Source organism: Gastrolobium bilobum, unplaced genomic scaffold (assembly GCF_033153095.1).
Source record: "Gastrolobium bilobum isolate Gb01-03AN ecotype WA unplaced genomic scaffold, APGP_CSIRO_Gbil_v1 utg1846, whole genome shotgun sequence".
Taxonomy (NCBI): domain Eukaryota; kingdom Viridiplantae; phylum Streptophyta; class Magnoliopsida; order Fabales; family Fabaceae; genus Gastrolobium; species Gastrolobium bilobum.
The window spans coordinates 206388-278476 of NW_026897931.1; the positions used below are offsets into that span (position 1 = coordinate 206388).

A 72089-nucleotide genomic window follows, 5' to 3' on the forward strand; every position below is an offset into this window, starting at 1 on the left:
CTAACTTAAGTCAGAATATCTTGTAGACACATTAATTATCTCTTTTTTGAAACCCATGATATTTTATATTTATGTGACACTTTTAGTTTGTGATTATAATATGCTTGTAATATGGATATGTATTAAAGATGTAAATGGAATACATTCACTGTTTAAGTCTCACAAAATTATAGATTGAGATCAGCGGTGCACCGAAATTTTTTTTATAATAGGATGCAAAATAAAATTTTAAAATTATAAATATTATTAAAACTAATAGGAGAATTATTATAAATATTTTTTTAGAGAAAAACTAACTATAATAACATATTATTATTAAAAAATATTATTTTTATATAAAATAATAAAAAATTAAAATATAGGTAGCCAACGCCCCTCTCCCCCCTTCTCGATCCGCCGGATGAGATATTATTATGTTAAGAAATATAGCATTCAATATAGATGACTTGTTTATATGAAGTTTTATATATGAGTTAAGTGTGTATCTTTTTAGTTTTTAATATTATGTTATATAATATGGAAGGATCCATTTACAATTTTTTTTTATAAATTACACTACGTATGACCGGTCATACACTCTTGATTAAAGTATGACCGGTCGGTCATACTTAATATAGTTTGTAAGAGTTTGTAAATAAAAAGTTTATAAATATAACTTTTCTCAATTATAATATGAAAAAATTATTCTTTTTCTCTGTTCAAGTCAGTTGAAGTGATTGAGGAGAGAGAAAAAAAAAGAAAAAAATAACTTTAATTTCATATTATAATTATGTCTTATCGGTAAGTCATAATATTAAATATTAAAAACATACAAGGTTCTGTCATTTAAAAGCATCCACCTTTTTTCCCCTTTATATATACGATGAAAATTTTTCTTTTTTGTGTTTTATATTCATAGTTTCATAATTTGCCAAGTGTTATGGTGTGATATGGTTTGGGGTTGAAACTTCTGTAAGGACATAACGGAAAATTTGATATTTGAGTTAATCGCTAAATATGTTATTTGAAAATTGAAATCGAACCAGAATTCAACTATACATATTGGGTGAAGACTTATATCTCTGATGGAGTTCATATATAATAACTGTTACGAGCCAATTATTCATTTAAATAATACCTTACGGTCTATTATAAGAACTAGTATTAATTATGTTTCAAAAAAAAAAGAAAAAAAGAAATAGTATTAATTGTTGATTAATAATTGTTCTAATTAAAATTATATATAATTGAGTACCTTCTAGATACTTGTCAATAGCTTAATTCATTACAATATTTTGTCGTTTCCTCTTACTCGAGAGTACTCTATTGGTCGTATCCCAATCTTTAATTTTTCCTATTCAAGTTTTGTCATACAATAAGCGCATTACATTACATGTTTGCCACTTGGCTTTACCCACTTGTTATAGAATAATTAGTATCCTTTTATTTATATAACGTATTTCGTAATAATTTTCAAATAAAATAAGATTTGAATGTATTAAAGTATTTAAATTTATTTAACACTGATCGAGTTTTATATTTATTTAAACGATAATGAAGTGTAGGTACAAATTGAACATGATAGTCAAGTATAAGGACAAAAAATGTAGTGTTTCTAATCTTTATGCTTAATACTTATTTTTAATTTGATTCCTATACTTTATTGTATTATGCCCCCTAAAGATAATACTATAACAGATGCATACGGCAAGGGAAAAATGTTTAGTGCTATGGGCCCATGTGCTCATTCATCAATGGATTGACACTTGGATAAAAAAATAATTCTCCTTTTTTCTCAATTATTGTCCATATTTGATTGGTCGGGATCACTGAGTCAATGGTGCTCCGGGAGTGCCAAAATTCTTTTCTACGACAAGAATCAAAATCAGAAATAATATTATGTATAAAAACTAATTTTAAACTATTTAATTGGTATAGAGACCAAATTAAAAATGAGAACCACACGTAGCAACCAAATATATATATATTTTTTGGTAAGCTCCAAAAATATATTTTAACTTATTAATAAAAATCAAACTGATAAAGAATATGTCTATTGTGTGAGGACTTTGAAACTAAAAAAAAAAGTAGGTCGGTTCTATATTTAATATGAATAAGAGTTGTTTAGCAAAAAAAAAATATGAATAAGAGTTTAATTTGCATTCATGTAATAATATTTTACATATTATTAGTTTTCATCACTTCATCCTCTTATTAATTAAAATAAAATAATAAATATTAATGTCAAAATATTACTAAATATCAGTACAAATTTAATTTTTTATACATTAACAATAGTACAACACATACAATTTTTATAGTTAAACAATGCATACAAATTAAGTTCTGATCGGACCAGATACGGTTGGGATGGCCCAATGCATATTAAGCTCAAATCACACACGGTTGAGACTCCTTGGAAGGTTATTGGCCTGGGCCTGGTATTGTTGTTGGGGGATGAGTCTGAGCTCTTTGTCCTTCGTCCTTCACGTTGCTCCAGATGGGGGTACCTGCGAAGACACTCCGATGTTTAAGTCAGTATCAGAGGCAGGTGTTTATATTGTGAAAGTAAAGGATGATCGTGACTTAGTGGTACAACGTATGTTTATATAGTAGTCAAGATGTATGCTTGTAGGATACCTTTCTTCATGGTGAAGGCAAAGGTTCCTTGGTACCAACGTAGTGTGGCTGTCAGTGTTTAAATGTTGAGGAGCTTGCTGCCATGGTGTCTAGTAGTAGAGTCATAGCGAGCTGGAGCTGTCCGTAGTTTACTGGTGTGAGGGCGCGGTGGTGTTGCCTTGGCCCTTAAGTTTATTGTCTGTAGACGGTATCTTGTTGCGTGGGGAACAAGTACATCCTGCATGTCCTGAGGAGGTATTGCGCCGTGTAGGACGCGATAGGGTCATCGTGCTGGTGTACCGCGATAGGGTTATCGCACTGGTGTACCGCGACAGGGTTATCGCGTCTGTGCCTGCCTTTTATGCCTTTATTCTGGGTCCTATATGGGCTTGGGCTTTCATGTGTTTATTGGACCCTGGTTAGGCCTATATTATATCCGGATCAAGTTCTATAGCTAAATAATTAAACAGTGATGCTACTGTTTAATTTGTACAGGTATATATGAACAAAATCTTATATAATATAACACAATGAAAAGAGCAATCCTGTAAAGTCTAAATGATTTCTTGTGGTCCCAATATTATATCTTGCCAGTTCCACTTTTGGACACAATAATTGTTTACATAAATCCAAAATTTATCATTGAATAATTGAATGGTTATTAAAATATTCATTCATTGATTTCGTAATCAACTTCCTACCAATTGCATTTTACTATAATGAGGAAGGGTATAGTGGCAATCTGAGTTTTATTATGTCATAAAAGTGAACTAATTTTAAATGTATTGGTTCTGGTGACCATGGTCCATGGCCACCGCATTAGTCTAACACCATAAAAATATAAATACAGCTAATGGGACACCAATAAAAATAAAAATAAAAATAAAAAATTGCATTGTGCTATATAAGTTGCTAAGCCTGCTTTTTATCAACTGCACTGATGCATAAGATCAACTTTAGGAGTTCTCTTCAGTGTGCAAAAAAATGGAGGATTCATTGGAGAATTGGGTTTCTCATTTGGTAATAGCACTTCCATTATACCATTATCAGCATACTAAAAATTTCTTAGAGCAATATGATTTGACTTTATCTTTATATTTTATTACTTAATTTTTTTCTTCTATTTGGCATGTCCAATTTTCATAGGAAATGGAAGATAATATCTTTAATCAAAGTCATAACTCATTACATGAGGAAGAGTTCCTCAAAGAGATCCTTAAGCAGCCAGATTTTTCACCTGAAAGTGAATGTCCCTCCTTTTATCCTTGTTCTACAATCCAAAACAACACTTCTCTAGACATTGTTGAAGGTGGGGATGCTACTAGCCCCACCAAGAGCGGTTTGTCCTTTGATGAGACAAGCTTTGATGGGAATGGTACCCTGCACAAAAGTAACACCACCAACACCACTTTATCTTCAGAAACTTATGCCTGTTCACTTAAATGTGCAAAAATGGGAGATTCATTGGAGAATTGGATTTCTCATAATTTGGTAATAGCATTCTCATCTCATATTATCATCAGCATACTATAAATTTCTTAGTGCATAATTTGACTATCTTTATGAACATATATACCTTGTATTACCTACAAGTACATAACTTTATTATTTTTCTCTTTTTCATGTCCAAATTGTTATAGGAAATGGAAGATGATATCTTCAATCAAAGTCATAACTCAAGTCATGAGAACCAAGAGTTCATTAGAGAGATCCTTGAGCAGCCAAATTTCTCACCTGAAAGTGAATGTCCCTCCTTATATCATTGTTCCACAATCCAAAACAACAACACTACTGCTATAGGTATTGTTGAAGGAGGTGCTACTAGCCCCACCAAGAGCAATTTGTCCTTTGATGAGACAAGCTCTGATCATGGGAATGGAACCCTTCACAAAAGTAACAGCTCCAACTCCATCATGTCTTCTGAAAGATGTGGCTGTTCTCCATCCACATACCTTCTATCTTTTGATAACTCAAGTGTTGAACCAATCATCCATGAACCTTCCCCAAAGCATAATTCAGCATTTGGAACCAAAAAAAGGACTATAGGGAAAGAGGGGTTTGGATTTGAACCAAGTTTGCTCCAAGCAACAAAGAGGATTAGAAGGTCATCTGAAACAAAAGATCACATAATTGCTGAGAGGAAAAGGAGGCAGGAACTGACTCAGAACATCATAGCACTCTCAGCATCCATACCTGGGTTGAAGAAGGTTAGTTCTTAGATGAATTAATTAGTATTAAAAAACTTAGATAAATGCCCTTAATTTTTTAGTTTTAACATGTCTTATTACTTAAAAAATCTTTGAAAACTTTTTGGGTTTAAAGCATGAATTTAATGTATAAACTCACTTATCTTATACTTAAGTTTAACTTTTCATTTTATTTTAAAAAACAAAAACGATAATGTCATATCATAAACTAGCTCTTTAAAAAAAAAATTAAAATATTAGGTGGGCACACATATTTTATGGCGCCTCTCAAGTTACAGCTCCTATATTCTGCCTTGAGCTTTTCAATAATTTTTACGGTTTAATATTTCTCATGTATGCACGTATAAAAGTATGTGGAGCTCATGTGAGAAAAAGAGAGAAAGAAAAAATACAGTTCCATACACTTTTATTTATGTAGAAGATAAATTTATCTCCTATAACATGACAAAGAATAAACCCAACTTTTATACACTATAGGAGAATTCTTATTCTAAGAGAAAAAATATGTGTCATTTTAAAGGACACAAACTTAGATCATTTTAAAAAAGAGATAGAGATAAAAAAATATGGGTCTCACTAAAAAAACAAAGTTTACTTCTATTTAAAAAACTTAAATTATACAAATATGATGTACTTGCACTGCATGTTAATATAGCCGTCTTTAGGGAATATTATGAGTTAATTTTAATGATTGTATATTGTTTTAATTAGTTGTATATACTTATTTTTAAATTATGGTTTGAATGACCATTTTTTTTAGTAAAAGCATGACTATAAATAAAAAGTGCAATACTTTTGCTATAAATTTTTTTAATAATAAGTGCATACCAAATTCATAGTTACATTATTTTTTAATTATTATCACACTTTGAAGAATTGTTAATAATTAAAATAAAAGTGCAATTATTTCGTTATAAAACTTAAATAATAAGTGCATATAGTATTGTTTTGTTATAATAAGAATACTTAGTCATGTCATTTTTTTGTGTTTATCATATTTTGAAGAATTGTTAATTTGTTATTCTGAAAATAAAATTAAAAATGACACCTTAAATTAAAAAATATACTAACATACAACGTCGGTGGTATTTTAATTAGTAAATCTTATACATTATGTTTTTTTTTTTTTGGTAAACTATACATTATGTTTTAATTGCAAACATCAGTACTGTAATTGTCTTCTTAAAATATGTTTTTGTTTTACGTGCATATAATATTTTTATTGACTCAATTTTCTGTTATTGTTCCACTAATTTAATACATTAAGAAAACTTATGTATAAATTAAACAGAAAAATATTTCTGCAATTAATGCAGATAAGTTATCTGTATTTACTTCCAAAACGATGTCGGTTTGGGATTGAAAGATTAGAAAATTATAATTATAAAGACTATAATAATCTTGAAATAAATTAAAATTACAAAAATATCATGATTTTCGTCCCAAAACGACATCATATTTCGTTTACTGCAGATAACTTATCTGTACTAACTGCAAAAAAAAATGAACTGTAAATTAGATCAGTAGTTTTGTTAGAATCAATGACCTGGATTTTGATAATTCACAAGGAAAAGATATATAGAGTAAGAATGAGAAACTATTCTTTTACATAATTTATTTTTTTTACACATATTTATATTAAAATAATATTCAAGAATTGGTTGATTTTTGTATCCTTTACATATGCAAGAATTAGAGTGACATAAATATAATATTAAAAAATACGATAATATGTGATATACAAATATTTGCATTCATTAATATATTAAAGGTTCTAGGATTTGAATCGCTATTATTGTACGTAAAGTTTTTTTTTTTTTTTTTTATAACATATGAAATCGTAATCTACTTTCACAATTTTTTAATTGTATTATTGAAAGAAACATGCCACAAGCAAACTAATCAATGGCACCGGGACAAAATACAAATGATGCTGCTTTTCATGGTCCACTTCTTTATCTGAATATTATATTCAATTCCCGAAATCATAGAATTATCATTGTTTTTATATAAACTGTAAATTGAAAATTCATTTATATAAAAACTTAATGGCGCTATGCTTAAATATGCATGTTAATTAGAAAGAGATTTTCAAGTATTCGAAACTTATATGTACACATACCAAACACATCTTTAAAGAAAACAAATTTGCATACATATATAATTATGAAAAAAGTGTGTGTCATTTTAAAGGATATAAAGTTGTGTCATTTGAAGTAAGAAAAAGATAAATCATGAGAGAGAGAAGACAAAAAAATAAATAAAGGTATGGATCTCACCTCTTTGTCAGAGTGAAAAGACACAAGTTATATTATTTAAAAAGGAAAAAAGTTTCTGCAGTTAATGCAGATAAGTTATCTGCATTTATTCCCAAAACGACGTTGTTTTGATATTGAAATCTTAAAAAATTATAAATATAAAGACTATTATAACCGTGAAATAAATTAAAATTACAAAATACCATGATTTCCGTCTCAAAACGATGTCGCATTGGGCTTACTGCATATAACTTATCTGCAGTAACTGCAGAAAAAGCGAACCCTATTTAAAAAGACAAATATTCTTCCTTATAATATGAGTTGTTTTTTCTACGGTCAATGTAGATAACTTATCTATATTGAGCCAAAACGATGTCATTTTGAGGTGAAAATTAAGGTGTTTTTGTAATTACAATTTATTTCAAGGTTATAATAGTCTTTTTTATTATAATTTTTTAATTTTTAACCTAAAATTGATGTCGTTTTGAGAGTGAATGTAGATAACTTATACGTTCACGGTAGAAATATTAAAGCATGGAACATTTTCTTTCTTTCTTTTATCAAACATTTTAATTATAAATAACTTTAATATCTGGGTTGCAACATGTAGCACCTAATTTATTTATTTTTATTTATATAATTATAACTATAGATGGACAAGGCTTATGTACTTCGTGAAGCTGTCAATTACACGAAACAACTTCAAGAGCGTGTTAAAGAGCTGGAGAATCATAACAAAAATAAAAGAGTAGATTCAGCAATATGGATCAGGAAATCTCAAGCCTCATCAAATAAAAGCACCATCGATTGTGAAACGAACTCAGAATCACAACTTGAGGTTGAAGCAAGAGTCCTAGAGAAGGAAGTGCTTATTGGAATCCATTGTGAGAAACAAAAGGACATAGTGCCCAAAATACACGTCTTGCTTGAAAAGCTCCATCTCTCTATAACCAATAGTAGTGTATTACCATTTGGGACTTCTACTCTTATAATCAACATTATTGCTCAGGTATGAAATTAACAATGCAATTTTTTCTTTGATCCAATAAAATGTTATTTCATTTCAAGTGTATTATGTTGGGTTTTTTCCTCCTTCAATGCTACACAAGGCCCAATGTTACTTTTGTGGGGCTCAAGAAACTCTAGTTCCACTTTTGATATTCTAGAATCTTTCTTTTTGTCCTATATAAGCTTGTGTTATATGAGAAGTTAGAGCTAGATAATTTGAGACAATTTTGAGAGCACATTTAGGGAGAAGTTTGAACGTTAGACCTCCTTAGGAAAGTTTGAGTGAATATCACCATTGAAAGTGATGTTTATGTGTACCATCATTTATTGATGAAGTTTGATATCTTGTACCTATTATTTTCACATTGAAAGTTTGATTATAAACTAATATCTCGTTGATTTTTACTTTTTTTATATTGAAGAAGGTTTCTCTCCCCTGCATTCTTCTATTTTCGCTGTGTATAGGCTGACCTGGTGATTCAGGCAGACCTTAGAGAGCCGAGCTCTGAGCTCGACATTTGACTTGCGACACATTTCTGTGCTGAGTTGAGAGAACCGAGTTCCAAACATATTATCCTACAATATTGGTTCTCATAGTTGATATTTATGTTCAAACTTAATTGTATATGAATTAAATAATTTGTAATGTTAAGGTAACGTGAAATTCTAATTTGTAATAACTACGATGTAGATGGATGGAGAATACAGCATGAGCATGGATGACCTAGTGAAAAACCTGAGAGAAGATCTGTAGGAGGCATATGCCATGCAACAGTGACCGTGATAGTGCGTCAAAGAAATTCTCCAATTGTAATTTTTGATGGGCAGAGGATGCTATGGAGAAGCTTTTGCACCTCGCATTGGTGGTTAGGTTTGTTTTCTTGTTTGTGACATAAAATGAAAAAAGCCTCGAGTATGTTTGTTTGTTCAAATGCTATTGTAAAAACGTCTTAAATTATGTATACAAGTCTATTTTCTTCTGCTACCATCGCTTCTTGAATTGGAGAGAATCTCAATTGGGTCTTGTGCTTAAAAGGACAAAGTTATAAACATATTTCATTCAAAAATATTAAGCCATCCCAAAAAGCCAAGGATGAAAACACGATGCTGCACGTGCAATGTTAAGGATAAAAACATGCACAATCCCCCTCTCGTGAGAATAATGGAAGGGGGAGCTTAAAACTCTCGTAAGCTGTACACTTCTAATATAGGCTAAGCGACAAATCATGATGAGTGGATTTGATATCATATTTTGAGTCAAATTTTTTTTTTTTTTGAAATATTTTATCGGTTCATCGCTTCGCGAATAATCTAATGTAGGACAAATTCAGACACCTCCCAAAAGTGATATTGAGGAGGATCGAATACTTGCTCTCACACCTACTTACTTAACTCATATATGCTAACTGAGCTACCACCATTTGGTTGACTCAAAACTTTAAGACAATATATTTATGGGTTTAATATTTCTCCTGAAGATAAAGTTATTTTCAGTAAATTCAAAACGACATTGTTTTAGGTTGGAAAAAAAAAATAATGATAAAAATTAATATAACCTCAGAATAAATTAGAATTATAAAAATATATTTTTTCCAATCTCAAAACAATGTTGTTTTGAGTTCACTGGATATAATTTATCTCCAAAGACAGGAGGAACATTAAACCAGATTTTTTCCACTTATATCATCCTCCTATGATTTTTTTCTAGTGAATGTAGAACTTCTCGTACACATTTTAATTTCATTTCTGATCAGACTAATACAATATGGGCTGGTCAATATATATCGGGCCCAATCACACACAGTTAATGTGAGAAGACTTTGGATTGGATTATCTGCGTCTTGGATTGTTGATGGCTGTTTGTAACGAGATGAATGTGATTATCATTTGGCGTGATGTGTCTGACTAGGGTGGGTACTTGCAATGACACTATAACGCTCAAGTCAGTATCAAATTCAGACTTATGTGGTATTCTTACTGAATTAGATTGTCATACCTGGGTATGTACCCTTTGTTTATATAGTGGATCTGATGCCGCCTTGGGTAGGCGGTATGCCTTCTGATTGGCTGTTCATGGGCTGCATGTTCTGTTAGTGCCTTTCTGGCCTTATTTCTATTATGTCAAACTATCTGAGTAGAGTGGTGACAAGCTGGAGCTGTCCTTTATGTATTGGCGCGGTGGCTTCTTATGCGTGTTTTGTTAACCTATTTTTTAACTCTGAAGTCATATTTAATCGCGGCCCCTAATTCTTTATGCGTGATATACATATCGCGCATTGTTTTGGCCCTATGTGTTTGGACCTTTAATCTCTTGGGTTTTAGCCCTTGGTGGGGGCGATCGTATTTTATCAAGATCAATTTCTAACATCTCATCAAAATAGTAATAAAATATAAATAAAAGCAAGTACAGGACAAGATTTTAAATGTGAAAAACTCTTACAATGCATACGGTAAAAATCACGGGACTCGAGACAGTCCAAAAACAAGATTCCACTATGATCACGAGTTGTTTATGATCACCACATTTTAGTTATCAATGCTTACAAAAACCCTGCAACATGGACAAATTACAAAGCATAGTTTTTCTTACAATGACATATGACATTGTTTATTTGCACTAAGAGATTTGTTTAAGCCTGATTTTTTATGTTAGTTTTTTGCTTTATTTATTAATTTAAATGCAATTTTGTTTCTGAATCAATCTTTCGATATATTTTGACATGTGGATGAATCTTTGAGCACAAGGAAGGGAGCAGTTGAAATAATATGTAGAGGTGTGCCAGTAGATGAGCAAATGTGGGTTGCCCCTTAAACAAAAGATGCGAATTTTGAAAATTTAGTCATAAAATATTGGGTGTTTGGTTTTTCTTTTATAATTATTTAAAAAACTCAAAGTATTAAAAAAAACACCTATATTAAACATTCACATTATTTTGTTTCTTAATGTTCATCCAAACCAATCTTAATTTTATAGATATGATTTTATTTTAATCTAAAGTTCCTATAGAATTTTTTTTAAATCCACTATTTAATTATAAATTGTCATGTCATGAAAAGAATTCCATTAATTGTACCAACTATAACTTTTAGTGCACAATGACAGAATTAAATTTAATTGATAATACTAATATATTTTTTTCCTTTTTGAACTTTGTAGTTAACTTTTAATTAACCAATTATTCTTAAATTTGTCTTGGCCTGACATTTTGTTAACTTTCTCTCAATAAAATACACTTAGTTGACAAGTGTGGCGTTTGTTGACAAAGAAACATAGTACGCAGAGAAAAAATCAATCTCTGAACGATACAAATCATTGATTTGAAACAATTATTGAGTGGGAATAGCTTTGAGTGGAACATGCATTTGTCATCAATTGAATAAGATCCTATTAAAGACTAGCAAATTGTCTCTCGTACATTTAGTAGTGCCGTTTAAAAAGTTTCACCCCTATGGAGCCTATAGATCTAGCACGATATAAAGATTTACGAAACTTTTAGAAACATTAAACATATAAAAAGTTGTACCAGCTGTTCAATTATACTTAATTTTATAAAGTATATATATCTCAAAAAAAAAAAAAAAAGGATAAGCTTAAGACAGTTTTCCAGGTTAGTTTCCTTAAAACCTTTCCACCATGATGCATACATAACAGGACATTTACAGGTTAGCACCTAGCAGATCACAAATATAGCAATATAGCATAGTAAAAAGCAAAACTTAAAATTATGGTCCTTCACCAGTTCTTCACTGACAAATTCATTTCCGAACAGTTCACATTATTTTCAATAACCAGCCTCTTCACTCCAATTCAAATGGGAAAAAAGGAAAAGATAAAAGAGAGACCAGATTCCAGAAACATCCAGTGAAAGAAGTACAAGGCAGGTTGCAATGATGTTAAGTTCAACATGTAACTAAATAGGAAAAAACACAACATTAGTTAACTAGCCATGGGATGGTTAGAAATATACTCAATAGCAAGATCACAAGAGTCAATTTTATCAGCTTCCTTGTCTGGAATCTCCAGCTTGAACTCCTCTTCTAGTGCCATTACAATTTCCACGTTGTCCAAGCTATCCAAACCCAAGTCCTTCTGGAAATGTACATCTGGAGCCACCTGAGGAGGAGGAGAAACCAGTAAACCCAAAAATATATGATCTGCAATGCTTACCATTTACAACAAAGCTGCATGACCAAATATGCAAAATGGAAGAATAGGCATAAAATCAAATTCAAGTGGACATTAGCAATATTTTTATAGAAGAAAAAGAACATGTAAGTGCTAGATATAGGCAAGACAATAGGGCTGTGCAAAATAACTGAACCGAACTAAATCGAACCACATTTTTTGGAACCGGTTTTGAGAACTAAACTGGTTTTATAAACCAATTTAAAAATTAAACTGAACCAAAAGAACCGGTTCGAAACCAGTTTGCATACTTGAATGGATACCGAACTGGTTCGGAAAAAGAAAAAAAATTCGGTTAAGAACTGAGCTGGTTTAAACCAATTCAATTTGGTTCAGTCAAAAAAATGGTTTGGGTCAACCCATGCCCACCCTTACAAAACAACCACACAAAAGTTTTAAAAAAGAAAAGATAAATAAGCTCTTTCATGACTTATATGCTCAAAAGATGTTTTGAAAACAAATTTGGAAGTTTCCAAAAAGAAAATTAGTTTATTTGAGCGGGAAGAACACATAGATAGTTCATACCATCATCCTTAGTGGCATATTATAACATCCCGCATTTCATTATGATGTTAAATGGCTTGAGGTTGGAAGAGTTTCAGATCAACTTATGCATATTCTGGACATTTCATGAGTGCATTGACTGAGGAAAAGTGTAATTGACACTACCCAGATTTTCTCAATGAGTGCAAGAGAACCAAGAGACTATTGAACATATAGCAACACATTTATTAAATAGAGTATTATAGTTGGTAGAAGGATCCTGATTCCTGAATCATGAGGAACTAAAATTTTACGGTTAAAGAAGATTTTTGATAATTATCTACAAAAAAGGAGGATGGTAAAGAGCCCGAAAAAAATGGGTAGTGGATTTCCAGCTGATGCATAATTTGATGCAATATTTTCTCCTACAGCTGAAAAGTGAATGCAAGCATCAGAAAATTACTCAAATTCATGAGGGTAAAAAAGGTGCTGGAGTAGGGCGAAAGAGAACCAAGAGAGTATTTCACATTTAGTTACACCTTAATTTAAACATCTATTATTTTTGGCAGACTGGTGCTTAATTCCAAGGAACCAGTAAACAAGATATTTGTTAATCTAATTCTGCTGGTAAACAAGATATTTGAAATGGATTTGGCTCCTCTATACTGAGCCTCACTTTAGAGGGAAAAGGGATCTTAACCAGTGTTAATATTACATGCACAAGCATAAACAAATCATAGATTTATTAAATCCACTCCCTTGATTTCTTCATCAATGGTTGTGGCCCCTCACTTTTATTTCTAAAGTGAACCCCTCACTTTGAAGGAACCAAATTCTTTGATAATAATTAGGAAAAACCCAGAAGTAACGCGCATTCATATCCACTGAAACAGATAGAGGGGGGGGCGAGGAAGTGCAATACCAGCATTTTCTGCAGCTGATTTTTTAGGAGGTATGGGAATAACCCAGTTTCAAATTTTTATATATTCTCTTCTCAGGTACTATGAATATGAGTGTTGTTTTTCAAGCAGTGGTTAGAACTAGAACACTTAGCTGATATATGAAAGTTTAAACTGTGTCAAATGATATGAGTAGGATAGATCATAGAATGTGAAAACAGACTGTCTAAGATTGTGAATTTACTGGCTGCGAGCAGATTGTCATTTCAGAAGTAAGACACCAAATTATCTAATTGTGTATAAAAGTGAGCTCATAAATTTTGAACAATTGTAAACTCAAACTGAATAAGATTATAGATATTGTTAACAAAGTAAATGTATTGCAGAGTGAAAATTGTTATCAGCTTATGAAGAGAATTCGAATACATGTGGATTGTGAAATTGTTAGGCATCCCACAGTTACTAAAGTGTTTGTTGCAAGGCAGAAAAGGGATTTGGGGTTTCAAAAAACGTAGCCTTTGTTGCAAGAGTGGGAAGCAAATGAGGAAACCGTTAAGGAGAAGAATTAAAGGAAGGGAATTAACGCCTTTGGGAGGGAAGGAATTAATTTGGTGTATGAATTAAGAGATCTAGCTCTGAAGTTTCTGATTTTGGGGAAATTACTGTTGTTAGTAGCTGTGTATGAATTATGGGAGGAAACAAATTATCAAAGTCTAGTAATGGAGCATGTTCTATATATTTTGGTCTAACTTATTTTAAATAGGATGAAATCTTCTAATCTGAACAAGTATTGTATGTGTATTAGTGTTGTTTCAACTTAAATGGAACCAGAAAACTTTGAAATTTTCTTTATGTTTGAAATTTACATTGGAAACAATGCTCCTCTAAGCTCTCCATTTAACACTGAAAATTAAGTGCTGCTAATAATTTTGTAATGCCTCGTAGTAAGGATCAAACTCAACCCTTTTACTATCAACAAGAATAATTAGGACCTTAGATGGATTCGACATAAGGCTTTTATAGAAGGAAATATAAACCCCACCCCCCAAAAAAGAAAAAACTCAAACCACAAAGAAAATTTCAGCCAGAATTATGTTCAGGCTTCCATACAAAATTTTTACCAACAACCGTATCTGTATAAGCCTCCTCTCTACACTTACAGAATACAGAAGCATTTGAAGCAGAGAGTTCAGACCCAAGTGGGAAGGAGGTAAAAGGAATGAAAGGCCATCCTGAGCCCAGTCAAGAAATTACCTTGATTTTGAATAGACTAATCAACAAAATGTTACTTTGTGAACAGAGGGTGTTTGAGAAATGGGCTATGATTTCATAACTTTAATATTGTCTACAAGAACACAGCTAATTTGTTTTAAATTTTGAACTTAGGAAAAGTTTTTTTTAATAGGAAGGGGGAGAGTTAATAAGTACTACCTACGATAAAAACAAGGCAAGATAAAAGAGGTGTTAATCACCAAGAGACAAGAGGTATTCATTGTAATCCTTGTTATATTAAACTACACAACATTGGTGCTATTATATAGCAAACCAATTGAAGAATACAAAGAGACACACTCAATGTGGGACTTCTATACTATGTACAGCAACACTCCCCCTCAAGCTGGAGCATATAGATCGTATGCACCAAGCTTGTTACATATCTGGTCTATCCTAGGTCCTCTCAAAGACTTAGTAAATACATCAGCTAATTGATCATTTGAGTTGACAAAACGAGTGACTATATCTCCTAAGAGAACCTTTTCCCTAAGGAAATGACAATCTATCTCAATGTGCTTAGTCCTTTCATGAAACACTGGATTTGAAGCAATATGCAAAGCAGCTTGATTATCACAAATGAGAGATGTTGGGCCAGTGTCTCCAAACTTGAGTTCCTTCAGTAGCTGTTTTAACCAGATGAGTTCACAGGTAGCTGTGGCCATGGAGCGATATTCTGCTTCAGCACTTGATCTAGCAACTACACTTTGATTCTTACTTCTCCAGGAAATCAAGTTATCTCCAACGAATACACAATACCCAGAAGTGGATCTTCTATCAATAGGAGAACCTGTCCAATCAGCATCTGAGTATCCTACAACTCTGGTATGACCTTTGTTTTCATAGAGAAGACCTTTGCCAGGAGCAGTCTTGATGTACTTGAGGATACGGATTACTGCATTCCAGTGATCTTCACAGGGAGAATTCAAGAACTGACTTACTACACTGACTGCAAAGGAAATGTCTGGTCGAGTAACTGTGAGATAGTTCAGTTTCTCAACCAATCTTCTATACCTTTCTGGATCAGAAAATAGCTCCCCCTGATTTGGTAAAAGCTTGACATTTGGATCCATAGGAGTATCAACGGGCTTAGCATTTAACAATGTTGTTTCCTCAAGAATATCCATAGCATATTTTCTCTGTGATAGTACAATGCCATCTTTGGATTGGGCCACTTCTATCCCTAAGAAATATCGGAGTCTTCCAAGGTCCTTTGTTTGAAAATGATGGCACAAATGTTGTTTTATCTGAGTTATGCCATGAGTATCATTACCTGTAATGACGATATCATCAACATATACTACCAAATAAATAGAACCTGAATCAGAGTGTCTGTAAAAGACTGAGTGATCAGCCTCACTTCGAGTCATGCCAAACTGCTGCACAACAGTGTTAAACCTTCCAAACCAAGCCCGGGGAGACTGCTTTAGACCATACAAGGATCTTCGGAGACGACAAACTAGGTTAGACTCCCCCTGAACAACAAAACTAGGAGGTTGCTCCATATAAACCTCTTCCCGCAGATCACCATGGAAGAAAGCATTCTTTATGTCCAGCTGATACATAGGCCAGTGATGAATGGCTGCCATAGTAATAAAGAGGCGAACAGAAGTCATTTTTGCCACGGGAGAAAATGTGTCACCATAGTCAAGGCCAAATATCTGAGTATAACCTTTAGCCACCAAGCGGGCCTTAAGACGGTCCACCTGACCATCCGGACCAACTTTAACCGTGTATATCCATCGACAGCCAACAACAGACTTCCCAGAGGGAAGGGGAACCAGATCCCAGGTACCACTACTATGAAGTGCACTCATCTCATCAATCATGGCTTGTCGCCAACCAGAATGTGATAACGCCTCACCTGTAGTCTTAGGAACAGATACAGAAGAAAGAGAAGAGAGGCAAGCAAAATGGGATGGTGAAAGACGATGATAACTCAAATTTACTAAATACCTGGGAGGGGGACGAGAATCACGAGTACCTTTCCGGAGTGCAATGGGCACATCAATGTCAGACGGAAGGATCGGAGCTGCCGGAGGAGATGATGACGGAAGTGAGTCCACAGGAGCCTCAGTAACAATAGGGGCAGACTCGGTGGGGGCAGGGTCCTGGGGAACAGGGGGACGTTGCCGACGATGATAGACAAGGGGGGGAACAGGGGCGGGAATAGGGACGGGGACATCGAAAGAAGGAGATGGTGAAGGTATATAGTGAACTGAAACAGGTGGTAAAGGTAGCTGAGTAGCAACAGAATCACTGGGATGGGAGGAGGAGTCAAAGAATGGAATAGACTCAAAGAATGTAACATCCGCCGAGACAAAGTAACGACGAAGACTAGGAGAATAACAACGATAACCCTTTTGTGAGCGAGGGTAACCCAGGAAAATACATTTATGTGACTTAGCAGATAACTTGTCAATACCAGGACTGAGATTGTGGACAAAACAAGTAGAACCAAAGATGTGAGGAGTGAGTGGGTACAAAGGTTGATGGGGAAACAACACAGAATGTGGTACCTGATTATGAAGTACGGAGGAAGGCATCCGATTAATGAGATAACAAGCTGTGAGGACAGCATCGCCCCAATACTGGAATGGGATATGACCATGTAACAAAAGTGTCCGAGTAGTCTCAATTAGGTGACGGTTCTTGCGTTCAGCAACGCCATTCTGTTGAGGGGTGTGTGAACATGATGTCTGGTGAAGGATGCCGTGAGATGCAAAGAAGGTTTGAAACTGATGAGACAAATATTCACGAGCATTGTCACTTCGAAAAATGCGAATCGAAACACCAAATTGGGTAAGGATTTCATTAAAGAACTTGTTAAAAATAGAAAACAATTCAGACCGATTTTTCATTAAAAATAACCAAGTACATCGAGAATAATCATCGATGAAAGTGACAAAATATCTGTACCCCATAGTGGAAACGGTACGACTAGGACCCCAAATATCTGAATGAACTAAAGCAAAAGGAGACGAAGACCGACGACTGACACGATCGGGAAACGAACTACGAGTGTGCTTCCCTAACTGACACGACTCACAAGACAAACTAGATAAATTTGAGAAACGTGGGACCATCTTCTGGAGCTTAGCAAGATTTGGATGACCCAACTGAGCGTGGATAGTAAGCGGAGAATCCACAACAGAGCACACTGGAACAGAAGTTGAAAGCTGATAAAGGCCATTGGATTCAGATCTGACGCCAAGTGTCCTCCTCGAGCTCCGATCCTGCAAAATGACAGACTCTTTAGTGAAAGAAATAATACAGTCAAGGGATTGAGTCAAGCGACTAATGGAAATAAGGTTGAAAGGAGAATGAGGAACATAAAGCACATTCTCAATGGGAATAGAAGGAAAAAGGAGAACAGTGCCAATCCCTTGGGACTGAACCAGTGACCCATTAGCCATAGTGATACTGGGCAGGGGACCAGACGTACAGAGAGAGGTAAATAAAGACTTATTACCAGAAATATGGTCAGATGCACCAGAATCGAGAATCCATGGACCAAGAGAGGGTGAGTGAGAAACACCAGCAAAGGAATTACCCGTGTGTGCACTAGAGGCAGTGGTACCAGGAGGTGGTTGTGATCCAGCAATCAAGGCAGAGTCCGAGGCAGGAACAGTAGTCTGAGCAAAATGAGCGAAGCGAGGAGGGCGACCGTGAAGATCCCAGCAACGATCAATAGTATGGCCCGGCTTTTTGCAATGAGTGCAGAGAAAGCGTCTCGCGGAGAGTTTGCTTCCACGTGCAAAACCCTTGGAGACAAGGGCAGATGGGTCAATTGAAGAGGGAGCAGATACTGCAGGCTCCATAGAAGTCTTAGGTGGAATGCGAAGCAACGTAGACCAAACAGAGTCCAGCGATGGAACCAGCAACGAAAAGCAAAGAACCTCCTGTGAATAGTGACCAGCAAGGGAAAAGACACCGTAGGAAGCCGAAACGAAGTCGAAACAACAAAGTGAGGACAGATCCAAGTGCGCAAGGAGAAGACGAAGGGGACCGTGGTGGTCCGACGGCCAACCTGAGTGGGACGCGCCGCTGCAACAAAACGGGTTGCAGCCGCTGTTTGACGCGCGTTTAGGAGGATCTGAGGATGGGTCCTGGACAGAAAGGAGCGCCTTCTCGTGGCGATCAGATCGATATGGGTTTCACCGGAAAACTCGCCGGAGACGGCGGTGGACGGCGGTGGACAATGGTGCCTAATGGCGGCAGTGATCAGACAGGTCCGTAGACGATATATGGAAGCCGGAAACTGACAGATATGACTATTTCCGGGGAAAAAGAAAAAGAAAAAAATATTTTACTCAGCAGACAGTGGTCCACCGGAAAGAAAAAAAAAACGCGGATTAGGATTCCTCTTGTTAGGCTCTAGATACCATGTTAATCACCAAGAGACAAGAGGTATTCATTGTAATCCTTGTTATATTAAACTACACAACATTGGTGCTATTATATAGCAAACCAATTGAAGAATACAAAGAGACACACTCAATGTGGGACTTCTATACTATGTACAGCGACAAGAGGAAAAGCAGAAAGAAATGCTCATCAAAGCGAGGGGCCTGTCTTCCAGTCCTTCACTCCTTTGCATACCAAACCCGGTTTCAAAATGTAGATGTTATTTCCATATTTTGCTTGGGATTTTGTGCTATATAAACAAGCAAATGAGGGTAATTTAAACTATTTTATTGACATTGTCAGAAATTATGCTTTATTATATGATGGGAATCCAAAATGGCTTCCAAGTTAATATTTTGAAATAAAAACTACAGTAATTTAAATCTAAATGTACTAGCATGCACCACATATGAATAAGTATATTTAATCAAAATGCCATTTAGTAAACAACCTGTTCACTTATAGAGGTAAGATTGCATACATCTAACCCTTCCCACACACTACAATGATAGGAGCCCTGTGGACCGGGTCACCCATTTAGGAAGATATTTAAGGAAATCATAATCAAAATAATATGGGGTAAAAAGTTTGAGCCGCATTGTACCCTAGCCTGATCTAGTTTTTTCTACAACATCCATCTCAGTTGACTAAGATGTCAGCCGAAAACTACAGCAGAATTTGCTCTTTCACTAAATCTTCAAACGATTCTCCAGGTGACCAAACAGACACTACCCAGATAGTTATTGTGCTAAATTTCTAAGTTTCGAGGTAACCCATTTGGATAAATAAACATAATTAAGACCACCAACCCATTTGGAATACCCATTTCATATTTTTCAAACAAATTAAGACTACAAGCACTATTGAGCTAAGCTTTCAAATTTTACTAAGATTCTTTTGGCTAAATCGACAGAATAACAATTTGGGATACACATTTACACTTTTCACACTAATTAAGATACAAACACCACCCAGATAGTTACTGAACTAAATTTCCACACTTTGGGAAAATCCTTGAGGCTATAGCAACAGAATAACGATTTGGGATACATATTTTTCATTTTTCACAATAAATGAGACAACACAGTATAAATACAACCCACATGGTCATTGAGGTAAATCTTCAAATTTTGGAAAGACCCCTTTGGCTAAATCGACGGAATAACGATTTGGGATACCCATTTCACATTTTTCACGCCAATGAAGATTACAAACACCAACCAGATGGTTTTTGAGCTAATTTTCCAAACTTTGGTAAAACCGTTTTGACAAAATCAACAGAATAACGATTTGGGATACCCATTCATCATTTCTCAAAACATGTAAATTTTCAAATTTTGGGGCAACCCATTTGGACAAATCAGCAGTAAAACGATTTGGAACACCCATTTCACATTTTTTTTTTTGTCCAATATTCATGACTACGAAACATGGAAAAATGAATGAAGGGATAGTGAAAAAGACAGACCTTGGAAGGATCCACTTTGGGGAAATCTTTGACCACAGCGAGGACTCTGTCGATGACCTCTTCTTTGGTAAGATGATCATCGTCGTGTGAAGACATGAAGCGGAGGGAACCACCCCATGGCTGCAGCTTTGGAGCGGTTTGGAGTGGCACACGAACATGGCGGAGAATAGCTGCTCTCAGTGCCATTTTCTCTCTCTCTCTCTTTGCAAATGAGTATGAAAGTGAGGAACTTTGTTACACTCTCTCTCTCTCTTGATGGATTTGGGGGCAAAATCCAAGGACACAAGCTGCTCAATTATACTTATCTTGTGTAAAAAACAAAAAAATAATTAAGGATTAATGTTGTTTTATGTCAGAGGAGATCATTTTATTTTCTATACGTATAAAAATGGGAAAAATTAATCTTATGTTATATTTGATAAGTTTCTCTCTTACACACTTTTCGATAACTGTGTCAACTTTTTCTTTTTCTTTTCTTTTTATTTTTCAGGTGATGGAGCCCACAAGTTTGTCTCTATGACATGAAATAATTTATCTCCTTTAACATGAGATTAATAAAATCTTATAAAGATATGTGAGACATATGTGTAGCTGTATGAAGAGAAATAGGGAGAAAAAATAAATATAAGTCACGCATATATTTATACGTGTATAGAAAATAAAAAATGGTAATCTCTTCCTTTTTATTGCACAGATTTAAAATACAATGTGTTCCCTCATTAATGTAAGTTTTTATTAGTTTCAAAACAATGAGTAAGTATATCTATTTCATAGATATTATTTTTCTGAAAAAATTATTCCTACAAAAGATCAGAGTTTGGTTTGGTTTAAGTTTTAGTTGAATATATTACAAAAGAATTGATGTTAAAAGGATCTTGAAATAATTGACGTTAACAAAAATAATTTGTCTAAAAAATATTTTAAAGTTAAAAGAATTGAGTTTGTTTGAATATAGCAAAATACATAATTAATTTTAATATTCCATCAGCGTGAAATATTTTTATGGTAACATTTGATTTTAATTTAACATCATATTTAATGAGCTTGAAAAACTTTCAATTATATGAGATGTAATATTTTTTAAATAATATATTATTATATGTGAATATAAAAAATTTATCCTAAATAATAGGGGAGGTTATATTTACTATTTTTTTTTCTTACTACTACATCTTAGCCATTGATTTCTGTCAATTTAATAGTTATAATTTATTGCGAATTAATAATTAATTAATAAATATGACCCAATAAATTATAACTGTTGGATTGATAGGAATCAACGGTTAAGATTTAGAAGAAAGAGGTAATAAAAAAAATATAGTAAGTATAACCTCACCCAAAATATATTATATTTTAAAAAATTTAAAATAAATTTACTTTTAAAATTGAAATTTCTAAGAGAAAAAATAAACAAATACATCTTATCAAATTATTTTATATTTTTTCACTATAGAAAGTATTTTTATATTTTATTTATGGGAGATGTTATGTTTACTACTGAAAAATTTTATAACTCTTGCTATTAAATTAATCACCGTTGATTTTCGTCAATCTAACGGTTATAATTTATTAAAAATTAAAAATTAATTAATAAGTGTATTCAATAAATTATAATTGTTAGATTGACAAAAATCAATGGTGATTAATTTAATAGTAAGAGTTGTAAAAAAATTTAGTAGTGAATATAACCACCCCTTTATTTATATTATACCCTAATCATCATTCATCGTTTTCAATTTGACAATTCAAGATGAATAACATCCCCACAATTAGTGGTGCATATCGAGCTCGTAAAATTTACCCTTAACCTAGAAAAAATAATAATGTTTAAGTTTAACTCATTTATTTAAGGCTTTAATGTTTCTACAATTGATGCAAATAACGTCATTTTGGGTTGAAAGATTAAAAAATTATAATGATAAAGATTATTATAACCTTAAAATAAATTATAATTATAAAAATACCTTAATTTTCATCTTAAAACAATATTATTTTTGACTTAATGGAAATAAATTATCTACACTCGCTGCAGAAAAAACGAGACATTTATTTAAACATATTAGCCTTAAATCCTAGGCTTAATTTGTTTCAAAATATGAAGTTTGAACTCGGTTTATTTAGCTTGTTTGTAATTTATTTATTTTTCTATGAATTATTTTTTTAGCTTATTAATTTGATATTTGGTAAATATTTTCATGTTAATTTGGTACTTACTTTGATTAGAGGTCTCAAATTCAAGCTTCAAAATGAAGAAAATAGTCTTAAAAGAGTTATAAGCTATAGCTTTTCATCATCTCCAAGGTTATACTTTCCCTCAATCTTATTTATTTTCCCTTCCTTTATTTTGTGTGATCACAAAAGAAAAATAAAAAAATAAAGTCAATTTCATTTAAAAATGGATAGTAAATTTTAAAAAAGTATTTTAATTTTATTACTTGATCTTACCGGTTCAAGATAGGATGAGCCAAATCACACACAGTTGAAAGTTGAAGACTTTGGGCCTAGAATCGTAACAAGTGGGCTAGAATCTACAGTGGTAGGTGCTTCTCCTTGTTAGGGCTGTAGTATGGTTTTGGCACGATGGAAATGATTGAGGGTACCTGCAAAGACACTTCAACGTTCAAGTCAGTATCAATGCTAAGTATATGTTATAGTTAATTGGAATAAGATGATCGATCATACATGGGTTTGTTCCCTTTATACTTATAGTAATTTTTGTGTCGTCTTTTATAAGTAGCATACCTTCTTATTGGTTGATTCTAAGTTATTGCCTTTCTGGCTATTTCCTAGGTGAACAAGTCTACACAATAGCTTGTCTTCTTATGGTAGTGATAAGCTGGAGCTATCTTACTTGCGTTGGCCCTTATGCGCAGTGAAACTCAGCTCATTACTAAGACTTTTCTTAATCTTAAAGTTATATAAGGCGGCTTTATATGATAGTCCACACAATGTTTGGTGTGTGCATTTTGCGCAATGAGATCATTGTGCCTTTTTAGACCCTTTATGGGCTTTAAATCTTATGGCCTATATGTTATTCAGATCATTATCGATGTTGGAAATTTGCAATGTCTTCCTTAATAGGTATATCTAAATATATAGTGCATGCTATTAAGCGTTATGGTATGAATGAATTTGTGAACTCTTTGCTGATAAATTTTGTAACAACCCTTATAACTTCTCTTATTAGTAATTTCTTATTGCTGACAAGTGACGAGATAAACACATAACCATTTTTGAATATTCCATTACGTGTATAATTTTCTAATGGCTTCAAATGGTAAAGATCATTAATTCTTGATAGAAGTTGTTCAATGTATCGTTTTAATCAAGTGAGAAGTTGAGGAATTCTGAAAGTCTTTACCAAAAATCGATGGATGAATTTTTAAGTTTGATTTTATTTTTATTGAATTACTGTTTTTCGTCCCAATAACTTTCCTCTTCAATTTATTTGTTTCATGGACTTACCTATTGAGATAATGATTTAAAACATTATTATTATTATTAAACAAACAGAGGATAAATATGATATGTTTATAGAAGTACTTCAATTGAAATTATTAGTGTTTTCTTTTTCTAAAAAGGCCCCACTACTAAGAGTGTAGTCTGAAACCATCCTCAAAATTCAAAGAAAGCTAACTTTATATCATTTTTAATAATTTCATCTTTATAAGTAATTTTATTTTATTCAAATAAAAAATTATTTGATGACTAAATGTATCTTAATTAATGAATAGACTAAGTTATTTGTAAGTTTCCGAAAATATAATAACTTTCTGCCTGGATTCAAAGGGAAAGATATATTTACCACTATAAAAATTTATCACTCTTATAACAACCTAATCATCGTTGATTTTTGTAAATCTAATGTTTATAATTTATTGAAAATTATTGGATTACTCTTATTAATTAATTATTAATTTCTAATAAATTATAACTGTTAGATTTATGAAAATTAACAGTGATTAGGTTGATTGTAAGAGTGATAAATTTTTATAGTGGTAAGTATATCCCACCCCGGATTTAAAAGCTTAAAAACTACCCACCAAAAAAAAAAAGCTTAAAAATGCTTTATAAATTCAAATGCATTTTTTTAAAGTTTAAAATTGTAATTTTAAACCTAATTTAATATTTAATTCATATCTAGATTATTTTTTAAAGTAAAATTTTTTAAATAATGTGAAAGGATTTAAACATAATAATTAATTTTTAAAAAACTATTACAAAGCATACATTTATTGTAATTAAAATAAGTGTTTTATTAATCTCCTTTTACATAAGATAGTTTTTTTTTTTTTGTAAATTTTACATAAGATAGTTATCTTATGTTGTACAGAGAAACTAGGTGGGTCCTACCATTATAAGAAAAAAGAAAAAAAAAAGTGAGGTGCGAAAATCGAAGTGAGAAAAAATAAGATAAGCTACCTCATGTAAAGTGAGAGTAATATTTCCCTTAAAATAATTATTACAAAGCATAGTATCTACACGTGTTACCACTTAGCCCGAAAACTATGGGTCATTCAATTAGGCTTCGTCTTTTATTCGATTCAATTCATAATAAAAGGGACATGTTCATATTCATATTCACGTTCATGTTCATTGGTTTTACTACCTCTCTTCCTAATACCCTTTTCAAAACCTTTTTCTCTCTTTGCTTCTCGTCTTTCTTGGAGTTGAAGGGGCGCCAAAAGCTTCGTTGCTTCTGAAAAAACATGCCAGGTACCTCACCCTCTTTCTCTACTGTTTCACCTCAGTTATTTGGATTCCAGACCTCATGGATAAGAGAAAATAAGATATGGGTTTTCTTCCAAACATGATTTTACGTTATTGGGTTCGTTGGTTTCCATTTTTTTTTTTTTTTTGGGTTGTCTGGTTGCTCTTAATTTTTGAGTTGAGCCATTAAGGGGGTAATTGGGTATGCAGATTTTTTACATGTTTATTAATAATTCGTGTTCCGTGTAGTTCTGATTGTTGAGGGTTATGTGTATGGATATGCCCCAATATTATTCTTTTTGGTTGGTTTAAGTTTCTTCTATCTTTCGGTTGCATGATGTTTAAATATTAAGGGTCTGCTAAAAGTCACCGTTTATAAGGACGAAATCACCAAACAATGTTAGTTCAGCTGGGGCATAAGAGTTGAGCAGGTGAGGGTAAGAGCATGTGTTTGATCCTTACAAATATTATCTTTAGGAAGGGTTTAAAGTCTTACTCCTGAATCTGCCCAAAAAAGATTGCCTCCCGCAAAGGATACCTATAGTTTATCCAAAAAAAAAAAAAAGGACCAAATCAATGTCACTAGTTGATCGAAAATTAAAAGACTGAGAACCAATTTTATGTCATTTAGTGTCATGGAAATGTATAAAGTATCAAATTGGGTCTTACATTATTTTAAAGATTTGATTAAGTTATTGTCATCCAAAATTTTACCTTTCCATCATACACATATCTAACACCAACTCATCCATCATCATTTTTCCATATGAATGAACATTGCTTGACCTATATTCAACTACTAACTTAAAGGTGGAGTTTTACTGTTGTACTTATTTATTGACTTTAAATGTGCTTCTGTCTTTTGTTCTTTTTCTTTTTTACATGTACTTTTCTTTAGATATTGCTGTGGTTACTTTTAAAATACTTAAAGAAGACACTAAATTTAATGTTGCTTCCAATTACAGATAATGAAGAACCGATGATCATAGCTGGATCAATTTCTGAATTACCATTTAATAAATATAAGCGTTGGCAATGGTGGTTTCTGGTGGCACTCAGCATGTTCTTTCTTATTGTGGGTCAATCTGCTGCAGTTATCCTTGGAAGATTTTATTATGATCAGGGTGGAAATAGTAAATGGATGGCTACTTTAGTCCAAACTGTTGCCTTCCCAGTCTTATACATTCCATTCTTTATAATTCCTTCACCTTCAGAGGCTCCAACTTCTTCTGTTTCACCTTCCATCAAAATTCTAGCTTTGATATATTTTGTTTTGGGAGTCTTAATTGCTGCTGACAATATGATGTATTCCATTGGACTCTTATACCTCTCTGCTTCAACCTATTCACTGATTTGTGCATCTCAGTTAGCTTTTAATGCAGTTTTCTCATATTTTATCAATTCTCAAAAGTTCACCATTTTGATTGTAAATTCTGCTGTGGTTCTCTCTTTATCCGCTTCACTCCTTGCTGTTAATGAAGACAAAGAAAGACCATCTGATGTCTCCAAGGGAAAGTACATTATTGGTTTCCTTTGTACCCTTGGAGCTTCTGCAATTTACTCTCTTTTGCTTTCTCTCATGCAACTGTCCTTTGAGAAGGTTCTGAAAAGGGAAACATTTTCTGTCGTTTTGGAAATGCAAATCTATACGTCACTTGTTGCCACTTGTGCTTCCACCATAGGTCTATTCGCAAGTGGGGAATGGAGTACTTTGCATGGAGAAATGGAGGGTTTTCACACGGGAGGAGTTGCTTATGTTTTGACTTTGGTTTGGACAGCAGTAGCATGGCAGGTTTGTTCTGTTGGCGTTGTTGGCTTGATTTTCCTAGTGTCCTCTCTCTACTCTAATGTTATCAGCACTGTCTCTTTGGCTGTAACTCCTATTGCTTCTGTTATAGTTTTTCATGATAATATGAATGGCGTGAAGATAATTTCTATGCTTTTGGCTCTCTGGGGTTTTGCCTCCTATATCTATCAGAATTACCTTGATGATTCAAGGGCAAGGAGTGCACAAGCTGTTGCTCCTAAGTCTAACAATGATTCTTCATGTTGAGAATTTTCAATTCGGCAACATCAAATAAACACCTTCAGTCAACTACCCTTTTCTTTTTGGCTTTAAATCCTTCAGTGGAGCATCAACTAGCTCTAGATTTTATTTCTCCTTCAGTCTTGCTGAACTAGTGAGCTGTTATGGTTGAGATTGGTGGCCATTCTGGATATGTATCAGTATATCATTATGAAAAGATTGTTTGTGTCTCAGACCGGCTGAAAGTCTATGCTCTTTTGATTCCAAATATTTGTTCTCTGGCTTTTGTGATAAATTGAATAATCTCTGGGTGTTATTGGAACTCGGAAGTCTTGGAATTGTAGTCATTAAAGTTTTCTTTGCTTTCATCTGTTTTTTTTTAAAAAAAAAAATAATAATTCTAATCCACTGCCAATGTAATACTTATTTATGTTATCATCCAATTATGAAATTTTAAATCATAACAGAAGTTTGAGTACCATAATTGTTATTTTCGAAGTCTTTCTTTTTTAATAATGTGTCAATACATTATTACATAATAATGTTTAAAAAAAAAATTGCCCTGGCTGTTGTTCAAATTTAAGCTCTTTTCTTTTCATACCTATCTTTCTTTACTGTTCTAGTGGTTGGTACGGTATTCATAAGGCTACTGATTACCGAACTAAGTTCTCAAAATAAATATTTGATCTTAATTTTATTTCCCAACGTTTCTCTTCTTATGTTTCTTTGCTTCCTCCATGTCAATAACTATTCTTTACAATAGCCCAATTTACTATAAGCAACGCTCAACCAGGTTCTCAGAATGTAAACATAATCCATGCAATCTAGCAGGATAACAGGTTATAGGTGTTGGAGCGTGTTGTAAGAGTAGGGATGACAAGGAGGTTATTAAAGGGGTTTAGGAGTCGTTGAAGAAGACTTGGGTTTGGCCCAATGACACATTGCATCAATTGCTCATAATGTTTCTTTACAAAAGACTCTCATTGGTGGCCTGTGATTGGACAAAACAATGAGCATGATAATTTTATTTTTATTTTTTGTATATATATAAAAAAAAACTTTAGCAAGTTTGCTAATGCTAAGGAGTTTTAAATTGTAATTAGCTCTAAATCCTCCAAAGTTGTGAATACACTGCCCTTTATTTGGGGTAGTTGAAAGAGTAATCTTGTCCTTGGTATCCAAATATTTCCCACAGGTAGACATGTATCTAGCATCTGCAGCAGTGGCCAGTGGGGCTTCATATGCCACTTTATTCTCGCTTCTTACACAAGTACATGCACATGGATGTAGGGATCATGGCATAATGTTTATAAAGGTGACAAATACATGCACATTATTCTTTAGGAAGTCCTTGAAAAATGATCTGTGTGTTCTTGATGATAGATATAACTGCCAACTGAGATTGGTGGGAATGATGTTAGATTGAGGTGACAGTAAGTCCATCATTAATTGTAAGTGGGGATTTTTTTGTGATTGAATATAAATCTAAGTAGTTAAAAGCCTACCAAACACCATTGGCACAAGAGATAAAGGAGCTTGTGTTCTTTAACTAGTGGTTTCGTATTCGAGTTTTACTAGAAATGAAAAAAATGGTCTTGGAAGAGCCGCCCCTTACTAAAACCGGACTAGTCTGAAAGATGAACTGATTGAAGAGACTAAAAAAAAAAATAGTTAAAAGCCTTTAAGAGTTGGGAATAGCAAAGACCAATGTAAGTTTAGGAGGGTACATTAGTTTTATTTCGAAGGGAAAGCGAAATCAGGAATCAATAAAAGGTGGTTATGTTTATGGTGAATATAAACTGGGACCAGAAGGAAAAACTGATTAAGCAAAGACCATCCAATTGGAAAGAGAAACAATAGTGAGAAATACATGTTGCATGAATGACGGAGCTATGGGAGTATAATTCACTGGTGTAAGTAAGCCGTGTGCCACTATTTCCCTATGGTATACCCATATTGAAATCATAATTTTCTTTCTTAAATTGGAAACATCCATACACATCTCGTGAAATGATCCATACAGATACCTAAAACTAAAACTAAAAAAAAAACTAAAAAAATAAAAATAAAAAGTGTTAATAAATTGATACAAATGTCAATAGCCACACAATACTACAGAATCCATCGATTAAAATAACCAAGACATACATTTATCATTGCTGCAAGGAGTACACAAGTAAACAAAAGCACTTACCATATGAATCAATATTTTAAGAGAGATGACCACACCAAGCATTCCAAAATTAAGAAAATAGGGTGACAAAATTTACCCTAATCTTACAAATCACTTCAACACAGTCAACAATTAGAATCATGATAGTAACAAAATTTTCCCAAAAACAAGAAAAAAACTGTAAAGCCATCATGATGGTAACTAGGCATCATGCATGGGTGTGGACACAGAGAGCATGTAACAAGCTCCACTAACCCTGCCATAATACACTCGGGCTGACAGACATAGGAAAGGTAACAATGCAAATTTTAGCAGATGCAGTTGATGGTAATATGTGAGATTTGTTATAGCAATTAACAAAAGTCAATGGTATTTTTATTAGGTAATGAAATATGAGGAGGGTTATATTTACAAACATTTTGTTTACAAACTATACTATGTTCTCTCGGGAGTACATATTGTAATTTGCAAAAATTTGTGAAAAAAAATTGTAAACGAATCCTTCCCCGTGAAATATTATAAGTATTGAGAATTCGCTTCACAGTTGCAGATGTAGGCTGAAAAGAGGAATTATTAGAGATATTAACATAAATTAATGCTAGCACTTTATTTACAGAATTTACATATTGCTAGAGAAAATAGAACTAGGATGTAAACAATGCAGGCGTTGAAGATGAAATTGATTGCAGTAGTAGAAGCCATCAGGTCTAATGTTTCTTCACAAAAGTAAACAATGGGAAGGCTAAAATTCAAAATAAATTGAACTTTCTTTTGGCAAATTTCCTAATGCCAATGATGTTTAAATTGTAATTAGCTCTAAATCCTCCAAAGTTTTGGATATTCTACCCTTTATTTGGGGCAATTGAATAAGCAATCTTGTCCTTAGTATCTGAACTGATTGTGTACCTGATCACGGTTGTGCTTCAGCTTCCAAGGAGTAAACCAATTGCTGGTGGCATCAAGTTGTTCCTCTCTGTGCTCCTCTGGGACAAGGAGTTGTGGAACTGGGAAGAGTGACAATTTTGCCACACTTCAGCAAACTATTTACCAGACTGTCACGCCAACAGTAAAAATTCTCGGAATGCCACGCGGTATAATTCGCTACACTGTGCAGCGAATTATGTTTGCAAATAATTCGCTACACAGTGTAGCGAATTACTGCATGCTTGACACGTGTCATTTTTGCTGACTGTGTAGCCTGACATGGCATAATTCGTTACACTGTGTAGCAAATTATTTGCAAACATAATTCGCTGCACAGTGTAGTGAATTACGCCGTGTGGCATTCCGGGAATTTTTACTGTTTGCGTGGCAGTCTGGTAAATAATTTGGCCAAGCGTGACAAAATGATCACTGTTCCGTGGAACTGCAAGGCACTTTAACGCTCAAATGAGTATCAGTTATGACTACAACGTGTAAGGTAATTATTTACCCGATACTTATTGCTTATTTTTGTACGAGGGGGAAGACCCTCTCTTTTGTATGGTGGTTGTCAAAATTTCCCAAAGTAAACTTAATTGGTTACTTCCAAATTTCCAATTACGTAGATCAATAATTTAAATCGCACTCAAAGATAGGATATTTTTTTTTGGGTATCCAGATTATTATTATATATATATTACTATATAAATATAAATTTAAAATAATTTATGGTTGGCTTGGTTGAACCAAAGGGCCCAAAGGGTTTAGGGTTTTCCCCATAATTATTGAGCTAAATACTTAATGGGCCTAAGCTAGATATACTATGTAGAAAAGTATCCAAATGTTTCCTACGGGTAGATAGTGGGCTTCTTATGTTAGTTCACTATTGCTTCTTATACAAGTAATTTAGGGGTCAAGCCTAAAGTTTATGGGTTTTATTAGTGTTATGTAACATAATGTAAGTGTTGTTTTCAACTCTCACATCAAAAGAGAGAGAGAAAATGAAATGATAAAAGAGAAAGAAAAATATGTGGACCCTACCTCTTGTGTGTAAGAAAGTGAAGTTATATTATGTTAAATGATAAACATAAAACCCAAAGTTTATACCGGTGACAAATGCACATAATTCTTTACGAAGTCCCTGTTATCTCTATGTGTTGTTGAGGATAGATGTAACTGCTAATGGAAATTGATGAGTCTACAGGGAGTTTGATTTCAGTAAATACTCCTTAATGGACTTGAATTGTAATCTTCTCTCATGTGTGAAATGCAAAAGCACTTAAACATGCTCGTGCGCTTGCCATGGGTAATTACAGCCACCTAACATGGTCTCCAACATTAAGGGTGTGATTGGATTAACTTTAAAAAAAAGTTACTTTTATACCCTGCTTATTTTAAAAGTGCTTTTTATAAAAGTTAAAACCATTTAGATTTTTTTAAAAATATTTTTTTTTAAAATAAAAGTTGGCTTTTGACTTTTGCTTTTTTGAGAAGTTAAAATTTTTAGCTTCTGAAAAAAATAGGTTTTTGACTTTTTTTATGACTTCTGCTTTTTTAAAAAGCAGTCACCCAAATGCACTTTACAATAAAAGTGCTTTTTTTGGGGGAAAAAGTAACTTTTAACTGGGAAAAAGCTCATCCAAACAGGCCCTAAGAAAATGCCATGATTACATAAGCTAATCATCGTGTCGTTCCAACTCGATGAAGTCATCATTGATTTTCGATTTACTTCATCTTCAGACTTCAATAAAATGGATTCTGATTAGGGGTGTAAAAAACAAGTTATGACACGCAGCTCGATCTGTGACATAACATGAAAATTCGTGTTCAGGTTGATTTGCAAAAAAAAATTATATTGTGTTCGTGTTGGAAAAAATAACATGCACAAAATATCCGCATATATTGTGTGTCGTGTGTATAAATATGAATTCGACTCATATTTTTTTTTGTCAATTACCATTTTGACTCATAGTTTGATTGTCATTTTTGTCGTGTCGTGTCAACCCACAAAGAATTTGTATTGAAAATTTTGAAACGAATAAAAATTCGTGTCGTGTTCGTGTTCACTATATTCGTACCATGTCAAATTCATATTGTATCCTGTCGACCCATTTTGACACCCACTAAAAGTGATTTTGAGTGATGAATGAATGTGATTGCGGCTTTGACCTCAAATTGCCACTTCGATTTGTTGTTTCTAAAGCCAATTTCACTTTGAGAGGGTGATTGAAATCGACCGAATTCAATGGTGCTAATGATAATGCCGCAAGAAATATTAAGAAAAACAATCATTTAATGTATTAGACGATTATAAACTAAATTGAACCAAAGATTAAAAGAAGAAAGTCCATATATATATATATATATATATATATATATATATATATATATACTGATTATATTAAAAATATAATTGTTTAGAAAATTGCAGTCCTTGAAATTACTTTTGATGCCAAGAGTCGTTTGATAGATCATTACTGAACCATATCCTTATCAATAACAAAACTGGATTCAGTCAAATCTGATAGTTAACCAAACAGTATATATATCTGAATAAATAAGTGAACAATCATTTTCCCTAAAATATTAAGAAAGTGAACAAATAATATAACAAATATCCACCAAAGTAATAATACTACTGAGCCCACCCATTGATACATCATACTCTGTATTAAATAGCGTATATTATACTGTATAGCTAGCTAGCATTTAAAAGGGTAGCAAAGGAGTGCTTAAATGGTGCGGACCCCATACATGAGCATTACCAACGGTCCAAAACTTCAAAGGGTAGTGAGATATCTCAATTCTCACATATTGTGTGTTCCAATTCACCACCACAAAACTCATTCACATTGATTTCAAATGCTACCCAATGGCCCACCACTTTGGCTATTGAACTCCAATTCAAGTGGGGGGCACCATCCGTTCATTATGCTCTTCGCCATTATCTTACTTTTGTTCAAACTATAATCCAATTTAGACACTTTTTTAATCCACTAACAATAGCTACTTTTAAGTTTTAAGTATTAGGATTAATAATAGTCAAACGTTTCAATAATTTGCAGAAAATCTTAGGTTTAAATTTTGTTTATAAAAGGTATATTGTATTAGGAAAATAGTTTATCCTTTTAAAAGACTTAATTTATGTCATTTCACTCCTTATAACTTTGTATTTCAGAGAGTATATAATTATAATATTAAAATTATTTTTTCTCTCTACGTCAGTCGACAAGTTCAAAAAGTGTCCAAAAAGAGAAAAAAAAAATAACTTTAATATTATAACTATATACTCTCCGAAATACATAAATTATAAAGGAGGTAAAAGAACATAACGATACACTAAAAAACGAAAATCATTTTCTCTATTATACTATAACAGGGAGAGAACTAATAGATAAGTTTCACCCTTTATTTTATATTATACTTCATTAATTAAGCTCGTAAGCACAATCTTACTTCTGTTCAAATTTAATCTGGTTTAGAAACGCCTCTCATATTTTTGTTGCATATATACATTTGTCATTATATATTTTTTACATTTAAGTTTTAAAATATTTTTATTCAAGTCCTTATAAAAGAAAAGTCTTTATTCAAGTTAAACATCAATTTTATCGTTTTGTAAGACCATTTAGTTTCTTTAAAATATTTGAGGTCGAGACTATTCTTGCAAGAATTGTCAATTTAACTTAATGACGTTCTTTTAGGAAATTCTGAATTTATACACCAAAAGTCAAGCCCCACATAGGACTTATTTTGCAAATTGCACCATGAAATTTGTTAAAATATCAATGTGTTGACATTTTTATTTATCTATTCATCCTTATAATTGAAAGTAACCTCCAAATCTTACCGCTAAGAATAATTAACAAAGAATTTCTAGCTATCGACCCTTAAATTATTTATTTGAATTCTATTAATTAATTTGTTACAATTTCATAAACTACTTTTAATTGAATACTTTTATTTCGAGTCAGAATTAAATTAGTTATACTCATATTTATTTGTATACAATCAACTTAAGTTAAAAATTAATTATTAAAAGCACCTTAGAAGGTGAATATAAGTATATAACAATTTCATAAACTACTTTTAATTGAATACTTTTATCTCAAGTCAGAATTAAATTAGTTATATTCATATTTATTTATATACAATCAACTTAAGATAAGTTAAAAATTAAAAGCACCTTAGAAGGTGAATATATAATAAAAAATGTAAATAGTCTTAATCAAGCAAATGTAAAGCAAGAGCAACTGAGTTGACAAAGAAATCAACGACAAATATGTAATTGCAAAATCACATCAACCTCAATTATATCTATAAAAATAAAAATGCAAAAAAAAAAAAAAAAAAAAAAAAGCGAAACTTTCTGTTCCATCTGATGAATGTGTACAAAGAGAATTCAACGCAACCCCCAGGAAAAAAAAAAAAAAATTGTTTTTTCTTTGGTAAAAAGAAATTAAGAATGTGCACAAAGCCGCAAACGAAAAGAGAATAAAAATTAAAATCACCGTATCGTGTAAAAAGTAAACAATATCAACGGTTCTGGTTGACTCGTCCAAAATCCGCAAGCTTCCTGGACCGGTTTGCGCAAAACGACGCCGCTGCCGAGAGGTGGGGCTTCGCCGCCGCCCTAATCTCCACCGCCGCAGCCATCTCCGGCGGAAATCCCTTGTGGTTCAACCTACAGTTCGGACTGGCCCGAACCAGAGGACTCAGGCAAAAACCCATACCCGACCCTGACACGCTCTTCTTATGACCTAACCGCGAGCGCCGTGCCGAAGGCGCCGTAGCCGACGGCGTTCTCCGCCACCAAGGAGAAAGCTCCGACAAGTAGCCACTGCCATACTGAGACTGATCACATTCATCGGCGAAATCCTCGGTTCTCACCGGTGACATTCCCCGATCCGTTTGCCGGTGTCGCCGAGGTGCTCTGACGGTGGAATCCTCCGTCATTTTTACCCGATCCCGATTCTTCCGGCGATCAGGGAAAAACGTTGAGAACCACGAAGGCGATGATGATGATGATGATTGTTCGCACGATGGATCGGATTGGAACTTCTCTGATCTGGACCTGAAGAGGTTCGAGAAATTCCAGAACTTGCTCAAACGCTTCTTGAATGGCCTAGCGTTGCACGCGGAATTCGCGGCGCAATCGCCACCGTAGAAGGTTGGACCGAGTTGTGGAGTGCTGTAGAACAGCCGATCACGGCTGTCGCTGGAGCCGTGCCACGCGGCGGCGTAGTCAGATTTCCGGCGAGAGACGTAAGGCGAGACAGAACGAGGGAAGATTAGCGGTGGCGGAGGGTTGGAGTCAGAGTTTATGGAACATTCATCGGAGGCGCGTGAGATAACTCGCGTTAATTGGGCTTGGGCTTGCGTCTGGGCGGCGATGAGGGCTATGAGGCGCTCCCGGAGACAGGTGGCGCAGACGCCGACGGTGCTGCTAAGGTCTGGTATGTGTTTCTTGCACCTCATTACGACGCCGTTTTCGCGTTTATGTTGCTATTATTGTGGTGATTGTTTTATTGGGCAGCAGCATTCGTGTGTGTGTGTGTGTGTGTGTGTTGTGTGTAAGCTAAGTGTGAGCTGAAAAAAGAGATCTGATTGAGAATTTAGAGGAAAATGGAGAGAGAAAGAGAGAGTGACAGTGCATTTGTTAGGAGGGAGTGTTGGTTGGGGCTAATTGAAAAATGCTTGAAATCATATATATTTAAGGATTAATGTTATTCATATGAGATAATTTTATATCTTATACACGTAAAAATACATAAAAGAATGTGAGATCCACGTGGAGCTATGTGAATAGAAGAGAAAAAAAGAAAATATGGGTCTTATATCATTTTATGTGTGTATGAGATAATTTTGTATCGTACAATATGAAAAAAATTAATTTCTAAATTTAATTAATTAATCAATGTGATTAATATTTCTCATATTATAAGAGATAATTTTATTTTCTACGTATACATAAAAGTATGTAGAGATCATATGAGGCCATGTGCAGATAAAAAAAAAAAAATATGAGTGTACACACTTTTATGTGTATTATTTTCTATAATACAAAAAAGTTAATCCCTTAATCAATACATAAATGGATTTCTTTTTTTTGGAAATAACATAAATGGATTTCTAAACAAGCAAAAAAAACAAAACAAGTAATTTAAACTTTTAAACTTTAAAAATGGTAAAAAAAATATTTGTGGGTGTTTGATCTTTGATGCCACAATTAAAATAAGGTAATTATGATGATTGTCAAACGTGATCTTTTATTTTGCTAACCGGATGGATATCTTGCTTTGTGGGCATATAATTATTCGTTGGTTGAATCTTGAATCTTTGTGGTTTCTCACTCTCTTTTACCTTCTTTTTTTTTTTTTCTCTCTTTTAAATTACGAAATTTTGATTATGTCTTTGATTCTTTTCCTTAATTATTATTACGTGTACGTTATATTATAAATTGAACACCGAAGAGCGTGAAGGCCACGCTTCCTATGGTGCCTTGATTCAGTCAATGAAGTCAAACCCTGGCGTTTCGTCATCATATGCCAATCATCCTTTAATAGTTTAGATATAACGGTTACTATCTTTATTTTCATTGCACGCGCTTTGATAAAGTGTTTGCTGGAATTCTTTATGCTTTATTTTAAAATTTTGAAATAAAGATTAAACACATAGAAAGAGAAAAACTGAAAAACAAGTTACATTGCTTACGGTATTGAGGGGAATATTTGTATCATAAACTAGATTAAAATATACGCAATGTACGGAGTTGTGAAATAAAATATTAATAATATTTTAAACTTTTTATGATATTAATTATTATTTTTTATGTCAAAGATATTAATGAAAACTCTAGCGTTGAATTGATTCAAATGAATTTTAAGATCTAAAAATATAAACATTTGATAAAATATTAAACAAGATTTAAATTTTGAATTTTGTATAATAAGATGATAATACAAATTTAAAATTTTTAATAACCAATAAATGTATTCAAAATTATCCGCATATTTTAAATTTAAGTAAAATTAAAAAAATTGTTTAAAATGATAAGAAATATAATTCATTCATGTACAATAAAAATTGTTTAAAACTTAAAGATATGGATGTGTATATTTGTCAATGCACTGAGAATAATATTATAGATATAATTTATCATTTTTTTTCTTATTACTTATTACAATCACTTTGTTATATTGGATCAAAATTAAATTAATGATTCTCAGTTCATATTATTTTGTAACCGTTAATTTGATTTTAATTAAATGATAACGAAATTGGCTCTAAGAGGTGATATCAAAAAAAATGTGATAGGTATAATCTTCCTAATTATTATACTATGCTCTTTGGTGGGCAAAAAAAAATCTTTTTGATCCTTTTGTCAAATAAATTATGTGTTCACTTTTTCTACATTTAATGTAAATAACTTATCTAAATTGAGTTAAAAATTACGTAGTTTTAGGATAAAAATCAAGATATTTTTATAATTATAATTTATTTCAGGGTTATAATAATTTTTTCATTATAATTTTTAATTTTTTAACCCAATTCAATGTCATTTTGAGAGCAAATGTAAATAATTTATATTAAAGCAATGAACTATCTTATAGGAGATATGAGTTAGAATTGATTAGGATAGCACAATATCTATTTATTTCAAACGTAGCATTTTGCTTCATTGGGAAAATAAAACCCCACACTGCTATTATTTAAAATAGCATTATCTTATTAGATTATTTGCTTAATGCACATCAGACACTGAATATGTTTATCTTGCTTATTTGATCACTAGCCCTAAAATTTTCATCCCTTAAAGGGATTTTAATATTAGTGCGAGTTTTGTTTTTTTTGGATGAGATTTTAAATGCTGGGAACAAACTAGAGTCAGGGTTGACGTTGGAGCGTGTTTAAGGGATTGCCAATTTGAACCTTTTTCTCAATAATATTAATGTTGTGGACCAAAGATATTTTTTATCGATTTCCACGTTTCCAAAGTCCGATTGAGCTTTAATGACAAGGGAAACTTGTGCAGTTATTTCATCTATCCAATCTGTTCCTTGAAAGTAACTCGCAATAAATATCACAATTTCTATTTTGAAAAAATAAAAGAAAAAGATTAAAAATCTTTGATCTTTCTTTTCTTCGTTCCAATTTTTTCGGATGTTCCCGAAGGTACTTTGATCTTTCTTTTACATTTATGTGATGTTGAACTTTTCTTCAAATTAATGTTCACTACAATCAAATATATTGCTTGGTTGAATGGTAATCTCACAAGCCGTATATGTGGTTGACGGCGACTAATATATTCTAGTTTTGTTTATATGAAAACGAAGATTCCACGTTTGGATGTAAGAAAATATTTAAAATTTCAAGTCAACTTTGAAAAAATAAATATAAATAGGCAAATAATAGTAAAAGCATGTTACTCAAATATACATAAATGTATTAGCAATCATTTGTTCAAATTGTAAGAAATTTATTTTCCTTAATCATAAGTTTAAGTTCGAGCTTTAAGAACCAAAAAAATGATATTGGAAAAGTCATCTTTATAATGGATTAGATAATATTCGAATAAATTAATCGGAGAATTGATGAACTGATTGATATATGGGGTTATCACTTCTCATTCAGCAGCAAAATTCCTCTTCTTCGGTCACTGAGACAAAATTATGCGAGTCCCGTTTTATTAAAAAGAAAAAAATACAAAAAACCATTGCACATATCCCGATGAGTCAGCGGGAAGAAACCTTCTGCTACTGTCGCTGGAGAACTATATTTTCGTTGATATATATATAGAGAAACAATATTCTCACTACCAACTTACTACTTATCTAATCATCATTAGATTGATTTTTTTTTAACATTCTCTCTCTTTAATCCAATGGTGATGTGATGGGTAGTAAGCTAGTAGTGAGAATTTTTGGTAGTTAAAATATCCTCACTCATATATATATATATATTATATATATATATGTATGTGTGTGTGTGCACGCGCGCGCACTCATGATATGTGTGTATGCAAAAATATTCGCGGAACGGGAAACTAAAAGTACATTAGAAATGACCTCTCTTTTTTTTTTTTTTGATAACAGAAATGACCTCTTTGTACTCCTCAAAAATATGTCATCCGATATAAAAGGGAGTGCGTAAGGAAGAGGGAAATTAATCCAAAGGATAATCATACATAATTCCAGGTAACTTTGCAGAATATATCACACATAGTTGTAAAACCCGACCCGATCCGACCTGGTTGACCCGAAACTCGGTCATTGGATCGATTCGGGTCAAGTATTAGACCAGTCATGCATCGACCCGGTCAAAATCCGGCCAAACCCGGTCAAAATTGGTGACCCTGTGACCTAGTCTGGTCATGCATTTAAAAAAAATCAAAATTATTTCATCTTATAAAAAAAAAATGTAGAACTCATTTTAAAACTTTTTTGTAATTTTATTTATTAGTATACTCTTCTACAATGACCTCAAATCTCAGCTTTTGATACTAAAGCAATTTACGAAATAATAAATTAAGAAAATGTGACATATGTCAATTTTAATAGAGTTGAATTTGAAAAATATGAATTGAATGTCATTGAGGGGTATCTTTATGAAAATTCTGAGTTGCAATTTAAATTGATATAGTAATAATATGCATTTTTATTTATTTATGCTTCTTGTTTTTGAATTTATTTAATAAATCTTATTTAATTCATTTTAGATATGGAGAATATAATTGAATTTATATATTCATATTTATGTATATTTTTATATATCTATATATATCCTGGTCAACCGTTCCGACCAGTGACCCGCCAGTCCTATCAGTAACCAGTACCCCGACCGGGTCGATGCCCGGGTCGGATTTAATAACACTGATATCACTTTCTCAGTTGGAAATATTTCAAGAAAGTACCAAATTAAATAAGTAAATTGAAAGATGGAAAAATATTTTCTCATGTGGTTGATAGGAATTTGATTCCTGACTGTATGTATAAAAAAGACTTTGTTGGAAGAAGTTTATTCACTTAACATGATCTTCCACCTTTAAATGATTAGTCTTTGATTATCGACCGGAGGATACCTTGGGAAACCAAAAAAAAAAAAAAAAAAACTAAAGGGACCTATATGTTTATTTTTATGACATGAGATAAAATATCTCCAACAACATGAGATTAATAAGTTCCTTAAAAGATTATTTTCTGGAGTTTCTTGCAAATTTGTAACCGAGCAGGTAATTATATTATTCTCCTTTGGATCAATTTCCATCTTCCGTAATTCTTTGAATCAGCTTTTGCAAGAAACATGAAAATAATTAAGTAATTGAAAGCGTAATCATAGCTAGCCACTTGTTCAATTACTGATTTTAAAGAAGAATTTTAGTTTTACTGAAGTGGTCTTTCTTTCAATCATGATATTAGTTTATACTTGGCCAACAATATGCTAATTTGTTGGACTTTGACCAAAAAAATATGCTAATATTTCGGTAATATTAGATTTTATTTTTAACTGCAATTTTTATGATAATAAGATAAGGTACTGATATCATATGATCAAAAAAAAATATGTTAAGGATATGCTAAGGGTGTTCACAGGTTTGAGTCTCTTGCACTTGCACCTGCCTGCCCTTTATCTGTCCAAATCTGACATTTTTTACATGATTCCTATAAGTAGTTGCAGCTCTTCATAATCCATTCCAAGTATTTCTTTTTCTATAATTATATATGAAACAGAAGAAATAAAGCACTAAAATAATAAATTGAGGTCAAGCCTAATAAAACCAGCGAAACTTATTGTATTTGGGATCCTTGCACTTGCACATTTCCACGCTTAATCTCCTCTCCCTGATTTTACGAGAATTATTTGTTAAAATTAACAATGAATAAGGTAAGAGCTAAACTAATTTCAAAGCCTCAGTTATGCCCTTTTCTCGACTTTGAGTCTGTTTTAAATTTTGAGGGGCCTACAATCGCATTTTGACTTATTTCTTCAATTAAAAAACTTGAGCTTGCATATTGAAAACAAATTTTTGTAGCAAGAACTTCAAAACAACTTTTCCTTTTACATTGTTCAAACCTGAGGTGGATTTTTACCATATTAGCTAGCCATTTCCCCCTACTCATCTAAGACTGCATTATGCTCTTTTTTCCATAAATTTTATCTCTAAAAGTATATTTTCTTTGTTCTATCCAAACAAAAATCGATTCTTTCAAATTCATTTTTTCAAAATCAATTCAATAAAAAATACAAACCGGGACCTTCACTATTTTAAACATGATTATAAAAGTTTAATATCCGAAATTAAGATGGCATAAAACCATTTGAAATTTCTCACAGCTAAGCCAACATCACATAAACATGTTACATTATACATAAGCATCCATATTTTGGTGACAAGAAAATAATATAACTTCAACTATATTAAAATAGTTCATACGGTACAAGCTGAGAGAAATTTCAACATCAGTAAGTCAATATCCACTACAAAAATATGGCAAACAAACGCTACCTAACTAAGTCAACATCTTACTGAAACAAACAAGCAAACAAGGTGAAGCAACACAGCTGGACTCATAGCTGAGGACTGACAGACAGGAACAAGAGATTTTGGCGTTCCTGTTTTTGTCATCTCTGGAAACTGAGTAGATCAGAAATCTATTAATTTCATAACAAAGCACAACCGGTGTTTACGGGAAAGCATATAAATTGGTTCAATTAAGATATTACATCATATTGTTTTCACCCATTTGAGTTTAATTCCCATCAATTTTATTTGAATATCAGTCCTTATATTTTAACTCATTTAAATTTTGGTCCCTACTCTTAAGATACTATACCTATATTGTTTTCATAGTTTTTAATCATTAGAGTATTGATTTTTATTTTCTATGAAGAATTATTCCTTATTTAATAAGGTATTAACCCGTGAGAGACCATAATTCAAATAAGTGAGAAAAAAAATGATATCCAAAACTCGAATGAGTCAAAATCTTGTTTAAACCCATATAAATTTGTGCATTCCAGCCCAAGAGAGTTCGGAAACCGAGAAAGGATAGATATATATTTGTGCACTGAGAATGGCTTGATTCATATTGGATATAATCAAAGACAGAATAAAATGCAAGTGATAGTAAACTCAAGCTACAACTTCCTTTACAGTTTACAATCACCTACTTTTTGGTGGGGGCACAAAAAAAAAATGCAAGTTAGACAGAATATCTCATTTCAAATTTATTAAATCTCACACTAAAGCATATGTAGCAAATCAGTTAAAAGAAAGATTTAATTTTAATCCTACACAGTAAACAATTTTACACCATCAGTGAACCATAAAATATGACCTTTTAAAAGGGGTTAAAAGCTTTTCCAGATAGTGAAGAATCTTATTTATTACAATGATGTGGCTGTTTCTTGTTTACTAAAACTTCAAAAAACTACAATTTCAATTGACCAAAATCTTAAAATAACTACTTACGCTGATTGTTGGTTGCCAGTCTGTTGTATCAACTGAGAGTATATATATTCATCAACTCTCTGTTTTGCCAACGCTACCTGTTCAAAAATTCGAGTTTCAACAAAAAGCATGAACAGACATCGTACTAGTCCAAAATCAATAGAAGAAGGTAGAAAGAGCAAGCAATGGATTAAATTCCATGTGGGTAAGCACTTCGCCTATGATATATGTCAAATCAAATTAACATCATCATCTAATGAAAAACCTCTGTCACTATTTTTGTTTCAAGGAAAACCCTAGACCTGGCAAAAGGAAAGAGAACATGGACATAGACACCAGAAGATTTGATAAGTTCACATATATTTTGAAGTGCTGTCTTGTTTGATGTGTGTTTGGCAGTTGGCTTGGCACAGACAGCCCTTTCCAAGTGTACGTGTTTCATAGGTATTGAGACTCACCAAGGATCAAGCCCAGCATCAAGTTTTTTCCCTAAAGAAGCAAGCTGCCACTATGCTACAAGACCGTTGGCTCTCTCTTTTTACATATTATTTTGGGGTAAGGTAGGAGAGCCCTAATGGGATCTAAGTGGGGTAATCAGGGGTTTCGGGGGATGGAAACTCCAAGTCCCTGGTGACCACTAGGCTACAAGACCCCCCTGGCTCTCTCTACTTCTATTCACAAAAGAAATAAATAATCCAGATTTTGTTGATGTAAGAAACTAGAAAGCTGGAAATGTAAACCTCTAGGAATATACTCTAAACTATATGATTAATTTTATTCAATGAATGGTTATTCATATGCACTTACTCTCAAAAATAGACATTCGTTTAATAGGACCTGAACTGAACCCCAGCTCTGGGGAAGAGGTAGTAAAGACCTGTTTGGATGGTCTTTTTTCTCTCCAAGAAGCTATTTTTGCCCCAAAATAAAGGTGTTTTACATTTCATGTGCATGTTTGGATGCAACTTTTGAAAGAAAAAAAGTCAGAAAAAGCCAAAAATATGCCCTGTTTGGAAGCCAAGATTTTTTACTTTTGAATAAAGCCAAAATACTGTTGTTTACTTAAAAGCGCAGTTTAGATATTGATCCAAAAGCGAAATAGCAATGACTTTAATAAAAAAAGTCCTTTTTTTAAAGCCCATCCAAACAGCCCTAAGCAAAATTTCTGCAAATTGATTAACTACCATACTTTTTCAATCTCGAGTCACGTTTCCACTCAATTCAAGCAAAAGACTCCAGCCTGTAGGTAAGTGATAGACATACCAGCCAAAAAGACAAATAAAATAAAACAACAATAATTACAAAAGATTCTCAAACATCAAATCTATATTGCTTGTTCTTCTAGAAACATTAAAAGGCTGAAAATCAATAATAAACAAGATCACACCTGTTGTGCACTACCACCAAATTGAATTTGCCTATGCTTCTGTTCACCTTTTCCACCATAAACCTGCAACGTTTTCAAATTGATTTAGAGATAAATCACATGAAAAACAGATCTGGGAATTTAAGAAGAAAAGGAAAAGAACATGATAACCAGTAACTGAATTTAACAACAATCATTTAAGTTATATTGTATACAACGGAAAAACACAAATTATAAAAATGTCATTATGTCAACAACAACAAATCTAAGTTGATTTATCAATTTACCTACAGCTGAAACAGATCAAGTGATCTAGTATGCTATATGCCGTTCAATAAAAAGTTAAATGTAGTAAGATAATCAAGGGCTTTCCATACTATTCCTTCAAGTAATGCAGCATTCTCAATTCTCTTACTTGATGTTTTGTTAACTAATGTATATCTTTTATGTGCACGTTTGGTCAATATAAGCACTGAAAAGTTCACATGAGAGCCTAAAAGCATTCTTCTCACCAGTAGGGTAAACAAACAGAGGCCCAGCATCTATATTGATGGGTAGGTCTATGTTTTACGATCCTAAGGCTTAAAATGGTTTGAAGTACAAATTGGAGATCCAAGGGTGCTCTCTACGTAGAATTCTACACTTACAGCACAGTAACAATTGAACATGAATCCAAAAAGTGAAAAAAAAAAAATCTTCATAGGACACTTGACTTTCTAATTGATCCTCACATATATGAGCCATGGCTGTGCTAAGTAGTTAGAAGACTAACCTTGATCATTGCTCCAGACTCATTTCTGATCCTTGATATGTTTGAGCCACACCTGCCGATCAACCCACCAACCATTGTTTCCGAAATCAGCATCTCGAATGTAACATAATCAACTGCAAGATTGGTTGTCCTAGAGATGAAGTGGTTGTAAGACACAAAACTTGATATAACTGCTAAATGGCAGCTAAAAGTTGTTCTGATATAGAAAACATTAAATAACCTGAAGTTGGGTCAAGATATGGTTGAGATGGTCGAATTGCAGCATAATTGTATGTTGGGCTGATTGAAATCACTTGTCTTGGGGGATTTTCCCTAAACAAAATTTGAGTTGAAATATATGTTAGACAAAATGATAAACTAAATTTCAAAAGTAAATTGGAACCAGGTTCAAAATCTATATAGAAGTTCACCACCAGACCTTAACTGAAAACCTATCTCCTCCAAAGCCTTCATTACAGCAGGAACATCTCCGGATAACTAAATTCAACAATAATGTTCATCAAAATTCAGCAGCAAATATTAAGCTGCAGCAAAACAATATAATAGCAAGAACGGCAGAGTAAAGCATATAGAAAAATCTAATTCCAAAAAAAGCAACAAGAAAATTGATTCCCGAAAAAAAAAATATTGTAAAACATTACGTAATGATCAGATTAGTTTTTCACAAAAGAAAAGAAGCAAAAACCTCAAAAGAAAAAAAATAAGAAGCTATTTTTGCTTTTCTCAGAAGCTAAAAATAGTAGCTTCTGAAAAAAAGATATATCATATAAGCACTTTTTTTCAAAGATTAAATAAACGGGCCCTTAGTGTGAAAAAAAACCCAACAAATAAATACAACTCTTACAAGTTGTTTCATATCACTAAAATTCGAAGAAAATTGATTCCATGTTCATTAAAAAGAAAAATGATTCCAAATATAAACTTCTCAACCCTACAACTCTTACAATCTGTTTCATATCATTCAAATTAATTAATAACTCAGCAAAATGCACATAATGAGTTATATTTTTCTTTTGAACCCTTAAATTGTCCTTTTGGCTGTTGCATGGTGTACATAGCTGTCATAGCATAATAATGTGCTAAGTTTGCTGGTCAGAGGATTTACCAATAAAATGTAGAAAATTTATATCCAAGTAATTTTAGTAGCTTTAGCATGGAAGAGGAAAATTGTCTTCAGATTAAATAGCAAAATGGCATGGTCTGTTTCATAAATAGTATTGAAAACTATAATGCATTTGAATTAGATAGAATATCATCAAGCCTATTATAGCACGATTTGAACATGGACACAGTCATACTTCATACGTAAAAGAGTATGTATCATTCAACAGTTTGATGCAAGCAATATTTTAACAAAACTAATAAAAGACCAATAACAATTTTATTTTGTTAATCCATTTTGTATATTTAACCATCAAAGTCGTTAATACGGCACTGTACAATAAATTCAAATAACATTTATTGTAACAGAAAAGTTACATAATAGTTTCAGAAATACCCAAAATCTTTCATAGTTAAAATTGATGAACATCATTTTAGACATCCCACCTGTACCACTCTATCAGATTCATGGGCAGAAGCACATAAAGGCAACTGATTTGGTGCAAGAACTGTAATTGTGGCACCAGAAGAGTTCCTCAACTTCTCAATGTTTTGACCAGACATACCAATCAATCCACCTGCCTGGGACCCAGCAATTAAAAGTCTTATTGTATTGGCAGCCACATGTCCTGCAGTGACTTTTGATGCATCGAGACTGCTATCATCTTCCTGTTATATGGAGCATAACTTTATTGATTCACCTTAATAGCAGCAACAAAAAAAAGTAACACCCAACAGGGCCACATGCCCACATGATTACTAATTGAAGTTCATATTTCCCAATATAGTGATCTAACAAAATCTGAGTGGCCAGGTGCCTATCAGAACTACAAGACAATGGGTAGGCTAACCCCTAATCAGGTTTATTAATTAAATCAAGGGTTTAATGTTTCTCATGTTATAGAAGATAATTTTATCTCCTGCACAGATAAAAATGTGGGTCCCATGTGAGGAGAAGAGAGGAAAAAAAAAGTACCCCACACACTTTTATTTGTGTGTAGGAGATAATTAAACCCTAAAATCAAGCATAAAAAATGTTTTAAACCATGACGAATGGATACAGGGACATGCATCATATCCAAAACAATACTTTACAGGGGTACAACAAGTACAACATGGTATTTTAGCTTTAAATTATATACATATACATGAAACAAAAAAATGATATTAGATTTAACATTAAAATTAAAATTAAAAATATTATACAATGTGAATATACAACCCTAAAAAAAAAAAAAAAACATTTTGGCTTTGCAACAATTCAGTATTTTAGAGCTTAAGCTTTTTATGTTCTTTGTATATATACTGCTGAATGCCAGTGCATTTCAAGGGCGCTTCCTAGCATTGTTACATTTCTCAACTCTAACGTGTTTAAGCATTTACCAATAGGCCAAAATAGATGGATATACAGGGGATTAGGGGAAGAAGTAGGTTAAAAGGAAAGCATTGTGCTTCTTTGGTTTTAAAGCTAGAAGATTAACAACAATAAACCAAAATATTTTAAAATAAAAACTAAACTTAGGTTTTAGTGTAAATTATAAAAGGAATAACGACACAATCAGCAATTCAAAAGTCATAACAATCTTCAAAACTCATGTCTAATTATCCATAGAATAAAAAATATGGGAGTGAAAGGCTTAACAATGTTCAATCGATCAAGATCATCTTACCTTTAAAATTAAATTGGCTATTTGCTCTAGAGCTTTCTCTGCATCGGTAACCTTTTCATCATTGTCTTTAGAACTAATAATGATAACACGCTCTTCATGTCTCTGCCCAATAGGAAAACATGAGATTGGATTCAGTAAACACCAATTAACATGAATAATACACATTTATCCTAAATTAATTAAATGATCATAAACTATAATGTCAATTTAAGCACTTCAATCCAAATATTAACCCTTCATTAACAATCAGCAAAACTGAATGACCTTTACATCATTTGACACACATCTGATATGATAATATTAACAAACGTTATAGTTATGATGAGGATAGAGTAGGATTTTTTTATATAAACATCCATATTCAGATAAGGATAAGGATTTTTTATTTTGGTTACTAGTAGGAGAGATTAATGTGGGAAAAATATCCCACACCTCTGCCAATGCATTTGTAGTTTTTGTTGACAATAATAAATAATTATACAACAAATTCTTTTCCTTTTCTCTACGCTATCAACGCTACAGGAATCATGGCAAAAACAGTCTTGACGAGAGCCAACCAAGGCCAGGCATCCTTTGGAGAAATAGTTGACAGTACTTCTCAGGCAAACTGATGTCGTGCCACAATAATAAGCAGGACTGATTCTTCATATCCTACCACCACCAACAGTCTTCAATCATCTTCTCACAAATTGAATGGTAAAAAATAACTAGTGTGCGCAGACTGTGAAGCTTGTGATTGATGAAAAATGGAAATTAGGACATCTGAATGGCAAAGTTAAACAACCAGCATTAGATGACCCTACCTATGTAATGCAGATATACACAAACCCAATATAAGAGAAGTTTTCTCAGAAGAAGCAAGGAGTTACAGATGAATCTTACGATCAAGAGGCAAGATCAAGAATTGAAGGTTCAGCCTTGGTTTACAGAGGTGTAGAGTCGAATGGAGATTGGAAGAATAAAAAGAAACCGTGGTGTTGTCCTTGCATGGAGCCATGGCATACATATGAGATGCTGGAAAATACAGGGTAAGCCCACAAATTGGAATGAAAAGTGAGAGGGTTTAGCATTTTCGTTGTGGGATAGGCAAGAACAAACAACTACCTTAGGAAGTGAAACTGTGGAAAATGACAATGCAGGCACCTTAGGAAGCGACATTGTGGGAAATGAAAATGCAAGAACAGAAAAGGATGCAAAAACAAATGAGAAATCAGAATAGCCGTGTGTCTTCACAATAAAGAGATATTTTCAAGGAAGAAGGCCTCTCATTGAAGCAAGACCAACAGTCCAACCCGGGCAAAAAGACTGAACCCGACCAAACTGTAAGGTAAAACCTCCTCTAATCCAAATGATTCTGAATCCAAGTATGTCGGGTCATTCAATATTCCAATTGCTCATGGAAAGAGGGGGGGGGGGGGGGCGTTCAAACATGCATTAAGCATCCCATTCCCGAATGTGTAATATGAAAAATTGTCACCCCCATTTAAAATGTTTATCTTACAACAATCTAGCATAGAAATTCCAAAAATTGTACAGGATGCTCTAATTGTTCAAAAAAATGGAGGGAAGCTATCTCAGAAGAGCTCGAAAGAGATGAAGGATCTTGAAAAAATGAGAGACTTGGACGTAGTAGACTTTCCGAAAAGGAAAACTATCACTGTAAAGCACAACTCAGATGAAACATTAGAAAGATACAAGTGCATAGCTTGTAGCTAAAGGGTTTACACAAACCTATGATATACACTACTCAGACATTTTCCCGTACCTAAACACAATACAGTTAGACAGAGTACTCTTATAAATGGCTGCTAACTTAGATTGGCCACTCCAACAGTTAGATGTAAAACCTGCATTCCTGAATAGGGATCTTGAAGAAGTAAACATGGACTCACCACCTGGCTTCAATAAAAGGTGTGATTCCAAGGTATGCAAACAGAACAAGTCCTTGTATGGCCTAAAACAGTCACCTAGAGCGTGATCTGAGAGATATATTCAGTTTGTAAAGAAGCAGGAATTTTCCCCGGGGCAGATAGATCATACACTATTTATGGAGTTCTCACCATCAAGGAAGGTTATTATTTTAATTATCTATATTGACGAGATAATGCTTAATAAATAGGGATGGCATTCCTAAAATGGAGAGATTGAAAAAGCACCTAGCATCAGAATACGAAATTTAAGACTTAGGATCACCAAGATACTTTCTAGCCATGGAGATTGCTCAGACAGAGAAATAAATTATCGTTTCACAAAGGAAATATTTTAGTAGAAACTGGAACAAGTGGCGGTAGACCAGCGAAACACCAAAGGAGCCAAACCAGGAGTTTGGGGATGATTAAAAAACTGGTTCCGTACAAGCACCAGTGGGGAAGCACATCTGCCTATCCTACAGATGATCGGACATAACTTTCCTTGTTACTGTAGTAAGCTGGCTCACGCATCCCCCCAATGAAGAAGGTTTTAGGGCTGCCTTCAGAATTTGGAGGTGTTTAAAGAAAAATCCTAGAAAAGAGCCATTTTTCAAGAAAAATATGCTTAGAGGAGTTGCAGTCTATAAGGATGCTGACAGGGCAGGATCTGCCACTGATAGGTAACAAAGCTGCAGTCAGCATGTGAAATTTATACTAAGAAGACCAATTGAAGGATCAGTGAAATTTATACTGTGATAACAAAGCTGCAGTCAGCATTGAACACAATGATAGGGGAAGTGAAGGAAAACATATGGAGATTGACAGGCATTCCCCAAAAGTTATATAGATATGCATGCCCCTTTGTTCCAACAACAAAGCAATCTGCTGACATCCTGACCAAATGACAACTCCCACGACCATAGTAGTTAAAATCTCGATTTATCACTACAATTTTATGTTTTTTATGATTTTTTTTCATCAAAACGATTTTACCAATATTCTAAAAGCTTTTACGTTTTTACGATTTTTTAAGTTTTACGAATTTTTATCCCCCTTCCGATTTTACGTAAAATCTCACTTTTAACTACCTTGCCCAGGAGCACATTTAAATTTTTTAATAAGTTGATCATGAAGGATATCTATGCACCAACTTAGGGGAAGTGAAGGAAGTTATATAGTTGGAATGAGGATAAGAGTAGGATTTTTTTTTGTTTAAAATATAGGATATTCAGATAAGGATAAGGCCAAGTTTTTTTGTTTTTTGATTGGGAAAAATGTTTGTTAGTTATGTCATTTATAATGAAACTACGTCGTTTTGGTAAGTTTTTACATTCTCCTTTTTCTTTTTATTTCTAATTTATAAATTAAAGAAAATGATAAAACACACCAATGACACAAAGTTGTGTCATTTAAAACTAGAAACACTAAACCCTTTTTGGTTTCCCAATAGATATAGAACAGTAGTTCTTTCTACCCAGATTTTAACTACAAAAAAATAATAATAATAATAACGCAAAAAACAAATTCTCTCGTTCTTTTTATTTCAGCTTTACCAAACGGATGCCTCAAACAGAAAAACATCAATTCAACTCCCCAAAAGCAAAATTAAATACAGAACAATAGTTCTAACTTCTAAACAATTTTTTCCCTCGCTTATCAGCTATTAAATAGCTGCCACAAACAAAAAAAAAACATGAATTTAACTCCCCAAAAGCCCCAAACCCAGATTAAATACAGACGATTAGTTCTACCCGGAATTAAAACCAAAAAAATTAAACCTAATTTTTTCTCTAGCTTTCTCAGCTACCAAACAGATTCAAAAAAGGTAATACACTTACGGCGATAGCGTCGGCGATTTTGATGGTGGCCTTGGTCTCTTCTCGAATCCTCTGTATGCGGCAACCTTCCTTCCCGATAACCTTACCGATCTGCCGCGACGGCACGACGATCCTGAATATCACGTCCTGCCCCTTTACGCGCTTGGCCGCTGACTGCTCCGCCGCCGCGGCGGTTCCCGGAGCCTCATCCTCGCGGCGGCGCTTTCCGGAGGCGGGATTTCCGGCGGAGTCTTGGACGGTATAGGGAATCTGAAGCGGCATGTGAAAGGGCATCTGCATCTGCATGGGGATGGGTATGGGCATGGGCATGTTGGGCATCTGCATCTGCATGTGCATATGCATGGGAACCTGCATAGGAATTGGTGGCATTGGGTTCTGCTGAGGAACCAGGGGGTTTATCGGAATTTGACCTTGCTGCGACATCGGTGGTTTTGTTTGGGAATTTGGAAGAAGAAAAAGATCAAACGATTTCGCAGGGGAGGAAAATATAGGGTTTTATCCGTGTCCAATTACCAAAATGCCCTTTATTTGTTGTATTTTAAATTTTAATTGAAGAAAGATATTCTAACAACCAAGTTATATTACTATCATGTTACTACCAATCAATCTTACCGTTAGATCGTTTATGTTGATCTAACAGTTATATTTATTTCCATCTTTTTATGGTCATGATTTTCCAAATTTAATACTTTATATTTATTTTCACACCTTTGTATGGTTATGATTTCTCATATTTAATGCTTTCACTTTAAATATGGGGAATTATAACTATACAAATATAAAAATAAATATAACCGATGGATCAACATAAGTGATCTAACGGTGAGATTGATTGGTAGTAACATGGTAGTAACACAACTTGGTTGTTACAATATCCTTTCCCATTTTAATTTTCTTTTAATTAACAAAGGTTTTTCTTTAAGAGGAGGAATATTCTCACTATCAAAAAATTTCACTATCAATTTACTACCTATCTAATTATCTTTAGGTTAACATTTTTTCTTTCTTCAAAAACTTTTTAACATTCTTTCTCTTTAATCTAATGGTGATGTAATAAGTAGTAAGTTAGTATTCTTTCTCTTTAATCTAATGGTGATGTAATAAATAGTAATTTAGTAGTAAGAATTGTTGGTAGTTAGAATATCTTTGCTCTTTCTTTAAAGAATAAAAAGTTTATAATAAGAGAAAAATATCTTATTAAATGTATTTTATACACACAAATATCAATTAGCAAAATGATTTTGGGCATAACGTGTGACCAAGACAACATGATTAACACAACACGAGTTGTTTTGCACAACAGTCCCATCCCCTTGAACTCATAAGAATGAAGCCAATTGCTTGCACTTATAAGTAGGGGTGTCAATATAGGTTTTGACACGCGGATCGACCCACGACACGACACGAAAATTCGTGTTCGGGATGACCCACAAAAAAATTCGTGTCGTGTTAGTGTTGAGAAAAATGACACGTAAAAAATTTGTGTCGTGTTCGTGTTGATGTATTCGTGTTCGTGTCGACCCGTATTTTTTTAAAATTATTTTATTTTTAATTTTTTTATTTTAATTTTTTTATTTTTTTAATTTCGATCCATTTTTTTATTTTTTTTGTCAATTACCGTTTTGACCCTTATTTTGAGTGTTATTCGTGTCGTGTCGTGTCAACCCGCAAAAAAATCGTGTCTTGTCAGTGTTGAAGATTTTGACACGAATAAAAATTCGTGTCGTGTTAGTGTTGATGTATTCGTGTCGTGTCAACCCGTTTTGACACCCCTACTTATAAGTACACAGATCAAACCACCGAGGATGCGTGTCTGATTCCCTCACAACACTTTCGTTCACGTGTTGACACGACACCATCATATCAACACACCAGCGGAGCAAGAGTAGCTATTAGTAAGCAAAGTATATGGTAGTTTTTGTTCCGGTCACGGAATTGAGCATGTATATATGATGGGTTTTATAAGAGTTATGTTGTAGGAAAAGTGATTGTGTAATGTTATAGAGATTCGTTTTGCGTGCCTTAATTTTTTATTTATTTTTTTGTTTTAAAAAGTGTGGGCCCCACAAAATATTGTGAGTGTAGGAAAGTTTGTTGTGTTATGTTAAAGGATAAAACGAAAACCCATATATGATATCGGTATATATGATATCGGTCAGAGCATGTGTTCGATTTTTTTTAATATTATTTTTGTGAAAAATTTAAAACTTTAATATGGAAACCCGTCTCAATTTAGACAAGTCGCAAAATGATAAATCAATTAGAATATTAAAAAAAAAAAGAGCAGCTATTTGTAAGCACCATCAACCACAACAGAGGAATTACGGGAACAACAAAAGTAGGGAAGGGGGTGGGAGATTCTACTTGAAACTTTGATGCATCAATCATAAAGGATTGAATAAATTAAATAAGTCATGTAACCATATAATATGCTCTTAGGGGCTTGTTTGGTGTGACGTATAAGATCTGATAGCGTAAGTTTATACTATACGTTATGACATTTTCAGCTGTTTGGTGTGACCACCGTATAGTATAAGCTTATACAGTAGGATCCCTTAATACATCAAAACGATGTATAACTTAATCCGGCCTAAGAGAGAGGGATAAAGCCTAATAAGAGGTTGGTGTATTAACATCATTGATCAATGACCAGTGTAATTCTCAAAAATTAATATAATTTTAATATTAAAATATTAAAATAAAAATTAATTTTTCAATATATTAATTTTTTAAATATTTAATATTTTTATTTTAATCAAAATTAATTTATGTTTTGGACACACGAATCAATAAATTTTTATAAAAATTAATATCATATAATATTTTTTAAAGAATTATATAAATTCTTTATTAAAGGATATTTTTATTAAAAATATTTACTTTTATCCTATATAATATTATACAGTGTATTACTAACTACTAGATGATATTATCTTATACAATATATTATTTTATACAATACCGCGTCAAACGCTTGATAGTATTAAAATTCAATCAGGTCTTATACAATCAGGCCTTATACTATCAGGTCTTATACTATCAGGCCTTATCCTATACTATGCACCAAACATGCCCTTAGTGGGTAGATGATGGATATGTATCCACAAAGATTAGACGTTTAAATTATCATGTGTAATTAAATTTTGAAAAAAATGTTTTCTTCTTAAAGAATAAGAATTGTGTCATTTTTTATTTTTCATTTGTATTTATTGAAGGCTAAGGCCCAAAGAAAATAATTACATAATCATAATATCACACAGTGATACTACTCCAGCATTCTCAGAAAGCAAGTCTATGAGTTCTGGTGTAATATTATTAAAAAATTGAAAACCTAATCTACTTGATAAGTCTTGTCTCATAAGCCAATATGCACATCCATTGTGTTGTATGTGCAAATGATTATTTTTAATAAGCTAATCTTTTCGGATCCATTCCTGTGTTTGATAACATATATGTGATTCCCTTGCTTCAAAAGAATGTGTCTCTAGGATAAAAAATGCAAGTGTTCAGTCTCCCTCAATGATCAGTTTCTTGATTCCTAAGCTCAAAGCAAGTTCCATTCCTTTGAGAATTTCCTATAATTCAGCTTCCATGAGGTTATAGTATGTAAATGAACTCGTGCTGGCTTCGTTCGAAAACTAAACAATGTTGCATCAAAACTCTGTCGCGACCAGGTTCCTTTTCAGCAATGCTATAGCAAGACTCTGCTCTCTGACTTCAGCTTGCAAGGGACTCTCTCTCTAAATGTGGGTGGGGTACTACATTATTCCCTGCCTTCTCGAATTCGTAAGGTAATCCTCTTTAAATAGGAAAAATAATGGGTTACTTGGTCCTCGAGATTGGGAGTGAAAATCCACGAATTGTGCTGCTGCAGCCTTATTTTATCCCTATTTTCTCGGGTTGTTGACACTTTATTGGATAAGATCTTTATCTTCTTAATTTAATTTGAAAATGATGTGCTTAGAAGATAAGAGCTTATCATCCTTGATTGCTAGGATTTGAGATATGATTTGATCTTCCAAATCGTCCACATTTCTTCCTTGCTGGTGTATGGTTTGTTTGTTAGGATCATAACTAACTTTTGAAATTTGAATTTTAGTTGTTCCAATGTCCTCGTTGTCATGCCGTCCTGATTGCTATATCATTACTTAACTCGTCAGCTTTTCTGCTACAGCACTCGGGCATCAACTTTTCCTGCAAAGTAAAGTCACTCAACAAGTCATCTATTCTTACACAAAATCAAGGAATATTATCTCATTTTCCATACTTAGTCATCTCAAAGCACTTAATCATGAATATGCAATAATTAGCTCAATTATCATTCAAATAAGACAATTTATATGGAAATTATGCAGCAAATTCATCATAAAAATACCAAATTAACTCTCATTTGGGAGAGTTAACAGTAGCCTTCTAAGTCAGTCTTGGATAATCTTAATTCCAAGTATCCGTTTTGCAAGGCCGAGATCCTTCATTGCGAAGGACGAGCTTAACACTTTCTTTAGGGAGGCTATCTACATCTTGTCTTACCCTACAATCAGCATGTCGCCAACATATAACAACAAAATTAGAAAATCTCTTGCCTCATACTTTTCACAAATACGCAGTGGTTGGCCTCTGTCTTTGTAAGAACCCGCACCGTTAAATAAGGTATTTAATTAATTAATTATGCAAAATTGGGAAATGATTCCATAATTGACCCTAATAATTATTATGAGACTCTAATAATTATAGTAAGTGATTTAGAATGCTGAAAGTCATTTTTCGGAAGAAAAGTGTGGATACCGGTTCTGCTAGTCGGTATAAATGTGTACCGAAAAAGTACCCCGGAAAATTAATGTAAGTGCATGATAATTACTAGAATAATACATAGGACTTGTAAAACGAGTTTCAAGTCTAAATAATGAGAACTGGTGCCTGAAACTGATACTGGCTATGGAGAAGCGCATACCGGAAAGTTGTTCCGAAAAATATAATAAAAATATGATAATTCTTGTAAAATTAAGTAGGTTAAGAATCATAAGTTTGGGATTAAAATGCTAAGCGTAGCAATTAAAGCTAATATTGTATGTTTTATTTTAAAGTGGCTATATTTACGGCTTTTAAGGGCACACAACCCTAGATAACTAATTCTTGAACGTGGCTTGGGAGAGGGTGGCTGACCATAATAGTGCCTCTTGGTTTCTTCTCCATTTTCTTGACCAAGGTGTCACCTTTACTTGATTTCTTCCATCTTTGAGCTTGCAAACACTTGGTTAGGGTGAGGGTGAGCTTTGAGAGGGTTGTGACCAACTATTTTTCTGAGTTTGGAGGCTGTCTTGGAGTACCCTGAGGGCTGTCTTGTTGACTAGAGTGTTGAGGGGCTTTGTTCTTGCCTTGTCATTGCTCCAAGGAGCAATCTTTGTGAAGAAAAGAGTTATCTTGTGATACATTTTCGTGTACCTTTCTAGTCTGAACCTAAGAGCTTCATTGAGAGCTCCAAGAGCATCACCCTTTCTATTTTGGTGCTAAGGGTAAGTGGTTGAACCTTGAACTTGAGTTCTTTTGCTTAAAAATGGAACCTTGATGCATGTAAAGGCTTAAAGATGATAACTTAACGTTGGAGTTGGTCAAACACACCTAGAAATGCATGTTTAAGTGTCTTTAATTGGTAAAAACCCAACCTTGGATGGATATCTTCACGAAATGCAGTTTCTGCATTCTGTCGTGAAATATCCAGATATCTGCCCGTGAAATATCCGGATATTGGATATGCGGATATGAGGATAGGATATCTGGATATTGGATATCCGGATATGGGAATCTGCATATCCGGATATGGACAGTGAGATATCCGGATATTGCATATCCGGATATGTCCCGTGGAATATCCGGATATTCTGGGATTTCGAAGAACAGTAGCTGTGTTGTGAGGACAGTAGGCTATTGGGGTTTTTGGACCCTAGGTTAATGAAGTTGAACTTCTGTAATTAATGAACTAAGTCAGAATCATGTGATTAAGGGCTTGTGGCTTTGTTAGAAGCCTTAAGACGTAAAACGTAATGAAAAGGCGTGGTCTTTAAGTTGTATGCTTGAGATGCATGAATATTGATATGTTGTTGGTCCATAACAGATTGTGATACTGTTGTGTTTGGACTTTGAGCTTGTGGCATTGGATAGCTAGCTTAGAGGTAAGCTTTTGTGTCCTCGGTTTAGCCATGTTGTGGTTCCACCATGTCCTATGGGGGTATGGTTATATGCATGTTGTGTTACATGCTTTTGATGTTTTGGAAATGCTGTTGAGCTGTTATATGTTAGTGCTTTGTTGATATGCATGGAGGTGTTCCACCTATACGGTAAGCCTGAGTATGTAGAATATACAATATGGTGAGGTTGTGGGTGAGGTGCAAGCGGTGTTCCTTGTACTACATGTAGGTATAGACGTATTCCTACATTTCTCTGGCCAGTAGAATAGTGATTACACACATGCCATAGATATCTGTTGCACTGCATAGTTTTGGAACTGATATTGGTATAAATGCTTTTAGAACTTATATTGCACATGTAAGTGAGCTTGGGGTGGAAGATCCTTGAGGACCCCTTGTCTTACTGAGATTTCTAGTTTAGAGATCTCACCCCACGTTTGGGGCGCTTATTTCAGGTTCAGGTAATGTTGAGACCTCAGGCGGCAGGAGGCCGGAGCTGAGTTAGATTTGCTGTATTTATGTTGACATGTTGGATGCTGCTTTATGTTTTTAGCTTCAGTTTATGATTATGTTTTATCTTGTTGAGACGCTGTTTATTTGGTGAGCATGAGGATTGTCCATGACACATATACTGGTTTATGTCTTAGTTTGATTTGGAGTTGTAATAATGTATCAGGATATTGTCCGAACTACGTGATGTAGATCTATGATTTAGATACTCACTTTATTTATATATATTGAGGTATTTCAGTATATGTCTTATTGCAATTTACATACAGGCGATATTTTATGAAATTGATTAAGTAATCAAGTTGGTAATTGATAATAACGTCATAATTGAAAAGAAAAAGAATATTCCGCATTTTAATTAAACGTAGCTTAATACGATGTAATGATAACACTACCGGATATATACGGGGTGTTACAGTCTTCACAAACTTTTGATCAGTCATAAAGGATTCAAACTTCTTGTACCATTGTCGAGGTGCTTGCTTCAAGCCGTATAGACTCTTATTCAACTGGAATACGAAGTCTTCTTGTCCTGGAGCTCGAAACCCTTCATGTTGCTCCATATATATCTCCTCGTAAAGGTCTCCAGGAAGAAATGTTGTCTTCACGTTCATTTGTTCAACTTCAAGGTCCGTCGAAGCCGTCATGGCTAGAACAGTTCGAACCGAAGTTATCTTTATCGCGGGAGATAATATTTCTTCAAATTTAACTCCCTTCTTTTAATTGCAGCATTTTACTATAATCCTGGCCTTGTATCTCAACTTCTGGCCATGTTCTTCATGTCTTATTTTATGCACCCACTTGTTCTTCTGAGCTCATTTTACTTATGAAAGATCAGTCAATTTGTAAGTCTGATTTTCATGCAAGGACTTCATATCGTCCTGCATTATTTTCTCTCATTCCTCTTTGTCTGAGCTCGTCATAACTTTGAGGTTCACCCTCTTCAGCAATAATAGTGTATTCATCATGTGAGTACCTAACCAAAGGTCATCTCACTAGAGTATAGTGTTTGGTCTGTGCATCAGGATGAGAATTTGACTCATCCTACTCATTTGGATATCAAGATCTTGGACCTCAGCATCTCGATCCTCAGGACCTCGATCTTCAATACCTTGGTCATTCTCATTATTTTCTTCATTCTCTTGATTTTCTCTCTCCTCTTGCATCAGCTCAGACAGGAGAGTCGCGTTCTTCACTTCAGACAATAACTCGAACTTCGAGCTTCAAGATGTCATGAATTGTCTCGTTCTCATAAAAGTCTACATCTCAGCTTCTCACTATATTCTTGTTGATTGGATCCCAAAATCAAAATCTGGACTTGTATCTCGGCAAACCAAGGTAAATGCATTTTTTTGTCTTCGCAATGAGCTTCCCCCTTTTGTCTTTAGAAAAATATGTAGGAAAGTCTGGCATCCAAATACCTTCAGGAGATCATAGGCCGTTTTCTGACCTGTCCAGATTTCTTCAGAAATTTTTCCTTCAAGTGGCCATAATGGTGAGAGGTTTATCAAGTCAACTGCAGTTTTGATGGCCTCACCCTATAAAGATTTCGGCAATCTGACATTGAATAACATATTTCGAACATTCTTTTCAATAGTCTAGTTCATCCTTTTAGCAAATTCATTCAGCTGAGGAATCTTGGGGAGCGTCTTCGCAAGTCGAATCCCGGATGCTCTACAATATGCATCAAATGGGCCGCAGTACTCACCATCGTTGTCAGATCGAACCACTTTCAGCTTTTTGCCAGTCTTCCTTTTCACCATAGCACGAAATTCTTTGAAGGCTTGGAGTACCTGGTCTTTAGATATCAACAAATATACTCACACCTTACGGGAATGGTCATCAATAAAAGAAACAAAATACTGAACTCCACCAAGGGATCTTTCTTACATAGAACATACGTCAGTATGGACGAGGTTAAGAATGTACCTTCATCATCTGGGTTTGTAACACCCCCAAATTTCTAACAATTTTAACAACAATAAAATATTGAGTAAATACCCAAATTAGTCCCTGACAAAAAACTCGGTACCCATTTTAGTCCCTAACAAAAATAAATTAGTTGGATAGTCCCCCAACAAAGACAAATAGGTCCCACGTTGATCCTTCTATTAATCCCAAACACACGGCGTCATTGTCAGAGTTGATGTGTCACGTTAATGGGCATGGTTACTGCCACGTTGGAGGTGGAACGACGTCATCTGAAGCTCTATAATCCTTTGAAGAAACCCAATTGAACGTTAGGTTGTCCTTCCCTCTCAATTTCTTCAAAGGAACGTTGTCATATGATTTAGGGTTCTTCTTAAACCAGAGAGAAGGGGATTGAATCGAATATTTAAGGTTTGAATTTCGGGATTACTCATTTAAGGTTTACTGATTTAGGGTTTATCCTAAATTTGGTGATTTATTTAAAACTTAGTGTTTAGGAATGAATATTTCTTCTGGGAGGGGGAGCTCAAGCCCTTGTAGTTCATTTGGGTCCAGAAGTGAAAGAAGGAAAGCTACTCCATTGTGTAAATGTGGGAGGCACAATGTTGTTTACACCTCCAAAACCATTAGAAATCTAAATAGAGCATTTTTTGGGTGCCCCAATTCCAATGTGAGGTATTTTTTTGCATGCGTTAACTGTCTAATTTGAATGTTATTAACAGTTTGGTTTAATTTGGTGTTAGGGAAAGAAGTCACACTGCAACCTTTTTACATGGGGTGGATGATGCTACATTTTATACCATGGAGCCGGAAGATTGGAGAATTAATAAGATGGAGTTGAATGTAGCTGAAATGGAATTCAAGTTAAACTTTGTGGACATGATGCTCAATGATGAACTGCAGCTGGAGGTGAATGACCACAAAAACAAGATTAATAAGCACTATATAAAGATTGTTGAACTATCAATGAAGATGCAAGCAGAGTTTGAAAGGGTGGAGAAAGAAATTAAGCATGTGTGTAGGTGTGCTAGGGTGTTTGCTGGATCCATTATTTTTGTGTATGTAAAAACAGCTGGTCTTGGTGGCTTAAACCCTGGTGTAGACATGAAGCTCATGAATCTGGCCCTGGTGCCATTACTTGGTGCAGTAGCTGTCTCATTGGTCACAACCTCAATAAGATTGCACTGAGGTGGGTTGCTGCCTCTTGATGCTCTTGAACTTGGTGAGCCTCAGTTGTCTACCTCTTCCTCAGCACCCCCTCCCAGAAGAAATATTCATCTCCTAAACACTAAGTTTCAAATAAAACACCAAATTGAGGATAAACCCTAAATCAGTAATCCCTAAATTCAAACCTTCAATCTTTGATTCAATCCCCTTATCTCTAGTTTAAGAAGAACCCTAAATCATATGACGACGTTCCTTTGAAGAAATCGAGAGGGAATAACAACTTAACGTTCAATTGGGTTTCTTCAAAGGATTCTGAGCAACGTGGATTATGAAGCTTCAGACGACGTCGTTCCACCTCTAACGTGGCAGTGACCATGCCCATTAACGTGACATATCAGCTCCGTCAATGATGTCGAGTGTTTGGGATTAACAGAAGGATCAATGTGGGACCTATTTGTCTTTGTTGGGGACTATCCAACTAATTTATTTTTGTTAGGGACTAAAATGGATACCGAGTTTTTTATCAGGGACCAATTTGGGTATTTACTCTAAAATATTCCTATAATAGATAAATTTTCAACAAATTTTTTTTAACATTTAATTGTTTATTAAGATCTTATGTCTATTGCGGAAGCTAATCTAAAACTAATTTGGGGAAAGGTTACCGTCGCACCAGTACAGGGACAAGTGCAAGGCTCTTTATTACATTCATAAATATTACAATAAAATCAGAGATGTGTCTTATACATAAAATTTATGATTAGCGAAAAATCTCTGAGTAGTTATCCTTACTGCCCACTGCTAGCCCTATCCTTTAGAACTTGTTTCACTTAAAGTCTGCTCCCCCGAAGGGTCATTGTAGTCAAACAAACACAAACACAAAAGTCAGCAGAGCTGGTAATCTCAATCAAAAAACAAATATATAACTTAAATATAGTAATCAAATTAAATATATAATTACATAATAATTAACTCAAATATCAACTTCATCATATATATAATATATTCCCATCAATCAAATATTATTCATAATCTTTATTGAGTTCATTTAGTAGGAAGAGAACCATGGTAGACCTGGAGATCCTGCCAGTCTACCTTGTGACTCGGATATCCTGCCAGTCACATATCAATATTTGGCCATTATCAAAAACATCTCTTCCTAGTGTGCACACCTCTATCCAAAGTTGCTACTAGTATCTCAGATATCCTGCCAGATACCATTTTGAGAAGAACGGATAATCTCTTTTCACTTCACATAATTATCAGAGGCATAAAGCCCAAAATTTTTGTTCATCACTTTATGAAGTACCATCCCAAAGCTATCATCCCACTATTAATTAATTACAATCACACACAATCATCAAAATTCAATCATATCATAATTATCATATTTGAAAATTTCTTCTTTCAATATATATGTTGCTCAAGGTCATCATAACTTTCCATACTATTCAAAAGTATTAAAATATTCAAAATAAGTTCAACTCATATCCATTATCATAATCCAAATGTCTATCATCATAATTTACAGGGTATTAAAATCAATTTTCACAATTATTCAATAGGACTCGTATATCGCACAAAATCAAATTTTATCAAAGGTTAAATTTATATCATCATTTGTTATCTATCACCAATAAATTTTTCTCTAGAAAGTAAAAACCAATAAATTTCCCTAATAATACTCATATAATTAATCCTAATAATTTATAGGGTTAAAACCCAATAAGTTCTCAAATAATAATTTTATAAATAATTAAATATCAGGTATTAGAATAAATTTTTATATAAAACAAAACTATAGTACTCTAAGTATTATGATTACAAATAAAACTCATACAAAAGCTAACCTACAAATATTTAGGGATTAGGGTTACATATACAAAATTTCACACATATATATAAGAGGAAGGATATTGTAACAACCAAGTTGTGTTACTACCAATGTTACTACCAATCCATCTCACCGTTAGATCGATTATGTTGATCCAACAGTTATATTTATTTCCATCTTTGTATGGTTATGATTCTCCATATTTAAAGTGAAAGCATTAACTATGAAAAATCATAACCATACAAATATGAAAATAAATATAAAGTATTAAATTTAAGAAATCATGACCATACAAAGATGGAAATAAATATAACCGTTGATCAACATAATCGATCTAACGGTGAGATTGATTGGTAGTAAAACAACTTGGTTGTTACAATATCCTTCCCCTATATATAAATATATAAATAATAACCTAAGGGAACCCAAGAATTCCAAATTTCATATAAAAAAATATGCTAAGAGAACATAGAGATTAAGATTACCTGGTTTCCATTTTCGCTAAATTCTAGAAGGAAAAATAATTTGGGAGCAGAGAGCGAGTTGGTAACCAAAAGAATATAAAAATAAAATAAGCTTTTGAAGTAGGAAGAGAGAGTAGTAGAGGAGGAGAGGATAAATATTGAGGATTGGTTAGGGTTAGGCTAGGCCTCTATTTATAGCTGAAGTTTTGGGCTCGGATATGTGTTTCGTGCAATTATTTCCTTATTATTCTTAATTTCTTATTGCTCAAAATATCGCTAACTCATTATTTGACTCAATGTTGACTTATCATATCTAATCAAATTACCAATCAAATATTAATGCATAAATGACCAATCAATTAATAATTCAATTAATCACAATTTATCATTAGTCATAATATATATATATACACATTATTATTATTACTACTAATTTATAATTTATTATTATTAATTTATTATTATTGTAAATTACTATCATATTTCTGGGATATTACAGGGTTGATCCGCTCTCACAAATGAAACCTGGTGTTGCTTTCCAGCAAGGCAGTGCGTACAGCTCTCCATTACTTGACCTTTCAACCTGGTCAATAATCCTTTCTTTTTCAGAATTTGGAGCTCTTTCTCGCTCATGTGGTCGAGGCGTTTGTGCCACAACTCCATACTAGGTCCATTTCGAACAGAGTTGACTTCTCCACCATTTATCTTTCTGTGTATCATGTACAAAGAGCCTTCTTTTTTATCTCGAGCAACTGAATTTTTTTTTGGTCAATTTCCATCTACTACTTTCGAAGTAGTTCACTAACACGACATCATTAAGCTTGCCTACCGATATTAGGTTTAGTCGCATGTCAAGAACATGTCTTACATCTTTCAAAACAAGTCAGCACCCGACATCTGTGGTCAAGGTCACATCACCGACTCCGACAATCTTGCTTGTCACCTGATTTTCCATCTTCACGACTCCAAAATCGCCATCTCTGTAAGAGGAGAAAAAATCTTTGTGTGGAGTAACATGGAAGAAAGCACCAGAGTCAACAATCTAAGTGCACTCATCATATGTCATATTTAAAAATTTATTTTCATCGAGGAGAAATATCACGACATCAACATTGGCAACCTTCGCAGTGGTACTTTTGTCTTCTTTTTTCTTCAGAATGATCTGATCCGGCTTCATAATGTCGTTCTTCTCATATTTCTGTAGAGTCTTGCAGTCTGACTTTTTATGTCCGGGCATCCCACAATTGAAGCATTTCAACTCGTATTTCGGCCTAGACCGGCCTCTGGACTTATCACATCCATCATGACCTAAACTCTTGCTTTTACCTCGGGCATCGGACCTTCCTCTATTCTCAGCAACGTTGGCCTCAGACGTGCTAGTTACACCTCGTTTTCTTCTCCTGGATTCTTCATTCAGGAGGCTGTCTATCACAATTTCCATCATCCACTTACCATTAGGAGCCGAGTTGCTTAAAGTCACCACCAGAGTATCCCAACTTTATAGCAGGGAGCTCAGCAGCAGCAAAGCCTACATCTCGTCATCATCCTTGGTCTCTAGAGGTGGCAATATGGGTTGAACCCGACGGATCAACCCGCCAACCTGCCAAAACGGGACAGGTTGGGTTATACCTTTCAATCCACCAACCCACCCTATTTAGTTGTGGGTCAAAATGGGTTGGTGGCGGGTAGGGGCGAGTTGGCCCGCGAGTCAGTTATTTTTTGTAGGTAGTATTTTATTTGTCACTAAGCTTTTGTGATATACATTTTTATTTTATTTTATTACTCCCCTAGAAAAATAAAGAAGAAAAACTTTATTTATACAAAGGTTATCTATATATAGAGGCAAAAATAAGTTTCTAAAAAATATCTGACTGAATATTAGCTTATATTTAGGCTTGAGATTGAAAAAAAAATTAAGGGAAGTGTGAAATAAAAATAAGTAATATTATAAAATTAATAAAATATAATGTATTATTATTTTTAATTTTTTAGGCGTGTTGACCTGCCAATCCACCTCAAACGGGGTGGGTTGATATTTCCAACCCCCCATTAAATGGCGGGTTGGGGTGGGTTGGCCTGTTTTGCCACCTCTATTAATCTCGGCTTTAGACAACTTATTCACAATACCTTTGTAGGTGTTGAGATGCTCAATTATATTCATGTCTTCTTTGTATTTGAGCTTCATAAGTTGGCATACTATGTGTGCTTTGTTCTTAGAAGTCTTCTTCTAAATCATGGACTCCAGCTTCGTCCATAACTCGTATGCATTTGTGAACTTGGACATATGCTCAAAGAGGCTTTTGTCGATGCATTTTCTAATCATGGCCACCGTCTTCCGATTCAATACTTCCCGCTCATTTTCATTCTTTCCTTCTGGTCTCGTCGCATTGAGGATGGGCTCATACAAGTCTTTGTAATACAAGTGGTCTTCCATCATCGGTCTCCAGTATGTGAAGTTTTCTGCGGTCAGCTTGAACATGTCTCCATTATGGGGCAGAGCCATTGGTCTCTATCTAGTCTCCTTCAGAACCCGTTGAACCCGGGCTCCGATACCACTATTGGGACTAACTCGGTCCCTCAATCTTGGCTAAAAAGCCTTTGCAGAAATCAAACGTCAAGCTCGGAGCTTGGCACAATCATAGGTCGACCTGTATCACCAGGTCGGCCAGTGCAGTAGAAAATGAAAATAGTAAAGGGGAGAGAGAGAGATATGAACATAAGCAAATTTTTAACGTGGAAAATCTTCTTCAATGTGAATAAGTAAAAATTCACGGGTCACTAGTCCAGAATTAAACTTTCACCATGAAAATAATAGGTTACAAAATATCAAACTTCACCAATAATAATGGTACACTCAAACCTCACCTACAATGGTGGTATTCACTTAAACTTCTCTAGAGAGGTGTCACTCTTCGAACTTCCCTCTAGAGGTGCTCTTAAAATCAAAGTTTTGAGCTTTTCTCACAAATCCTCAAAATGTTTATCATGCCAACGTTGCCTCTAACCATCATCTAATGCTTATATCGAGAGGAGAGAAAGTTCTATAATCTAGGGTTTTTCAAACCCCTGGCTTAGCAATGAAGGAAGAATGCCTAACAATTGGACCTAGAATACTCATTGATTGGACATAGGCTCATTACATTAGTTATAACATAACATTTTTCATGTTATTGTAAGTTGGCGATCGTGCAACATTTTTTTTTAGAATCATAGAAATTTTGTTTATAATGTTAGTATTATGAAACTCCACTTTAGTAATAGTGAGCAATTTTACTCTTCCCTTCATCTTCATGTTTATGGAAGAAATGTCCAAAACACAGGATAAGGTGCATGTTATATCTTATTAGCATCCTAAGTAATCAGTCCAAGAGATGTTGGATTGGATCGCACGTGGTTAAGCCTAGTCCAATAGCAATCTGAAGTGATATTTCTTGAGATGGATGCCGTCATGAGATAGTTATGCTGATACTGGATAGCTTTGTTTGGCTGGGTAAGGCACTTTGATGCTCAAGTCAATATTTGATCAATGAGCTTAAATTAAGATAGATAAGATGATCATACTTGGGCTTCAAGCCTTCATTATATAATGCTTGTAAAACTTGCTTATGACGCCTTAGTATGGAGGCACTTAATCTCATTGATTGACTAAGGTGGCATCTATAGCTTATCCCATATACAGGATGTCTATTCGTAGCCTATGCGAAGAATTTATTTTTAATCTGCTTTGAAGGTGAGATATTACTAACCTTAGCTTTGTTGCCATCTTTAAGAAAAGGAAAAATACATAAATTTATGTTAATACATTATTACACAATTTAACTCTTGTAATCCCTCAAACCTAAAGTACTAAATTTCTTGCCAAATTTCGTGACCTAATAAAACCATGTACCTTGATTGCTTCAAGAGCAAAGCAACTTCTTACTTGCTTCCTTTTGGTTTATGTTGTTTTGTTGCTTGCAAACATCTTAATTAGAGGCTTTGCAACTAGAGCTTGAGAGAGAGAACATAGAGATGGACAGAGTTTGGAATTTGTTATTTGCTGATTGAGTCTAATTAGAGATAAGTACGTAAGTAATGGGGTTGGGATTAATTGTTTTTGCTTCTTAGAGTTTGTTTGGATGTGCTTTAAAAAATGACTTTTTATTACTTGCTTTCTTTAGAATGACATTTTGTAAAAGTTAAAGTTATTTTATGTTTGGATAAAATACATAAAAATAAATTTTAAATAAAAAAGTTTTTTGGATGTTAAAATTAACAATCATTATTTATATATAAAAGGGAGTAAGAGAATGTATCCAAAAAAAAAATCTTAAGTAAGAGAAAAGATAGATAATGAAAATTTTGGGAGAGAGATATATATTTTTTAATGTAAATTTTAAATAAAAAACACTATTTTTAACTGAAAGGACTATCATTTAAAAAGATAAATATTTTTTCTATATAAAAATACTAAAAAGGATATGTGAGTGATGAAGTGGTGGTCAATAGTTGGAGTGGAGTTGAGATAAAATTGAAATTTTTAAAAATTATTTGACTTTTAGTTTTTTTTTTTGTTGTCATAATGACTTCTTAAAAGTATAATTTTTTTAAAGTTCATATCAAAGTACATAAAATGACCCAAAAGGACTTTTGAAAAGAAAACAACTTCGTTCGGGAAAAAACCCATCCAAATGCATTCTTTGCAGTAGTTCGGTGTTATTATTTTCCATTTTTGTATTTGTCTATTTAAACTACTATTATTATGTTGAATAAAAATACTAGAAAAGTAATTACTAATTAGGTTATTTACATTTTTCTTTCCTTGTTGGACAAACAATTTGTTCTTTGTGGTGTGGTGTGTCTTCGTCTCTGCCATGTATTATAATGGTTAGCACAAGACGCAAACTTCAAAGTTCAAACACAGAGTCTCGTTTTATGCGAACATGGCTACGAGAAACTGAAAAGAAATAGAGCCATGGTGGCATAAACCTTTTCCCCATAGGTTTCAACCATGTTCTCCAATATCTTCTCCTTCCTCCACCGCCATTTTTCCATCACCACCAAGCTCCCAAACCTCTCCAAGATCCCAACTAGGCACAGAAACTTTGTTATTCGTGAAGCCCAGAAGTCCCTCACTGATTACCTTCATGGCACAAGGTGCTTGCCCTTTACCTATGCTGAGCAAATTGGCAACAACACTCTTCGTTCCCTCACTAATCTTATTGCAAAGGTAGATTTTTCTGCTTCCAGTTTCTCCAAAAACTTTGAGAAGGTTCTTAGGTACCACCCCATTAATGAATTTGAAGTCTTTTTTGAAAGCATAGGTATAGAGTACAATCTGGTTTCTGGGTTGTTGCCTAATGACAAGGTGTTCTTTTCTCAAGATGGAACCCTTTTGGATGCTGCTTGTGCACTTTCTGATTTTGGGTTTCCGTGGGAAAATTTGGGTGTGTTGTATATGGAGAGGAGGTCCATATTTGGAAGAAGTGGTGCAGAGTTGAAATCAAGGCTTAGTGTTTTTAAAGGGTTTGGTTTTGGTAATGTTGAAGTCATTGGCATATGTTTGGCTTTCCCTTTTGTTTTATGTGAGGAAGGCCAAGGTGGTGTTGGAATTGATGGGTTGTTTAATGATCTGAAGTTGATATTTTTGGATTTTGCTTTGGCAAGGTCTGTTGAGGGAAATGTGGATTCTTGGCATGAGGTGTGTAGAAAATTACGAGTGTTTTTCGATTTAAATTGCTGGGATGGCAAGTTAGGGGAACTCATGGGAAGGAATAAAAGTATCTTTCTTGAACATAAAGAAGAGGATTTAGTTAATAAAGTAGAGTATTTCTGTAGATTTGGTGGAAAGAAGGAGGAAGTGGCTCGGTTGATTCTACAATGCCCGGAATTGTTGAATCTTGATATGGAGAAGCCGGCGATTAATGTATTGAAGCTGTTGAATCACTTTGGTCTGAGCTCAAAAGACCTGGAGGATGTTAGTAGAAATTTTGCTCATGTTTTGGGAACAAATAAAATGGTTAATCTGCCTAACATTATGAGGGCTTTGGGTTTACAAGAGTGGTTCTTCAATAAAATCAAGGATGGACATCATCATTTGTTAGGAGATTATATCACAAGCTATCCTAATGAAGACCAGGATAAAGATTATCAAGATGGCTTAAGGATGATTCACATTTCAAGAGCCCGGGTTCATAGTATTAATAAATTAAATTTCTTGCATGGCTTGGGCTTTGGAGAAAATGCTTTGACTATGAATGTTTTGAATCATTTGCATGGCACTAGTAGTGAGTTACAAGAAAGGTTTGATTGCCTTCTACGTTCAAGGATTGAATTCTCAAAGCTCTGTATGATGGTAAGAATGACTCCCAGGATTCTAAACCAAAATTCTCGAATTATAGAGCGAAAGGTGAATTTCTTCCACCAGGAAATGGGAACTACTTTAGACTATGTGGAAACTTTTCCGGCAATATTGTATTATCACTTAGAGGACCGAATTATACCTAGATACAGATTCCATATATGGCTTACAGAAAAGGGTCTGTGTTCTAAAAGATATTCTGTTCGAAGTATGATTGCAAACACTGAAAAGGAATTTGTAGCTCGTGTTTTTAAAATTCATCCAGCTGCTCCAAAACATTGGTTTGAGCAATTCTGTCACATTAAATTGTCAATGTAACAGATTGTCGTATTCAAACCTAGTACAGTATACGATGAACTTCAGGAATAACTCTGAATAAATTTGTAGAGATTGTTAAACTTTTGGTGATGTCGGAAAACGTGTGACGAAGTTCTATCTGCTTTGCACTGAACCACAAAGAATGGCCTGCAAATGTATTGTATTGCATTGCTTTATTTCCTGGATCAGACCTCAGTTTAGAGAAAGAAACCTGAAGTTATGTGAATGCTAAGTTCTGCTTTGAAGAAGGATTTATGTTGAGGTAAGAGAATTAGATCATTTGTAAGTATTTTCAGTTTGTACTTGACTTCTTTGAAATCATAGTTGCAGGTAGGCTTATTTTTCCTTTTATATTTTTAATAGTACTTGTTTGATTGAAAGTATCATTGAGTACTGTCATGAACCCTTGGAATCATGTATCTGACTTTTTGTAGGATGGTAAAGTCAAAAGTTCAAACAAAAGATGAGAGGTTGAGGCTCATATTCTTGTGAATCACAGGTCCTCTAATGGTGTTTCTCTCAAACACTTCTAAACACACAAGGAGTTATCTGAATATACCTCTTTGTATATCATTAATATTCAAGCCTTACTTTCAAATGATTTACATGGTGCTATTTAAAAGCAATAGCAAATAACTAGAAATACTAATGACTAACTTAGGAAATCTAAACACATTAATTGTCCACTAACAAATTCCTAAGGGACACACCTCTTCACCAAAAGAGACCTTTCATTTTCTATTTTCTTTTATTCAAATAAAGTTTAAAACCCAACAAAACTCCTCCTTAAACTTTAATATCTCTACCATCCTTCATTCCCATCTTCTTCTTGCAATTTTCAAACAACAACGTCGGCAGGGGCTTTGTAAAAATATCTCCAACTTGATCTCGGCTTGCAACATGAGTGAGCTCCACTTTTCCTTCTTTGACTTGATCTCGGATGAAATGAAACCTGACATCAATATGCTTACTCCTCTCATGATTGACCGGGTTCTTTGCTAACTCGATCGCAGACTTGTTGTCAACTCGGATTTCGGTTGCGCCGACTTGCCCTTGCTCCAGCTTGCTTAGTAAATTTCTTAGCCATATTGCATGGCAAACACACCAAGATGCCGCAACATACTCGGCTTCACATGTAGACAGGGTCACAATGGGTTCCTTCTTTGACACCCACGTGAAAGCCGTGTTTCCCATGAAAAACACATAGCCAGCCGTGCTCTTTCTATCATCAACATCTCCGCACCAATCACTGTCTGAATAACCCGTCAACTTGTATTTGTCCGACTTCGAGTAATGAAGTCCTTGTGAGGTTGTTCCCTTCACATATCTCAGAATTCTCTTAGCCGCCTTCCAGTGAGTGTACCCCGGGTCTTCCATAAATCGACTTATGATTCCAACACTCAGACACAGATCCGGCCTCGTACACGTCAAATATCTCAGACTTCCAACTAGACTCCGGTAGTAACTCGGATCAACTCTCTCTCCTCCATCATACTTCGAAAGTTTCAACCCGGGTTCCATTGGCGTTGAAACCGGGTTGCAGTCTGTCATTTTAAACTTCTCTAAAATTCCTTTTGCATAGGCTTCCTGAGAGACGAAGATCCCAGAGTTATCTTGT

At 33.9% G+C, this 72089-nt stretch overlaps 6 protein-coding genes across 8 annotated transcripts; 3 read left to right on the forward strand and 3 right to left on the reverse strand.

Annotated features, from left to right (window-relative positions):
- Positions 1-3582: 3582 nt before the first annotated feature.
- LOC133311530 (transcription factor bHLH18-like) lies at positions 3583-8825 on the forward strand. Its single transcript, XM_061512585.1, has 4 exons — positions 3583-3618; positions 4239-4805; positions 7716-8072; positions 8763-8825. The coding sequence occupies exons 1-4, from the start codon at positions 3583-3585 to the stop codon at positions 8823-8825; spliced, it is 1023 nt and encodes a 340-aa protein (XP_061368569.1).
- A 2949-nt stretch (positions 8826-11774) lies between these two features.
- On the reverse strand, positions 11775-21047 carry LOC133311509 (acyl carrier protein 1, mitochondrial). Its single transcript, XM_061512566.1, has 2 exons — positions 20787-21047; positions 11775-12185 (listed from the first exon to the last, which is right to left on the reverse strand). Exons 1-2 carry the CDS (start codon positions 20970-20972, stop codon positions 12009-12011), a joined length of 363 nt encoding a protein of 120 aa, XP_061368550.1. The 5' UTR covers positions 20973-21047; the 3' UTR covers positions 11775-12008.
- A 4354-nt stretch (positions 21048-25401) lies between these two features.
- On the forward strand, positions 25402-27844 carry LOC133311510 (probable purine permease 11). Its single transcript, XM_061512567.1, has 2 exons — positions 25402-25502; positions 26462-27844. Exons 1-2 carry the CDS (start codon positions 25496-25498, stop codon positions 27547-27549), a joined length of 1095 nt encoding a protein of 364 aa, XP_061368551.1. The 5' UTR covers positions 25402-25495; the 3' UTR covers positions 27550-27844.
- A 7128-nt stretch (positions 27845-34972) lies between these two features.
- On the reverse strand, positions 34973-36510 carry LOC133311517 (uncharacterized). Its single transcript, XM_061512573.1, has one exon. It carries the CDS (start codon positions 36092-36094, stop codon positions 35153-35155), a length of 942 nt encoding a protein of 313 aa, XP_061368557.1. The 5' UTR covers positions 36095-36510; the 3' UTR covers positions 34973-35152.
- Positions 36511-41987: 5477 nt separating this feature from the next.
- On the reverse strand, positions 41988-52160 carry LOC133311507 (uncharacterized). Of its 3 annotated transcripts, XM_061512563.1 has the most exons (9): positions 51725-52160; positions 47977-48078; positions 46754-46975; positions 45624-45682; positions 45426-45517; positions 45206-45318; positions 44455-44517; positions 43089-43165; positions 41988-42251 (listed from the first exon to the last, which is right to left on the reverse strand). In XM_061512563.1, the coding sequence occupies exons 1-9, from the start codon at positions 52145-52147 to the stop codon at positions 42239-42241; spliced, it is 1164 nt and encodes a 387-aa protein (XP_061368547.1). In that variant the 5' UTR covers positions 52148-52160; the 3' UTR covers positions 41988-42238. The 3 variants fall into 3 exon arrangements, 1 of the variants encoding a protein (XP_061368547.1); XR_009751559.1 differs by lacking the exon at positions 41988-42251 and having other exon boundaries at positions 43090-43165; positions 45206-45257; XR_009751560.1 differs by lacking the exons at positions 41988-42251; positions 43089-43165 and having other exon boundaries at positions 44458-44517; positions 45206-45335.
- Positions 52161-68778: 16618 nt separating this feature from the next.
- On the forward strand, positions 68779-71005 carry LOC133311502 (transcription termination factor MTEF18, mitochondrial-like). Its single transcript, XM_061512557.1, has 2 exons — positions 68779-70733; positions 70906-71005. Exon 1 carries the CDS (start codon positions 68804-68806, stop codon positions 70469-70471), a length of 1668 nt encoding a protein of 555 aa, XP_061368541.1. The 5' UTR covers positions 68779-68803; the 3' UTR covers positions 70472-70733; positions 70906-71005.
- Positions 71006-72089: the final 1084 nt, after the last annotated feature.

What these genes read in the sequence shown, in the direction of transcription:
- LOC133311530 (XM_061512585.1), top strand. Translation starts at nt 3,583, where the DNA reads ATGGAGGATTCATTGGAGAATTGGGTTTCTCATTTG. An exon ending in AGAATTGGGTTTCTCATTTG is followed by an intron (nt 3,619 to 4,238) that starts GTAATAGCACTT and finishes AAATTGTTATAG; the next exon opens with GAAATGGAAGATGATATCTT. An exon ending in TAATCAACATTATTGCTCAG is followed by an intron (nt 8,073 to 8,762) that starts GTATGAAATTAA and finishes ACTACGATGTAG; the next exon opens with ATGGATGGAGAATACAGCAT.
- LOC133311509 (XM_061512566.1), bottom strand. Translation starts at nt 20,972, where the DNA reads ATGGCACTGAGAGCAGCTATTCTCCGCCATGTTCGTGTGCCACTCCAA. An exon ending in CCAAAGTGGATCCTTCCAAG is followed by an intron (nt 12,186 to 20,786) that starts GTCTGTCTTTTT and finishes CCTCCTCCTCAG; the next exon opens with GTGGCTCCAGATGTACATTT.
- LOC133311517 (XM_061512573.1), bottom strand. Translation starts at nt 36,094, where the DNA reads ATGAGGTGCAAGAAACACATACCAGACCTTAGCAGCACCGTCGGCGTC.
- LOC133311507 (XM_061512563.1), bottom strand. Translation starts at nt 52,147, where the DNA reads ATGTCGCAGCAAGGTCAAATTCCGATAAACCCCCTGGTTCCTCAGCAG. An exon ending in AATCTGATAGAGTGGTACAG is followed by an intron (nt 45,683 to 46,753) that starts GTGGGATGTCTA and finishes TGTTGAATTTAG; the next exon opens with TTATCCGGAGATGTTCCTGC. An exon ending in TTGGTGGTAGTGCACAACAG is followed by an intron (nt 43,166 to 44,454) that starts GTGTGATCTTGT and finishes ATTTTTGAACAG; the next exon opens with GTAGCGTTGGCAAAACAGAG.
- LOC133311502 (XM_061512557.1), top strand. Translation starts at nt 68,804, where the DNA reads ATGTTCTCCAATATCTTCTCCTTCCTCCACCGCCATTTTTCCATCACC.